Genomic DNA, 72089 nt, shown 5'->3' with positions numbered 1-72089 from the left:
TCAGTTTAAATATACACACTGTTTTCCTTATAAATATATTGAACATATGTATATGAATGAATGTACTAAATATATAGCAGTTGAATTACAGTATGTATTTCTCATATGTGTCTATGTAGATATATAATAACATCTTCTCAATCATTTGTCCTAAAGCATGGAGATGGATTGCCAACTACACTGACACTTTCATGTGTGCTTTCTTTCAGATTTTTTTTTTTTTTGTTTCTCATGGATAAAACAAAAAGTACCTCTCCATTGTTCTCCACCCTCCATAGGCACTTGCTTCTGTTCCTGTGTGCCACAATCACTTGTGCACTCGTGCAGATTTTCACTTGACCCAATATGGTAAACATATTCTTGGTCTCCTCTTCAAAAGCATATACTGGGGAAAGGTCTTTACTTATTTCTTCTTGTGATATCTTTCATTTGTAGTTGGGTAACACATTCATTCATACGACAGTAACCTGGAATGGAGCCTACTTTCTAATATGTTCCAAGTCTGGAACAAATAAATATAAAACATCTCCCCCACACACACTTCTGCCGGTTAGCATGTGGTAATTAACACTTGTTAAAATGACTAAAATTTCAAATGTGGACATGCTCTGTGAGAAAACCTCAGAGTGATTATACTGTGAGTGTTTCTGTTAGAAGATAATAGGTATTTTTAGCATCGCATCTCACTTTCGTATGAGTTATGTCACATCCCAATCAAAAATAAATACATAATCAACTTTGTATTCTTTGCAGTCCTGTTTTTCCATTGGTCAGGACATCAGCATTTTCACATTCATGAGGATTCCTTTTTTGTTGTTTCCATCCCTGTTTCAGCAAGACTTGTTGACACTAAGCTACTCCAGATTCCTGGGGTTGAAAGGGTCTGGAAGAGGGTTAATGGGCCACAGCAAGGAGATTGCTCACCAGATCCCCTGGCATTGCACACAGCTCATGGGAGGGAGGATACTTCAGTGGAGACAGAAGATGGGATCTGTTGGGTTTTACAGTGATTTTCATTCTTTTTGAATAGGTGGAAATAATTACCAAGATGCATAAAAGCACAGGTTCTAATCAATGCTAGATAAAAGTCACTGCTTGTAATGGGGCATCCATCGTTATTAATTTCAGAGTTTAGAAGGCACTGGGAGAAATCTCTTCTCCCAGATGAGTTCATTGTATATACCATTATAAAATGGAGTGAGGTGCAGTACAGGGCAGTGAGGTGACAAGTGCAAAAGCAGAGTAGGCTTATGGTCAGAATATTTTGTATTTATTTATTTGCTTGCGACTGGATGTGGGCAGCTGCAATGGGCAAACCTGGCTGATCTGGTACAGAGGCACTTTTGGTTCTGTGGTTCTGCCCTGATGGCCAAAGGTGAGCACAGCCCTGTTGGGAAAGACTGCAGAAAAGTATGGAGAAGTACAGTAGAAGTGAGAGTTAAACAGCTTTTTGACTAGCAAGGCAGCTTTCAAGATTCGGCCTGAATGAGAGCTGCTGTGCTGGGGTGGTGGTGAAACGAGACCAGTAATTATCACTGGCGGTCTTACAAGTGAGGAGCTTATGGTGCTCATGTGATACCAAGTGTTCGTTGTGTGCTGAGCAGTTTTCTGGAAGCCTTGGCTTTGTTTTCCCTTAGCGCTGAGAACAAAAAAGAAACATTGCACGGAAAGTGCAGAATGGATCCAAAAAGAACAATGGGATTGTGCTTGATTTGTTTAATTCTGAAATCAAGGTCACTTAGAAGTACTACAGCTTTTATTTGTTTTATTGTTTTTTTAAGGATTTTTTTTTTTTGGCAACATCTTTCTTTTCATTTGACGGCCCTGTCATCCCAGAACTGTATACGTTACTGATCCTGCCTGTATTCAAAGCTGTTATTAAGTGGAGTCTTTTAGATTTTAGAGAAATGATAATGGTTCCAAAGATGACAGAAAGTGGCAGCTGGTGACAAAAAACCCCCTTGATAAGACGACAACAGTAAATCAAACTACTGCCACTTTTTCGTTTCATGTTTGTTAATACCACCTCGCCTTTTGAAGTTTAAAGCAAGGTTCAAAAGAGCCAGGTGCTGAATCATAATATTAAAGCAAGTAAGGAGCTCCATGAAAGAGAGGAGATCTGAGAGGGGAAAGCAACAAACACGGCTTTCAACTGCCTTTTGTCGGCCTTTCTGCAGATGTCACCAGTTGTTATCCCCAGCAGAGGCTTCAAGCTTGTAGCAGTGCCTCTGGCTGATTCCAACTCAACGTTTCAAGTGTCAATCAAAAAGGAAGGACGCAGCTTAGGTCCTGGTCATTGTCCTGTGAAAAGAGCCAAGCATTTAACATTGATTTAGCTCCCTCAATATACAAAGATAGAGCCAGCTTTGTGCAGCGAAAGGGCCTTTGGCAAGGTTGCTTGTAGAGCAATTCCATCGCATCCGATGCTCCTTGGTTTAGCTGTCACACTGCAGTGTCTGGAGTCCTATGAAAAGTTATTCAGGAATGAGTGAGCAAATTAAAAAGAAATAACATGCTCCCCTAAATAGCAAAGCAAGCTATAGAAAGTGCTCTTAACGTCATTTAGCCCTGAAAAGCATTTTTAATAAAAGTATTTTGTGCTTTTAAATGCCATTTAACAAGGAGAATAAGATGTTTCAGGACAAGAGGGGACTCTTGTGAAACCCATCTCCACTGGCTGAGATAACAAATTGTACCCACAAAGTGCTTTTGGTCAAGTGCTTGCTGTTTTTGCTTTTGAGCTACTTGCATTCACCGCCATCCTCAAACCGCATTGTTCTTCCACGTGAATGTCAAGTATAGCCCCAAATCTAACAACAGCAAAAAAGCCCTGCCTGATTTCCACTGATGCCCCACATTCCTGCTTTCCTGTCCTGCCATCTGTCCAATTCCTGCCCGCCTCTCTCTCACAATCTTCTTTAAAACACCAAGGCAATTATTTCATTCTCAGCCGTGGTGTTCCCCATTGTTTTGTGCTAGCATTGCTGATGAGGCACAGGAGTCACTTGGCTTTGTGACAGAAATGACCAGTGGGTGGCTGTGCTTGGGCTGTATGGGCAGGGCTCTAGTGGGGACAAGTTCTCGTGAATGCTGGAGAAACCACATCATTGCCCTTAAAAAAACAGTCAAGGTAGGTTTAAACTTTGCACCATTAAATAACGTCAGATTTGTGTAAACAGATTTTTACTGTCATTTGCTCATAAGCAGGGCTCTTCTTTATGGGGTTTTCAGCATCTAAACTATCAAACTCAGCACGGTAGCAGCCTGCTGAGCCATCCTGCCCAGATATCACAGTGGCAATAGTCTTGATCCATCACAATTCTTGTACTTTGATCAGAGAAGGAAAGTAATTTAAAGATGGGGAAAATGTTTCCCTTCTGCCAGATCATTATTGCTACTGTTGTCTGCTTTGCACAATGCTTTCTCCCAACGTTTTCATCCTCCTCTGTGCAGAAATACAGGTTGAAAATCACGGGGAATGTCAGAAGAAATAGAACATCTCCGTGATGTCAATCACGTTTCAGATGTTTTTTTTCTTTTTGAAAGGCCAGTTTTCTAGTCAAGCCTTCCTAAGCAAACTCACACTGACTGCAGGTACTGTAATGCCCATGGGACCCAGCGGTGTGGGTGTGCAGTGGTGCTCTGCCTGCCCTGGGACAGGGTGAGCCACTGCTCGCATTCCTACAGCCCGCTCCACGCAGTCCTGCTGCCCGCCTTATCTCCAAGTTCGAAATATTCAAATAGAGGGACTGGCAGGAGTGGGTGTATTTTTAAATAGACGTATCATTACAGACACACTTCTTTCTGTGTTCCTAGAAAGGAGAAGGCATTTCTAATGGCCCCATTAGCTGGCACTTCACCGGACAGCTGAAGAGCACAAGACTCATGGAGCTGAGGAAGCGATGCAGTTTTGTAGACTTTCACCAGGATTTTTAGAAACAAAATATTTGCTCAAATTTAGCTCATTTTCACCCTACCCTCCTTCTTTTTTTTTTTTTTCTTTTTTTTTTTCTTTTTTTTTTTTTTCCCCACTTTCAGCTGAATTTGCTCACAGAAAATATGTGTTATCTTTAATGGCCGCCATCTTATACTTTGTCAAAGGATCAAGGCAATAGACAATGTTTGCTTCTCCCCAGCCCCCCGCCCACTGTTGTGCCATGCCTCCCCCAGTGCCAGGAGCACCCCTGCCCACATGCTGTTGGTGGTTCTGCTTTCCCACCCATGATGGTACAGCCACAGGAGCCTACCCAGCACAGCTCCTCTCCTCTCCAGCATCAGGGAAAACAGGAGGCAGACAGGGACTTCTTGCCCCGTGCCTGTGCTGAGCATCCCAGAGCATTCCCCAGGCTTTGGATTAGGGATCTATGAGGTATATGTATCAGGAACAGAAATCAGAAATAAGCAAGAAAGCTTAATTTTTGGTTACATGTATTTACAAGGCAACGACTAGGTGAATAATCCAGCAACTTTTTCCCCTTTGTGGCTCTAAGAGAGTGCACGGTTCCCATGTCATCTATATAGCCTGAAGCTCAGAGTGTGAACTGGACTTGAATTCATACCATTCTTGGGAGACACCAGTGACTTTGTACGTGCACAATCTGAGAAGGCTGCTTGGAGATATCTATGTAGGGTCCATGTAACTAAATCAAATACAGAACAGCCTGTTCTCTCTAGCTCCCTAAGGAAAGCCACCAGAGATGCTCCTGCTCCCTCTTCCTGTCCACCTCTGACATCCTCTACTCCAGTCACGGGGGACATTGTGATCCTTGTGATCACACAAATCCTTGTGATTTTTGGTTACAGTTCTTGCATTGCACAGGCATGTGCTCACAGAGAGGCAGAGACCCCACCACAGTTTTCTTTTTTTCTATCTTTTCACTGTTGAAGATCAAGTGCTATGTCTCTGGCACAGTACAGCATTCTGTCTGGAGGCTCGTAAATTGTTTGGAAAAAAGTCCTGAGAACAGGAAATTGCACTGAAGTAGAACTAGAAGTGCACCTGTGCATGTGTGTGAGGGAGAAGCAAGGATGAAAATGAGCTGAGGATGCTTTATCCTAAATCAAGCATTATAAAGCTATGAAACCGAGGACTTCAGTGAGCTTAAAAAAAAAAAAAAAATTAAGGTAAGGTGGTAGCTTTGCTATTTCTTCACAGTAAGACTATGAGGAAAAAAAAAAAAAAAATGAAGACAATGTCATCTGAATCTAAGTTTGGGTCATGGTCACTGAAATGTCTCATTCACAGCTGTGGTAGTGCAGATCAGAAATCAGGGCACAGTTATCATCTATCGTCTTGGTGGCCTAATCTTTCCAGGGTGTTTTCCATCCCAGCAGTCCCTGGTTTCCAGTGAGTGCTTCTGGCCGTGCTCTTCCAGCAGCACATCTTTCTTCCTTGTTTTGCTGGGCCAAATTCAGTCTTAGTTCAAGCAAGTGCACTTTTCTTGAGGGTGCTGGAGGGGCCCAGTTTGCACAAGGATAAGACTTGACTGACCTCCACTGCTGAACGGCTGGTCAAGGCCTGCTAATACACTTGTTAAACCACCTTTGTTTAGCCATTATTGTCTCTTTGGGAATTAAAAAAATCTCTCTGACAGTTTTCCTGCCTTGCTTGCTTCCACCACCACCCCCTTCGCCCTGGGACAAGGCTTTTGCTTCATTTCCCTCCCACAATAACTCACTTACGCTACTCTGCTTTCTCAACCTGTTCACTCCCAGCCCTCCTGTTCTTCGTGTGGACGTTTTTAAAGATCACATATGTGAGCCATTCATTCTCCTTGGGGGTCAAAGAAAAACAAGTGTCAGGAGAAATTTTCTATGAGCAAGTAGACATAAGTACATTGCAAACCAGTTTCAAAACTTTTTGAACAACAGTGCCACATACCACATCCTTGGAGGTCATGAGATAATGCATTTGCATTCTTCGGTATTGTGAGAGTAATGTTTCTGGCTGCCATTGTGTCCGATGGAAATAATGGCTTCTGGTCACCGCAGGTTAGTAGATGCACACAGCAGACTGTATCACATCAACTTTGCTAATGCAGAAACCATTGTACATCTAGACGTTTCTGCCTTAACCATGAAGAGTAATTGCCTAAGTGTTTCATTGGAAAAGATGGCACAGTCCTGGGAGTGTCAGGGATGTAGCATTCACAAATCAATTCATAATTTCATTTTATAGAAGAATGTCATTTTTTACTATAATCGCAAAGTATCATCTTGCATAAGTGCCTATTATTACCATTGTTAAGGGCTATGGCACAGACAAATCAAGTTTAATTTGTTTTTGTTTCAGATAGGAGAACTCCGTGTTTTCACTTTTTCTTCATTAGCAAAATCTTAATGTATGTAGTCCATGGTGAGCATTTGCATTCACCTTTCCAACACAAATACTCTCTTTGGTCTAGCAATTTTCGTGCAACTTAATTGATGTCAGACAACAAAAACCTAAATTACAGGCATTGTCTTCTTCATTTGTCAGGCAAAAGTTTTATGGTCAATCGACATTTTCCAGAGATGGTGTGACTACAGGAAATATCAGTACATTGTTTTGCAACTATTTTCAGTGACTCTAATGATAATTGCGGCTCAACTATGGATGTCATTTTCAGAGCTACCAGGGATCCACAATCACAGCTTGAATCATCTTTGTAATTAGAAACATAAGCAGTCCGAAATTAATAGCCAAACCTAAAGGGATCCTCTCCTGCAGGATTCTTCCGAAAGCTAAGCCCATGTATTCATTGTGACTTGGTGGCAGAGCTAATTTTCAAAGGAAGGAGTCTCCAACTTCAGACACCTCCTCTAATTTGATATCAGGACTGCCTGGTTTCAGCATTATTGTCCATTCACCATGCTTAAAAAACAAAGCAATATTTCTGGGACCATTTCTGTTTAATTGCTACACAGCAAAAGACAAAGGAAATTCTAAAGCATAGATTTATATTCACTAGAAAGACAGGGGCCAACAACTGAATTGTGGTTGCCTATCTAACTGAGAATATCACCACAAACACACAGAAAAGACTGTGGCCAGCACTGTATCAGTCTAGAGCTCTCTTACAAGGTAGTTTTGTCACCTCTGTGTTCAAGCATTTTTATTCTGTATTGAATAAATAAATATATAATGGGCGAGTGAAGGATGGGAAATCCCAGGATAACCCAGGCTGGTCTAAAGAGTACATGTTCCATCTCTTTGCTAGTGCAAAGAGAATGAATACTATTATCGCAGTCCTGATGCTCTAAGGCTATGTATGAGGCAAGGTTTTGCAGAGAGAGAAGTAACGTGTTAGGCCAACTGATCTAACAGCAAGCCATCAGGTTCATAGACCCTCACCCTATTCAGTATTGGACCTGAAGAAGGGTTCCTATCTGTCTTTTTCCAGCATGTTTTCTTTTTCCAGCTAAAACTATTCACTGAGAACCGCATTTGCCGATAGCTTTGGCTGCTTTGAAATGGCATTTTTGTCTGATTCTTTATACTGATCACCTCTATCAAACATATCCCATATGGCTGTTATCAGCAAGCCGCTGGTTCCATGGTAGGCACCAGACTACCACTTAAGTTTCTCATATGCTTGTCCCACAGTCCCACTAGCTTTTCAGTCTTTGAAATGGTATCCATCTTCATCGTCCTTCTGCTTGCCGGCATGCTGCCACCTATACACTACTCCTCCATTCCTCTCCGACTAGTTTTTATCTCATTGCTCACGCAAGTTGCCGTGATGTTAAATAACGAGCTCACAGCCAGAATTACTCTGTGTAAGTGTAATAAAATTGTTTAGGCAAACTCCTCAGAGAGCTAATATAATTCTGCTCAATCTTTCTATATGACAGCATTAAACCTCAGTCATCTTTCTCCCTGTGAGTTTTTTGGTTTGTAGTGCACTGTATTACATTCTCCCTGCCTGGGATCACCAACACCAGACTAGTGTTCTCCTTCTGCTAGCACTCTCCAATTTGCCTTTCAGGATTCTTTTTATGTGCCTTCCAGACTCTGCACCTTTAAGGCGCTCTCTCTCTCTCTCTCTCTTTTTCCTAAAAATTTATCTAGAACAAGTATAAGAAACTTTGCTTTTGTTGTTTTCTAAACAAAAGTTTGAATAAAAGTTGCATTTTCAAGGTATTTATAGAAATCTAAGTGGAAAGTGTTAGGAAAAAAACACTAAATAAAGATGCCTATTAAAATTTAAAGAGTATAAGGCTTCAACAGCTCTGTCATGATACATGGATATGTAGTGCATATCGGGTACACACATATAATCTTAGTATTACATGTATGAAGTTAGACATACATACATATGTGACTGAAGATCAGATGTTAACACTGCCTTTTAAAAATATTGATCAAGAAAAATAAAGCTGGTAATTAATGTCATTAAACTGTGTCAAAATATTTTCTCTTTAACATAGCATTAACAATTAAGCTAGCATGAAATGTATCAAATATAATTATCATATGACTTAATGAGTCTGGTTTTCACTTTTTTTTTTTTTTTTAATAGTCTACTATCCATCAGCCAAAGTTTTCTGTGCATGTGAAAGATGTGACAAGATGGCACAGGCTAAAGTATGCCAGGATGCATATGCCTGTATGATCTTCACATCTGCAGGAATAGCCAACTAACTCCATCACTGGCATTCCCAGTTCAGTTCAGCCTACGATCTGGCTCCTACTGTGTTTATTATTAGATGGAATGGATGAGAATATATTCATTTTCTGCTGAACTTTTTGATGACCTTGCTCTTTCTTCCTTTCTTTCCATTTCTCATACCCCATCCAAAATTTGTTCTGCAGAAATTCAATGCCCCTGCTTTTTTTCTTTCCTCTCTTGAATCTCAATTGCAAAGCCAATGAGATTTCATCATGGCTTATATGCTCTTCCACTTGCTATCTGTAATCACAGTCATTGTGAAACTCAAAGCTAAGTCAAGAATTGTTGCCTTTTTATGGCTCCCTCTTTTATATATGTTGTGTTGGAGAGCGGTCGTTACCGCTTTTTTGTCATTATTTCTGGGCTTCACTCCATTAGCTAGTGAACAGGCCTTCTCTCATTGCTTTCCTTCAGTAAATACTGTAACATTCAGCTTCCTTTCAGGCTTGTGCTTTTAAAGAAAATCTTTGTACAATTAAAGATATGAAATTGCTAAATACAAGGCTGCATTCATTGTTCTCCCTTTTTAAAGGTTTAATCACACTTAATGGCTCTCTTGAAAACTTGAATTTTCCATGTTGATGGTTTTACCCCACTGAAAGAGTTTGCTAATATACTTTTCAAGTGTTTTCTCCTTAAATGAGCTATTCAAGAAGTTTTGTGCAGAATAAGATTGAGGAAGGATATATCCAGAAACAATTATGAAAAGGGTCCAGGGCTATCTGTTTATTCATTGGTGGAGATTCATGAGCTCAGCAGCAGTCAGAAATAGAAAAGAGAAAACAGAGGCCTGTCCAGCTTTGAAGAACACATCTGGAAATGTCTGATGTTCCTCCTATCAGACTAGTGTCAGAATAACTGTTGCTCCATCTTGAACCCTCCCAAGATGCAGCTCCTGCTCCCCACACGATGAGCACCAGTCATGGCAAGAACCAGGCTGAATGCACAGGCCAGAGAGTGAATGGTGCTGCCCCAGAAGCTTTGGTCCCGTGTGTCTTATTCCAGCCACAGCCACCACCGTGTTCTCTAAGAGCACCTCACTGAAGATTGTAGACAAGACATAGACCGGGCACTCGTGCATTGTTTGACTTTGAGGTTTCACCGTGGCTGTTTATCACACTTAGGAATGAAGCCACGTGCCATGTGAAAGCTCTTAAAACTTCCAAACACAGCATCCCATTCACCCAGTTGCACAAATTCCTTTGTTTTGCCCAGCATTTCTGTCTTGATTGTCAAAGCCCTTCAGGGTATTGGACTTTGCTTCCTGAGATATCACGTCTCCTTCCACCAACATGACCTCCCATGACATTTGACGGGAACAGTCGGGACTGTGGACCAACAGGGGGGAAGTTTGTGAGCTTATACAAAGAAATTCTCACAGCTCTTGGATCTAGACTTCGTCATTTGCTTTTGTCCTTCCAGATAACCACTGATTCCAATATATTCAGAAAAAAAAACATTCACTTCTTTTGCTCCATACTTGTTTTCCCAAAAAGTTTATACCCCCCCCTCCCCCCCCCCCCCTCGCAGATTTCCCTTCCCATTCAGTATGCTCAAAACCATAAACAGTACAAACACAAACCTTAGGGAACATCTTATAAACAACAGAAGAAGAAGGGAGACAGAGAACAAAATCATCTCTGCTATTTTATTTATATGTCTAAATACTTGGCAGTCACTCAGCTACTTTGGTAATGGAGGCTATATAAGTAGGTAGGTGCAAGGATAGTGAGATGAAGATTATAAATTAAATGTAGCTGGAGTAATATTTCATCTGTCTGTCTCAGGCCTGATACCACAACATAAATCCTGAGATACTTTAGATTATATAGATGTGATATGCCAATCTCCACTTAAATATTTTGGGTCTGCTCCCAATAAAGTTAATGGAAGTAGGATCAGCTCTTTATTGCTCCCATGCTATCAGTGAGTCTTCACTTCCCATCAAGCAATTCATGTTCTGTATTACATTGATAGAAAAGCCTCATTGTGCTCATCTCAAAGTCAGCAGATTTTTTTTATTTTTTTTTTATCAGTGGGAGACCCACTGGGATATTAGTGCTTTCAATTGAAACTCCCAGGCTTGGTTCATGTGGTTCAGAGGCCCTGGTTCTCACTGTGAGCAAGATGGTGCTATGGTGCAAGCAAGAGCAATGAGCTCCCCAATGCTCTTTGGCTGGAGAGACTGAGAGACACTAGACAGCTTCGCAACATCTTCCTGCTCTCCCCTTCTCCAGTCCCAGGTGTGTCTGGAGCCCTGTTGGCACCAGGACCATCAACAGCAGCTTTTGGGCAGCTCTGCATTGGGATGGATTGAAACCATCACGGTATGCGGTATGCAGCATGGGGGCAAGAGGAGATGCAACAAGAACCCCCACGCCACCTGGGGACTGTATGCTACAGGACTGCAGTCATCATACTTGGTTATGTTAAATGAGTCTCTCTGCTTGCACTCTTAGGCCATCTGGATTTGCTCAGGTGGCTGCAGTCAGAAATGGGATTTCCTAGCAGAGAGCCCAAGGAGGTGTAGGCGGAGTGCCCAGGGAGCATCCTCCCCAGGACAGGAGTTGGCTGTCAGATCACCTGCTGCTAATGACATCAATTTATCTATTAACCCTCTCGCTGTTCACTGAGGGAGAATTTTCAGCCCAGGTATCTGAATTATCACTTACTACGAACTCAAGAGATCTGCTGGTCATATGGAGCTGAACAACAAATGCTGCACATGCCTGTAGCACTTCTGGGTTTGCTACATAAAACCATATAGCTGGGGAGCAGTAACAGGGTTGTGTGCTGTACCTAACAGGCCATTACAGAGCAGGTTTTCCACATTTATGAGTAACCATTCCTGGAGGACTCTTGTTCAGGATAACAGCAAACAGTAAACACAACCCAGTGTTTTAATTGCAAAGCATTCAAACAGGAAAAGAGGAAATCCAGGGACTGAAGATGACTATGTGCCACATCCTGCCACTCGTACCCACAGTGGCCCTGTCTGGTCACTTGGGCTGCCCACAGAAGCACCGGTGCATCCCAAAGCACATGCCCCATGGGAACCCAGCACAGGCTTCAGGACAGCCGTGATTTCGGGCACTTTGCTGCAGACAGCTGCTGGATGGGCGGTAAGATAGTGCTCCAGGTGAGTGGCAAAACCCAGGTCTCTGACCTTTTCCCTCACAGATGGTTGATAGGCACGACGTGCTATCAGGTTTCTTATGACTGCAATAACACTTACTTCCTGAGTCATCCTGGGGTGGGCTGTGTCAAACGGCTTTGTCTGGTGCTCTCGCTCAGGTTTTCTTGTAGGTGCTGTGCTGGAAAATATTCAGTCTGTTATCATCTCAAATCCACCAGGAACACCACACGAGGACATCTTTAAAGGCCATGTGCTGTTCGTTCAGTTTGTTTTCTTAAACACAGAGCATAGCCAAAGTTACTGATTAATTTCACACAGTACAAGGAAAACTATTGATTTCTTGTGCCTGCTTCTAACCCTTTAAGATATAAAAATGTAAATACATTGCTGAAAGAGAGTATTTATTTATTCCTTGCACCTGCTAACACATGACTTTAAAGCAATAAGAAGCTCTTGTTTGCTTTGTTTTGATAAACTTTAGCCCATTTGGTATTTCACTGAAACAATCTGCTAGCACACTCGTTTCCACGCTCTTCCTCCCATCGAAACCACCCTTCTGCATGCAGCTCCGGGGCCCTCCAGCACTGCCAGAGTGCACACACAAGTGGTGGACCTGCAACTTTGCTGGCAATGTTTATTTTCAAAAGACAAATATTGTGCCAGCATTAACTTCAATTAGGAGACTTATTTGACAATCTGACTACTCCATCTGATGCCTCAAGGGCAAATTTCAGCACTTTATGGAAGATGTTGGCCAAAGACTGATCTATATGAATAAAATATAGAGGAGAGAAGTTTTAATGAACATTTGAAAACAAAACAGGTTTTTTTTTCAGGGTGTTTCTCCTTGCTCCTTAGGACTCAAAAGCTGCTATTTGAGCCAACAGAAGCTTCCTAGCTAGGGGAAAATTGTAAAAGTCAAAGCGTTTCTGAGCCAAAACAAAGGAAAATGAGTTCAGCTTGTACTTAGGGACAGCACAGAGGGCAATATGTGCAGGATGCTGGAGGTGTCTGCCTGTCCCTTCCCATCCCAGGCAGGGATAGGTATGCCCAGCCTCACACCAAGTCTCCCTGATGCTGCTGGTACTGGGGCCTCTCGCTCCCAAAACCCACCCCTGTGGTGGTGCAGGAGGGAGCACTGCATCATCCGCCACCCAGAGGATCGCCCCCAAAAGCACGCAGATAAAACAGAGTCAAAGGTGACTTTGTATTGCTACTCTGGGTGAAATTCCTCTTTTTTTTTTTTTTTCTTTTTTTTTTCCTGTCTGGTGGTGTCTGATGTGCTTTTGCTGAAAAGGTTTCTATTTTGATGAGGACACAAAAGCTTGAATGCTTTTCTGAACCAGTTTGGTGGTAACTGTGAGCTGGGAATTATTCTCACGAGACTTTAGACATGCATAAATTATTAGAAAGAGACATAACCTTGCTATGTAAGCTTTAATTATCATCTCTTGTACTTTATAGTAAAGATGCAACCCCCTATAGCTCCTTTAGGGTCATGCAAATACTCCTCAGATGGTGGGAACTCATGGACTGGTTCTGAGGCCATTTATATTTGCATCTGATTCTGCTCACCCATACTTATTTCACAGCCAAACACACAACCATCTTTTTCTATAGACTTTAATTCAAAGGTCTCTCAAACCACGGCAGCTGGGAATGCTCTGTTGGAATGACTTTCTGGTGGAAAATCTGCCTTTTATAAAATCAGGATTTCTTTTATGGGAAAATTTCAATTTTGCCAGAAATTTTTGATTTTTCTATTAGGAAAATCAAACTGATGGCTCCATGGCTGCTTGGCTGGAAGGCCCCTGTCGGTTCTGTTGTCGTCTGCAGGGAGAGAGCAGAATTGACAATAGTCTTCCAGGCAGGCAGCTGGGGAGATGCAGCAGGTCTGGAAGAGGGAGGAGGGGAGGTTGAGTGCCCTGGCGCTCTGCCGGCCCTGCAGCCCAGCTGCCTCCCCAGCAGCCAGGCTAGGGGGAAGACGAGGAGGAGGAGGAGGAAGAGGAGGAGGAGGAAGAGGACAGGCAGGCGCAGGGTGTCCAGCCCGCAGCAGCCTGCCGACAGGGCTGCTGCCGCCTGCCGCTCCCCCTTTTCAGCAGGCAGCTGGCAAGCCCCAAGAAATTCCAGTTTGTTTCCAAAGAAAGAGATTTTGATTTTAGTTCTATTTTCTGAAGAGTTCTTCCCAGGGAGGGAAAAAAAATAAAAAATATTAAGGAAAGAAAGAAAGAAAAAGGTACTTTTTTTCCCCTTAATTTGAGAGGAGAATGGGGAGGGATAATTTCAAAATGACCATTTTTTCACAGAAAGGAATTCCTGTGATTTAGCCCTCTCTACCGTATACTGATAGGGAAATAAACAAACAAACAAACACACACAAACCCTATTATTTCTTACAATAATTCATACACTGTTAAAAGTACAGTGCAGGAAATAAATGCACCTGTGGAGAGGGCCAGCAGAAGAACAACATTGGTCACGTTTAAGATGTATTTGGTGAGCACAGCGCTGCCTCGTTGAGCACCAGCAGTGCCAAAGTCCTACTAAAAAGTCCCAAGGAGCCCTGTGCCTTTGTCCATCACTAGGCAATAACTGGAGAAACAGATTTCAATCAAATCTTGTAAAAGCAAAGAGGAAGTGTAACCGGATTGACAAGCTTTAGTCTGATGCAGTTTGGAATGGCTGACTGATAAATCCTAGAATTCAGGGATTTTTATGGAGTCGGTCATAGACCTTTAAGTGTAACATAGCGAACGTGTCTTGCTATAACATAGATCATAAACTGGCAGCTGAGCTCGTTTCAGGCTGTTTCACAGGCTGCAAAGCCTCTTCCATTGTGTGTTTGTGTGTATTTCTCACCCTTTCTGAATGTGTTCAAGTTATCCTCTATTTAATCCACGCTGACTACCAGCAGTAGAAGCTGTAGCTGTAATGATAAGAGGAAAACATATAGTCACTTTCTGACTCTCTAAAAAGTGTTTAGCCTCAGTAATGAGTTCTGGAGGGCGTCCTTTGAGATTTCACACACAAACACATACAAAAGCGCTCCTATTGTTGCAGGACTCATTATTCTTCAGATCTATGCAGATTTTTCTAAAAGAAAAAGACCAGGAGTTTTGAAATCTTTGAATAATTAAGTTCACTAAATCAGATAGATGAAAGATTTCAACAAGCACCCTTAAAGAAAAAGAAAAAAAAAAAAAAAAAAAGTTAAATTGCATTTGTCTGCATTCCAATAATCCATCCGTGATTATCCTATAGATACTGTGCAGCGTGTGATTCCAGTATTGATGAAACACCAAAATGTAATGGTAGCAGCGCAGAACAACATCAGCAAAGTAGAAGAGCAAATATGACTTTAATTGTAGGCTCTCAATTATTATTTTATAGTGTAGGCTTTTCGGATAATTTATTAATACTAACAAAGATGAGTGATTTGGAGACTGCATATTTTTTATTTCTAAGGAGTCATTTTATTTGATAATGACATTAAATATTAGAAACTATAACAGCTGGTGTGTTTATCCTTACTTGAGTGTATTAACCTCTTTAGCCCTTTTTTCCAGAAGAAGGATTCAGCATTACAGATTTGACTGTCAGCTGCAGTGCCTGGCGGCCCGTTGCATTGGCATCCTGACAGAATCGAAAGTCCAGTGCTGCAAGTAAACATGGATGACATTGCAGATAGATAGAACTGGCTGACTTGAGGCACCTGCAGCTGTTTGCACCAGAATAAAAGCAAAGGTTGTGGTCGCTGGAGTGGAAAAACACTGAATATACCTCTAGTTATTTTGCCTGGGAATTTCCCCCGCCCCCCCTCGCCACCACCTTTTTTTTTCCTGGTTGTACATTTTGGAACCTTTCCACTAAAAGCACATTAGGCTGAAATACCTAAGTGAAAAAATCCACCAGACACCAGAGGGTTTTACAACCTATATTTCTCCCCCCTTTTTTTCTTATATTCACTGAACAGTTTCCCCACCAGTTTCTCCCTGGTAACAACTAGCACTTCACCGGTGTGAATACTGGTTTGCAGCAAAGGATGCAAACACTGAATAGCCATAAGAAATAATTCTTAGCAGCTGATTATTTTTTTTCAGTGTTGAATAGCCAGAAACACTTCTCAGCAGCTGATTTTTATTTTTTTATTTTTTTTTTCTAAACTTGGCATTCGCACAGACTGCCACAAGTGACAGAACAACAGCAACCCAAACCATTTTGTTCTGTAGAAAAGCTCTTGATCTCTTAAGCATTCCTGCTTCCCAGGACAGGTCCCCAAAGTCCTTAGAAACAAGGAAGGCAGCACTGGAACTTAATAGCTGCTCTCCCTGGTATCCTGCGATCGATCAAATTCCTCACCAGAATATTCACTTCTGTAGCATCGCGGATCTCTGCATGCTTTACAAACAGCAATTAATTGCCATAATCCCCGGTAAAGGTATTATATCTAGTTCACCAGTAGATAAAGTGACGCACAAAGAGCTTGGGGGACTTGCCCAAGGTCACGCTCTGAGCCAGAGATGATCCGGCAGCAAAGACCGGAGGCCGGGCGGCTGGCGGGGCGATGCGGTGCCGTGCCCAGCTGCACAGGCTGAGCCACGATCAGCAGCCGAGCTGACGAGGGGGTGGCAGAGGTGGGTACGGCAGACACGAGGTGTTTGATGGCTGGTCTCTTCCCCTCTGCCACCTGCATCCCTTTACAACATCAGATCATTTACATTTTTAAAGAAAGTGTATTCTTTTTCATCATGGGCCGCTGGTGAGCCTAACGCTATCTTTTGTGCGGCACCCCCGCTAACAGAGGTGGCGGAGTATCAATCACAGCTTTCCCTGGGGTCATACCTTACTATGCTGGCTCTTGATCAGAAAGAAGCAGATGGTTATTTACAAATAAAATAATCAAGACCTCAAGAAGGTTGCTTTTTGTTTTGTTTTGTTTTGTTTTTCCCCCCCCAAGCCCTCCTACAGATGAGGCCAAAATAAGGTAAAGTTGCTAGTGTCCCCTTCTGCCAGCTTTCAAGGACACTGCCTGTCCTACCAGCACCTTTAAACGCGTTATCAGTTAAATTTGCCAAAGAAACGTGTGGCACCTGACAGAGTAGAGTTGCCTTAGATTATTCAGTGGCTTTCATGAGAATCTGGCACTTAAACCACAATGTGAATTACTGCTAGATTATTGTGCAGGAATATTGTTATCTGCCATACACTATGTGTTTGCAATCAGTTCTTTACTAGCAATGCACAGACTGCCTTTGAATCTTTTTCAGTAGCCATGGTCACCCTCCTTCTTTATTTAGTGTTAAGTGTTATTCACTTAGCAGTAAAAAATGAACAAAAGAGAAGAAAGCAGGTGCTCTAAGTTTACTCTGCAGCCAGCTGTCAGGAAGACGTACTTTACTTATTTATTTATTTTTGCAGAACATAAAGGGGATTTATTGGAAGTGTTTGGAAAAAAAAATATGAAGCATACATTCAATCGGTCCTTTTTGTAATCAATAAGGTTACTGAAGCAGAAAAAACTATAATGAGTTGTCACAGAATTTGAATTCCCACTTGCTTCCTTTTACATGTATTCAGGCAGAAAATCATCATGGAAAGCTGAAGTTGGGAAGCAAGGTCTGGCTATGACTCTTGGGTTGGGTTTGGTTTGAACTTACCAGGTAGCATTTGACCAACAGCTTGTTGAGTGTCAGGGACAGGCAAAAGCCTCTTGTATGGGCAGGATAAGTGACAGTCATGGAGGTGCAATTTCCTTGTGATTCAGGTGGGGAAACCTCTCTGGTGAGGTACGGTTGATTTTGCTTTCAGATGTTCAGTCACACCAGCATGTCTCTCTGGGAAGACTGCAAATTTCTTCCCCCTCCAACTATTCAGCATTGGCAACAAAAGGTTTAAGTGTTCCCAGCTCTAACACAAAGAAAAACAGGGCCCAGCACATAGACTAAACACAGCACTCTCAAAGGCACCTGGAGAAGATGTCATCATACATCTCAAGGATTTTCATGTCCTCCCCTCCTTTCTAGTGCACGTTGAGAATTTTCTAAAAGAACTGCCATAGCATGAAAAAAGGAGGTGTAGAAGTGCTGGGCCATCTACTCCAATGTTAGGATTCCTTCCCCAGCAGAATGGTAAGGCTTTGTCAGAGTTCTCTGGTTTCTACTTACACCTGAGTCAGGATCTTCATGCGACAGTACAGGATGCTGTGTGTGGGCTGTAGGTTGCTATGCTGCAGATGGGGATGGAAACCTGCTAGCATACATGCAAGTTGTGAACTACCTCATCTTGAGGCTTAAACGTAAAAAAAAAAATTGTTGAAGGACGTACATCAAAATTTTTAGCAACAAAATCCTGCCCTCACTTACATCAAGGGACATGACCGAGGAACCACGGATTTAAGGCACACTCCAGCTAACATCATTTTCATCCCTCAAATCATTTCATTCAAGAACTCCCCAGCACGGTAGTGGTGGTTCAGTTTGCTCTCAGTTTATCTTTCCTAGTTCTTATTCATGTGCTTTTTCTTACCTATATACCTGTTACTTTTCAGAATATTCCTCTCAATATTCCATTCCATCAATATTCATCTTTAGAAAAAAAAAATCAAAATGTTTATCCAAAAGTTAACAGTTTTGATTTTAAAATGCCATGGTACTTCATGGGCTTGTAGCTCCTGTGTTTCCCAGTCTGATGTTCCGCTAGCTGTTTGGTTCCATGATTCTCTGGTCTCACTGGGGACCTGCTGAACAACTACTATTTATAAGGATATATTTATTAGATAGAGAGGATGTTCTGATCTCCGATTACAGACCAACATGGGAAAGATAGGCAGAAACTGAGAAACCAAGTAAGAAATTAAGGTGTCTGAATTTAAATTTCTATCAGACAGCATAGCAGCTTTTAAAATACATGCTCACAATCATGTCCAGTTGAAAACTAAAAACATTTCACTTCTGTGGTCTCACCTATTTAAAGAGAAAACTTAAAAATTTCCATGGCAGATAGTGTCATGAAACACAAAACCAACTGGTCACCCTAAACAGTTTAAAATGGAAAATTTCTGTCCAGCTCTAGGTATTGTTCAATCTCTCTCTCTGAATGTTTATGAAGAGTACCTTCTCCCTTCTCCATCATTACATCCTGTAGTCCTTTTGCAATGGGGATTTAGACTTCAATCGAGATGATCAAGTCAAAGTCAGAGTGAAGAAACTTCTTTCTCTGAATGGTTGTAATCTCTTCGCTGTTTCTCTTCTCTGTCTTATTTATTTATTTATTTATTTATTAATCCAATCACAGAATTCAGACGGGGAAAATACAGCATGTTGCCAAAATCACATAAATTTTAATGGGTTTCCTGTTCACTTAACCCCACATCAACAGTGTGACCTTGCTAGCCTCAACCATGAACCACTAGGGTGGGGAGGCCAAGAGCAGGGTGGATCTGGACTCACTCCAGTGCAGATTGCACAAAGGGAAACGTGGGATGTTTCGTGGGATATTTTTGAAAACATTGGGTGTCTTTTTCAAGACACTTGTGCCCTAATTATATGGACGGTGGCAATAGATTTGGTAACCAGTCAGCAACCACCCCCAACAAGACTAACACACAATTAGTACTTGGGCAGTAAATGTTACTTGAACTCTAACTACTATACTAGTCCACATTTCTTCAACATATCCTGAATTTTTATATGGCCTGCATGTCCAGGATATTTACACACTTCAAAGTCCTTAATGTATTTGTCCTGCAAGGCAGAGAATTCTCATTATTGTTAGCAGGAAGGAAATTGAGGAATATCAAAAGACTTAAGAAAAAAAAATAAAGGTGTTCTAGTGTTGCAAGACTTAGAGGCACGTACTGTTAGTCAAGAAAGGACAAACGTGATGATCTTCTCTGACCTCTTGTACAACGTAGGCCATGTAACTTCCCCAAACCAGTTCATTTTAAGTAGAACAAATCTTTTAGAAAAACATCCCATCTTGATTTTAGAATTTCCACTGGTGGAGAAAGTGCCACAACCCTTGGTAATTTGCTCCAAAGGTTAATTACACTCCCTGAGAAAAATGTGCACCTGATTTTTAATCTGAATTTGTCCCTATAAAACTTCCAACCTTCAGAGCCTGTTACTTTACTGACTGAAGAGCCTTCATTTTAAAAATTACATTCCCCATGGAGGCAATTAGTGTGGGATTATCTCATTTAACTTTAACCACACAAAAATGAAGCATCTTGTCTCACCTAGTGTTTGGGGATCCTCCTGTAATCAACTGAGAGAAAAAGACACTACCAGAAGGCAATTCATTGCAGCTATCTCCATATGGGATTGGTTGCCCACTGGAGGTATCTAACTTCTGCATTGAATGCATAAGGATAACAAAGCAGTGAGCCTAGATTATATTCCTAGCTTTAAGGTGGGGAAAGTTGGATAAAAGAAATCCCTTAATTTTGGGTTGTGATCAGCTCACCTCATTAGTTATCTATTTACTGGGCAAAACACTGTGCTCATTAAGCTCTTCGTGATGAATCTCCTCTTTGAGTTCCTTGCCCGTTCTTGGGAGTTTTCTGAAGGTTTTTTTTTTTTTTCTCTCAATGCTCCTCCATTTATCAATGCCCTTCTTGAGCTGGGACTCAGGATAGGACCCTGTGCTCCCAAAGGGGTGGCATTGATGCCAGTATCAGTGGTGAAATAAATCCACTTTGCTGAGATCTTACATTTGCTGCGGAACATTCAGTGATTACCACTTCTAGGTACCACGCTGCGCTGGAAGCTTCTCTTTTGCTCATTATCCACCCATAATGAGTCCTAAGCCTTTTAAACAGTCACACCTAGAACAAATAAAGTCCTGTAGAGGCTTACCTTTGCTGTTTCTAGACAGAAAACTTTAGAGTTTGGCCAGTTTTCCAAAACATCTAGCTTGCTCTTTATCAATCACACATTCATTTTATTGTTGTCAACTCTCTGAGTGTTCGCATGGTCTGTAAGTATTACCTATAGAGACAGCTTTTTTTTTTTTTTTTTCTTTCAGGACATGGTTAGGAATGTTAAACAGCTTTGCATCCAGAACCTTTCTCTGCAGGACTCCAATAGAAGCACACCTGCTTAATGACGCTTTCCCATTTACAATTGCACATCGAGATGTACCAATTAGCTGGTTTTTAATTCATTTGATGTTTGCTGCAATGATTTTGTAGCATTCTCATTTCTTAATCAAAATGTCAGGTGGTACCAAGTCAAATGCCTTACAGAAATCTAAGTACATTACATCAGTGCTATTACCTTTCTCAACCAAGCTTATAATCTCATAAAAATGATATCAAGCTAGTTTGACAAGATCTATTTTCCACAAACCCATGTTGAAAGGCATTAATTATATTACCTTCCTTTAATTCCTTATTAATCAAGTCTCATATCAGCTGTTCCAGTATTTTGCCTAGGATCAATGTCAGGTTGACAGGCCTATAATTACTCAAGTCATCCTGTTTAACCTTTTTAAATATTGGCTCTATATAGGCTTTCTTCTAGCCTTCTGGAACCTCCCCAGGGCACCAAGATTTGTTGAAAATCATCATTAATGGTTCAGAGAGCTCCTTTGCTAGATCTTTTAAAATTCTTGGTTAGCTTCTGTAGTCTCTGTTATGACCATATGTCATTATTGCTGGGGGAAAAAAAAATGTCTGGAAGCTTCGCAAGATACTTAACAGATCTTCCAGTATTCAAATGCCTGCTCAAGCTTGGCTGGCAGTGAGCTGCTCAAAGAAAGGAAAAACACAGAAATACAAATGCATTTTTCCTCCCTGCCCGGGTCACTGTAAATACCACTTATTCACATGAGAGCCTATAAATTCACATGAACACTTTCCACATAGCCCTGCCTTGAATAAAGCCATCGTCTGACCCCACCGCAGTCTCACAAATAGTGGCAGGCACTTTCAAGGAGCGTCACAAATTTCTTCCAAGAAGCTTTGCTAGTACTGCAGTGCAAGCCTGGTCTTACACTCTGCTGCATCCACCGATATTCAGTACCCTTCACCCTTTTGGGGTGTGGAGGTTTCCCTCTATATGCATCACTGCATGGCTGGGCCTAATCCAGGCTGTGGATGGACCCCAGCAATCTGACTAGTACAATTAAGTTTGAAAATACTTGATTCTGATCATTTCTATGGGATAGAAAAGGGACTAGCTTCTGCATATATTAATTACTGTCTGAGCAAACAGCACATACAAGGAAATGGAAAAAAAAATGCACTGGTTGTTATTTTTTAATACAGAAATATTCCAAATATTCGGTTGTAAGATATGTTTCCAAAACACTACAACTTACAAATTGACACTGCAACCTTATCAGCAGTGGCTGTTGCATTATTTTGATAAGGGAACTGATGCTTTTGTTAGAGTCATTAAAAATACCATAACAGAAGTGTATCCTGTTGTAATTTTTAAATTTCTTCACTTAAGTCCAGTTTTAGTCCTCAGAATATTTTGTTTTGTGGGTACCCAGACCATCTTCTGATGGACTGAAGAGCAGGTATGTCTGTGTTCCTCTTCTCTTTGAACTAGCAGCTTCTGTGTAGCAGGCAGAAGGAGTGTTTTTAATTCTAAGTGGGCATGCCTAATTTAACTCTGCTGGTCATTTAGCTAAGTTGTGCACTGAGATTTTTTTGTGAACAAGTAATAAAATGCATGGACAATTTTCCACATAAACATTTTCTGAGTTACTTGCATACCATCTGAATTCTCTACATGTTCCTTCTAACAGATGAAGCCCCTAAAGTTTTTGTTTCTGTTGGTTTTGGTATTTTGTTCAGGTATCCTTGAGATTAGTTAATGAATTAATTATTTTCTAAATTGCCCTGTGCCAATGCAGCTCATAGTCAGGAAGCATGAAGGTAGGGTTGGTTGAAAAGCTGACTGAAATAAGCAGAGTCTGTTCAGATGTGTGTGTGTACATAACAGACACATAGCTAGATATGGATTTATCTATCTGTAAATTTATATATGTGTGTAGACATAAGTCAGTTGGTTAGATTATTATTTGGATAGAAAGAATATCACCTCAAATTTAGGAGGGAAATACTACCATAAAAATTGATGAATGTTTTAAAATTAATTCTTAACATTGAATTTTAAAGGTGTGTTAAGTAAAAGAAGATAACATTAAAAGTATTGTACTTTTAAAGTAAAAAATAAAAAAATAAAGGCATCCTCTTAGCTAACGTTGCACATCTGGCTGCCTCACTGCAAAAAGATGCAGCAGGAAGAATCATTGCCAAGAATGGCAATAAAAGTGTTTAGATGCATGGGCCTCCTTCCTTCTGTACTTCATGTTAGTCCACATGAAGATGAGCAGAAGTGTATGGATTAATGACTAATCTACATGGGATAAGTCTGAGGCTCCTAAATAAACTAATGCAGTAAAGGTAAAAATGGAAGCACAACTGTTTTACATATCATATATTTAACCTATGCAACGATAACAGAGAAGATGGTTATAAAGGCAGTAATGGGACACTAATAATGACAAGAGCTGAGTAACCACCAGCAGTTACAGAAAATTATATGAACACCTAAATATTAAACTAGGGAACTTTTCCTTGGTATCCACATGTGGCAGTTTAGGTTTTTTTCCAGAGCTGTTTGTACCCTTGTTGGAGGCAAAATATCTAACCTGATAAACTGTACTTATTCAAAACTATTTCCTATGAGATAAATTTCTGCTGCTCACCCAGTACCACATCGCTAAAAGTGTACAGTTACTTCACATTTACCTGTTACCTGAGCCAAAGCTCTGCAGTAACAGTGCTCCCTTTATTGAAGGAGCATCGTTAATACTGCAGTTAGCTCAGGGCAGCAGTCATACCTGGGAAGCAGTGGGTACCGTGAGCTGAGCAGACCACGTGTCAATGTTGGCACTTTCTTGTTTACAAAATGCATCAGTCACAAATAAATGTTGCTGTTTTCAAAAGCTTTGCTTTGGCAATTCACACATGTGGAATAACAGTCGCAAACCATAAATGTCATACCTTTGTCACCAGGATTTGAAGAATTCTGCAGGGTTCCTGCTTGGATGCAAATCCCAGTAGTCACACCTCCTGCGATTCACATCAAATAAACTTTGAAAAAGGTTTTGATTTTGGCAGCTGCTCTCAAGGCTAAACTTTCTTTCAACTCTTGCCATCCCAGTTTGGGGAAAGCTCTGCTTCTTCTGCACAGAGGTCTTGGCTTCCATCTTCCCTGCAACCCTGCCTTTGAAACCTAGCAGGGAAACTGAAAGTTAGTGCAAAGCCTTTCTTCCGAAGGTGAGTCCCTTTCCTGATTTCCAGTAACTGCTAGTACCTTGTGACATGCTGACAAAGTTTGCCTTTTCCCACAAACACCTCAGAATAATGAGATGTGTCAAACTAAACAACATTTGCCTTTTGTCAGGCATAATCTTTATTTTTTAATGTTTAATGTCTTTCAGGGCTCCTGGGAAGAGCCAGGTTGGCAGCCCAGGCTCAGCTCCACATAACAGCTACAGTCAGGCTGCTGCCAAAGGAGCTCCTCCACATGGTCCCACACCTGTCCCTAATGTGGTGAGGAAAGCAGGGACCACTGGACAGTGTTTCTCCTATGTCTTTTCACCCCACAGGCTGTCATCCACATGCTGCAGGGGCAGAAACCCCACTGCACCACTGCGGACCAAATCATACATGTCCCTTCCGACAGGACTAGGACTGAGTCTGAGGAGCAACCTCTCACCAGGAGCTGTGCAGGGAATCCTGCTGCAGAGGCTGGGAGCTGCCACCCAGCATGGTGTCACCCGCCCCCAGAGGCAGAAGGATGGAGGAATCACAGTAACCTTTAAAAAAAAAAAAAAAAAACAGTGCTGGGGAAATTTGGCAAGACATGGAAGTCTGCACAAAACACCTCTCGCCCCTAGATCCCCACCTGTCTGCAGGCTTCTTATTCCTCCTCCAGAAGAAAACAAAATGTTAAAAGAAACAAGTTCACTTCAGTTCAAGTTTCCTCCTCTGCTATTTTTCTTGTCCTTCAGGCTGGCACTGTTCAGCCTCTGCGTTCAAGCACCACGCGTTCCCTCTAGAGCACAGTTAAGAAGCGCACACATGATCATTTAAGTGCACGCTTTACTTATCTATCCTTAAGAACACAAAATAGACCGAGGAAAAAAAGACGATGTCTGTATGCTCATTAAAACACTTCCAGCCCAGGGCAAGGATTTGATCAAAAGGATTCCTACCAATGGAAGGGCATGCTAGAGCCATTGTAAGAAGTTGTGTGCGAGCGTCCGCGTTCCTTTCCTTTTCTTTCTTGTGCCCTGTCCCTTCCACTGCCACCTCCAATCTCTTTTCTTCCAGCTGGGGGAACAGAAGAGATTTCAATTCCTTGATGACAATTGTGTCCTTTGAGCAGCCAAAGCAAAAGGCACTTTGAGTTCAAATGAGACTGTGACTTAAACCAATATTAGCCAAGACCAACACATGTTTATTGTAATATAAGTAACCTTCATTCTGATCAGCAGGTTTTCCTAACCCCACTGCAGTTTTACTCATTGCCTCTTTTATTCTTCCGAAATGAATAAATGAAATGGCTGCACATTTTTATTCACAGCAGTGGGTTTTAGAACTTCAAATCAGAGAGGCGTTTTGATTTCAGAAATAAACTCCAGAGGAAACAGTTTCAACCAGAACTTTCATTTATTTTTTTTTTAACCAGTTTAAGGTAACATCAAAACTCACCTTTCCAAAAAAATGAAACCTCACAGCATTCTTTTAATCCAAATTAAATAAAGTGTCATCCCTGTGTCCTCTTCCTTCATATTTAGAGGGAAAGAAAACTATCCTGCCCATACTTTAATGGTTTTGTCTGCAAATCCTAAATGCTCCGCTGCTTCAAATTTCAAATGATCTTATACAGCCAAAGTCTCTTTGGTGTCAGCAGCTGCCCAGGTAGCAACACAACCATGAGAACGCTGCTGATCAGAACAATGAATGCCTGATCTACAGATGTCATATCAAGGTAGAAATCTTGATGAGCATTGTAGTGACATTACAAAGTGGATTACACATGCTGTATCTGGGTCAGAGAAGGAGTTATTTCAGTAAGGTCAACAAAGTGCTTCTGACCAAACTTATTTTTCTACATTTAGAGAGAGATGCTTCTGTTTGTTTCTTCACGTTACATTTAATAACAATATTGTCTCTGTACTTCTGTATCAGTTTGCAAGCAAAGTTAAAAGGAAGGCAAACCAGCCCCATGCCTGGTGTTGCATAATTTCAGATGCCAGGTACAGCTCCCTGGTCTTCTCCCCTTTGTGGCCAGGGGCCTAGCCACTGTGTCCTAGGCTCTTAAGTGAGCTATGTGTTTAAGGGGTCTGTCCCTCAGTTTTTTCCTACCCTCCTTCCCCCCCCAGCGTGAGGATACAGGTAGAACCTCCTTGCTTTCCAGCTGTGTTGAGTGTCGAGGAAGCAAATACAGCAAGGCTGTAAGGTCCTCAGGTACACCAGCCCAGTGGCTGTGCAAGTCCCAAAATACCTAACTTCGAATGTTTGAGGCTCTGTGTAGTGAACACCTCACTGTACAGCACACAAGACACGTCATCTTGAACCACCTTTCCCAGAAATGGACAATAGCCCAAAGGCTAGGGGAACTCATCGAGATGGCAGACAGGAGATGAGGTTGCTCTGTTCTGGGAACACAACAGTTCAAACCTGTTGGCTTACAGCACTGTGGATGCGAGGTAGGAATACCTGCTTTGTGAGGTTTTTTTTGGCTGTCTCAACTTCTTTTCTCATTTTAAACTTAAAGATTTTTTTTCTTTTATTCTTATGGAATTTAATGCAAATCATATATACATGTATATATATGTGCTCCCCACCACCACATATATATGTGGTGGTAGGGAGCTTGGGGTGGTCAGACTGGCAAGCAGCAGGCAAAAACTTCCCACCCAAGGCTGTCAGCACAGCATAGATTTGGGGAACCATCCCAGGAGGTCCCATCCAGTGAAGGACATTCTGGAGCCTGTGCCCATGGTGTGCCCAGGCTGTACCTCAGGGTGCAGGGCTGAGGGGACTCTGCTCTGCTTCACCTGGACCCAGGAGCTTGGGTGCTCATCAGAGCAGGCACCCCAGAGAAATGCCCAGCTTTGGTCCATGCTAGTGAATTTGAAAGACTGTGAGGTCACTCAGCAGACTAACAGGTAAAATAATGGTGCAGTTGCACCCTCTATGAGCCACCGGTATGGTTTTGTGCTGATTACTAATAGTCAGCCAGCTGTATTGACTTTGATACATGTCCTCTGCACTGCAATAGGTGGCCTAAAACAATAGAGACAGACCTTAAACTGAAGCATGGGGCAAGCTCTAAATAACTTAAAACTAAGACTGTGAACAAAACCTCTTCCAACGGTGTTCATTTTTACTTGTTTTTAAAAAGAAAAAATAATTGGGGGGTACTTACTTGAGGTATTGGGAATCCTAACGTCACAAGTCCACACGCTAAGTCTGTAACTGAATGCTGAATTATCAAGACTGTAGAATTGAAAAAAATATATATATATATTACATATATAAAAAGCTGAGAAAAATTGTTGAAGAGTTTAAATAATTGAAAGTAAGCAAAATTGTTTCTTTTTCCAGTTGCTATCCAACATATCAAAACCTGTAAAATCTCATGGTGGTAACAAGAAGTGTATTCTGCATTTATTTCTCTGTGATGACTGTATGCTTCATTCAAGGGCAGAAGTACATGTATCAGATACATTAGATTCCTGAGGGTATGATCCAACACCCATGGAGAACAACTAGTATTATCCCATTGACTTCTACAGGCATTCCTTCAAGTTAATGTCCTCCTGGTGCTTAATTACCTTCTTTAATAGATAATTTTGAACAAACACCTTTGTTTTAAAACATTGATGGTGTTATATAAAGAATGAGTTTATTTGCTTTTATTACAGTGTATGGTTCCTTTTCTATCAATGTGCTGTAATCCACAGTTTAACTCTGATGTTAAACAGTCAACTTATTTAAGTGGGAAAGAAAAGTACCCCCCCACTTTGTTTTAATAAGGCTTTACCACATACATAAATAATGGCCACAATTTGTTTCCATTAAGAAGATAAGCTTTCTTCAAAGCAGTTCACTATTTAAGGCTTTAAATTTTTCCAGCACTTGCACAAGGTTGCAACAAACCTTGACTTATTTACAGAGAGATGTCGAGTGGAGATAAAACCACTTAATAATCCACCAGTTCTTGCTAAACACATTTTCTTTCCATGCCCTCTCTGAAAGCAGGTAGGATAGCACTCTTATTTAGAATACTCTTAAATTACTTGGATATCCTTTTATTTTACTGAAAGCTCTTTGAACTAAAGGCTTTACAGAACAGTTTCAATAAATGTGGTTTATGGCTTTTCTTAACAAAATAATCCTGAAAGTGTTTAGGGTTAAAACCATTTCAAAATGATTATACTCTAACAATAGAAGAATCAACAACAATAGCATAAACAAAACAAGATGTGCCTCTTTGAAGGAAAGTTGACCAGGTGGCCCCAGTGACAGAAAAAAAAAACTTCTGATTTTGGGAACTTTTCTCAGATATGCAGCAGCAACAACAACAACCAACTGCCCCAAATGCCCCAACTTCTGAGGAGAAAATATTCCCATCAATAGAAACACCTGACCTCGGCACATCTGAGTGCATTCCAGCTTTTCTCTGTGTTTGTTCACAAGGACTGCGCTTGAGTGGACACCCGCTCACAGCGAGACCTGACTCAGTAAAACTGATATATTGCCGCAGGGAGCCTAATGTATTTATCAAAATTTCCCCTTCCTTTGTGTTCAGCTGCTCCTTGAATGTCATAAGGTTGCCTTTTTTTTTTTTTTTTTAAGTGTTCGTTTCTTTTTATCATTGCATTTGGTGCAGTTCTCAGGCAGCCTTGCAGTATCTCTGTTCTCTCTTGAAACGTGTCACTACAAGTTGCCTTTTCAGCCCTGCTGCTGGCCTTGGAAGCCAAAGGAAAGTCTCCGTGTGCCTCTGTCAAGCTTTTGTTCCAGCTCTCGTTACCCCACTCCCAGTTGCACATCCCTGTCTCAGGATTTGTTTTATTATTTCAATCACAGCACGCTTTCATCATAAATCTCTCTCTCTCACTGGAGCACCCAGCCCTATCCCTGCCCTGAGGGCACTGATGCTTCCCAGGAAGAGAGGAGGAAGTCTGCCTCCTTCTCCCTTACATCTTCATCTTCTCTCCCTGCAGGGTTATTGTGATGACCTTCTACGTGCCAAAACAGCCACCCAGGTGGTGAGACAGTGAGCAGGCAACTCCAGCTCTGTGGTGGAAGTGGAAGTTCAGAAGTAAGGGAGAGTTTTGACTTGGCCTAACTTCAGGACTTAAATAGCTTAAGTAAGGGGTATATTCCCTGTGTGTGGCTGCTGGAGACCGCAGCAGGTGAGGCAGACCTCCGAACCCGGAGGAGTTCGTGCCTCTTTATTAACCCTGCAGGAAATGTGGTGAACACCTGGAGTGTTACTCATCAAACACCTTGCACAGCTCCCTCCCCCCGGTCACTGCCTTTGTCATTTCGCTGAGGAAAAGTGCATCCCTGCCCACGTGAAGGGGGGCTGACCGCCATGAGCCCCACGCCTTCCCCTCCAGGCTGCCGGCAGCGAAAGCAAAGCAATCAGCAGGTGCTGTTTGCAGACGAGGTTTGAGAAAATCTCCCTCTGCCCCCTCCTGCAGGCTCTGCACACATGAGCACTACGCGGGAAACAACAAATACAGCATTAGTCATTTCCTCCTTGCTGCCAGCTGCTGATGGTTTGCATAAGAAGAACCCTTGGACTTCAGATTATTTCTTAAAACTCCTCTCGCCCCAAATCTCTCAGCAAACATTCGCTGGAAGGGCGCCTGCTCGGCTGGCCACGCGCTACTCCTCGCAGCACCCAGCACCAGCCTGCACATGTTCATCTTCACCTCAACAGGAGGCCTCACCCAACTGCCCACTAAGATTGTGCTTGTGAAGAAGCCCTGTGCTCGTAATTGTAGTTAGGCTAAGGCTTAGCTGCTTCATTTGTGATTAATGCTTAGGTTACGGTGGCATCTACAAATTTCAGTTATGGATCAGGGCCTGTGTGACACAGTAAGGCTAAGTGACAAAGGAGACGGCCTTTGCCCCCAGAAAACAGATAGTCAACAAGGCAGTCAGGAAACAACTCAAGTGTAAAAAATAAAAACAGGTGGGATGAGCCAATAAAAAAAAAAAAAAAAAAAAAAAAAAAAAAAAAAAAAAAGAACAGGTTGAGCAAAGAAGCCAAAGCCTCGTCTTCACAAATAAGATTTAATTTTGATGCAACACTTGCTTCCCAATCAGAAGGTGAGCACTCCATGAACATTGTTCTTTGTCTGCTTTGGAGCATTTTGACTCATTTCTCATTTGGCATGAATGTGATTCCTCAAGCCTTCTTTTGCCCTCCTCAGGGAAACATGAGCCTGGGGAGACCTGGCATTGGTTTCTCCAAAATAAAACCAACATTTTGATCCAAGTAATTCCTATGCTTTAGTACACAATATTTCTTATACCTTGAGAAGATCTTCTGTCCAAAGCCTAACACCTCCTTTACCTCTTCACGATGAGGTGAAACATTCCCCCCAGGTAGGTGGGAGGATGGCAGCACATCCTGCGGGGTATCTCCTTGCTGTGGAGTGGGATGAGTGATGGTGAAGCCCAAGCTGGCAGGATGAGGGGGAATATTTCCTGATCCTGCTGGCTGGTTAGGAAGATCAGCACAGTTAGCACAGCCCCAGGACAGGCAGAGAGCTCTAAGATGTTTCAAGAAAAAGAAAAAAATCTGTAGCTAACACCAACACATAAACATATCCTTAGGAGGCAGTGAGATTACAGCAAAAATCAGCCTTATTTTCTCCTTAACCACATAGTTTCTAAGATCATTCACTAGAAGAGCAAACGTGTTTGTGGTAAAATGAAGCCCCTGCTCTCATTCTGCCTTCAGCATGGGCTGGTTCTGAGAGCACATCCTTAGGAGCATCCTGTGAGCTCCATGCCCTTCACCACAAAACATTTTATACTTTGCCAGATTTTAATCTCGACTTGCCACCTCTCCACTTTTTCTACACACCCTTCTGTATCAGATGCCTCCTCCTTCAGTTAGTTTATATTCTCCCTTGTCTGGTATTCCACGTAAGTTTTATTCTTTTGTTTTGGTTTGTTTTGTGTGTGTTTTTTGTTTGTTTTTGTTTGTTTGTTTGTTTTGGTTCATTTTGCATTCCTTTCGTGGTGAGTTTATTACTGGGATTGTGTATAACTCTTAGGCATTACTCTTATTTAATTTATCCTGAAAATGTATGTATGTTTCCTCTCTGTCACCATGTCATCCCTGTTTGAATGCATTTTCAATTTCTTACCTCAAATAAAATGGTTTTATGTAGTAAATTGCAAAATCTGCATTACTTACCTTTACAGGAAAGACAACTCTTGCTTCAGCCCTACTTATAAATCAGTCACTTTTTTGAAAAATCTTTTCTGACATGGGGCAAGCTGGTAGGAGCTTTGTGATTCTCTTTAGTGTTTCTTTTTCTTCACCCTCCCCCCAGCACCACAGTCCCAGGAAATTATTGTCTGCCTCTGAACCTGCTTCCCATCCTCTAATGTGAGCACACTGAGGCAGTGAATCCATTAATGTTTCTGGCTGTCTACCTATGCTGTCAATAAATCATGTTCACCATATCTCCTTCAGTGACCCCTTGTTCCTTACATACTTGAGTACTTTCTTATTATTTATGTTAACCTCCTCTGCAATCCTACTGCATTTTTTACCTGTTCTTGCCTTGTCATTGTTTTACTGTCTCATTTTGCAGTCATGCTCAAAACCTCTTTTTAATATCTCACATGCAGCACTTCTCACATATTTGTTATATATTTGTTCATTAATCATTGGGTTTGGAGGACAAATCATGTTCTACACTTGTTTCCCTTTTGAAAGTAAATCACAGATCTCTCCATCTTTGCTTCCTTCTAAAATATTCTATCAATGTTAATCCTAAAATATGATTTGCCTCTGAATTTGGGCTGATCATGGACTTAGAGTCCTTAACCCAAATAAAATTACCTTGCCAGGAACAACAGAAGTTAAAATAAAAAATGAAGTTACATGAATGAGTTTTCTTGCTGAAACAAGAGGCCTGCAGAATATTTGTGGAAATATCTGTGGATATTTCCTTGGGACAATTTTATAGGTCTAATACAATGAACTCTATTTCTAAGTTCTACAGTCTAACATATTTTTGTTGGTTTGTTCTCTTTTTAATTTGTGGGTTGGCCTCTGCTTTATATCTCCTCACTGCCGTTCCTTCCCTACCTCCCCATCTCTACATATAAGTGGAAAGAGTAAGTAGAGTTTTGCACACAAGTAGAGATACAGACACATGGACACACATCATTTGAGTTACCCTCTTATATTCCTATAGATGATTCTGACAGTGTTGTAGTAGAACTGGAATGTCCAATATATCAGAAGAAAGATTATTTTCACAGTATTCATGCCAAAATTGCAGATGCTGGTCTTTGTAACCACTCGTGCAGCTGAAGGCAAATGAGAACTAAATGCATATTCCAAAGCATAAGGGAGTATCCTCAATATAACTCCTCTGACAACATCATAGGCTGGTATGTCTTTTGATACCCACAGAAAAAGGGCAGCTGCTCAGTGTCAGGCTAGTATTGTTTATGTGTGAATGAACTTTCCATATTATATTTTCTAATTATGTTATGCTGATATTTGTTGTGAATTTGGGAAATAGTCTTTGGCTACAAGTACAGCAGCACTAGGGATCACAATTCTAAATTGGGTTTTGCCTGTGTAGATTAAGACACACTGTCAGCTTCTGATACGTTTTCAAGTACTATTGCACACTCTTGACAATACTTGATCAAAAAGCAATGGATAATTTTGTATCACGTGTTCAATAATATATATATGCTTCAGGGCATTCTCTCTCCTGTTAGATCTCCCTACATATTGATCAGCGTGCAGCAAAAGGGGACAAATCTGTAAGCAAGGAGTTTCTTACTGGAATTCACCTGGAACCATTCAATTCTGTGACCTAGCTGGAGCAATGTCTTTCTTCAACACTGACATTTATTATTGATAGATACTGGAGCAAGGTGCAGGGGACAGCCCCATCCCAGTCTGCCAGAAGCCCAGCAGATATGGCAGTAATGAGGGAGGTAGGAGACAACAGTCTGTCCCTGCTTTACCTAACATAATCAGGAACATCCTACAACCTAAACAGAGGCCCTGATTGTGCAGGCTGGCTGTAAACTTCATCCGGTCAAGCTTCATCTGGCCACTTCTAGATGCCTTCAACATAGGCTTCTACATCTGAACCCATCATTCATATTGCCTTATGGCTGCTGGAGAAAAGAAGGAATTGGTAGCAGACACTAGTTAAGCCTTCAGTGTGACTGTTGCTCTCCATCAACTATAAATGGAGCCAAATGGGGTGAATCATGGGGTCAATCATCTGGGGGTGATGGAGAGATCTAACTTGCACCTCAGCAGCTGAGGAAGAGGTCTGACCATTGACCACTCAGTCAACTTTACAAAATGAATGAGGTGGAGGAGGAAAGCTAGAGGCTCATTCCAACACCTATCAGTACAGCCAGCTGCCTGGATCAGCTGCCTTTCCCTGATCTGTGCTGCTCTGTTCCTCCAATGTCATTTGCCCTTCTCTGGTGTGTGCAGACCACTTCCACACTAAGAATTTGCTGGGCAATGCCATTTCCTGGTCTGCTCTCCCGCTTGTTTATATTGCTCTAATCCCAGTTCATTGATCCACCTCATACCTGCCAGCTCATCCTCCAGAAAGTCCATACCAGGTCATGTGCTCGCATTGCAGTTACCACTGCATTTTTCATGCTATGCCTACGTATGCACACTTATTGCCACACTGCCCCAGAAGGCTTCATGGGCTCAGTCTGTGTTGGGAACAATCATGTACTGCCCAATAATTTCCTTAAACTGACAATATTAGTATTTTTCCGCTGCAGGAGTTTGTCCTACCACCTGTTAGATTTAGCAATTTTTATTATTTACCGTGAAGTAAGGCATTTTTTCCCCACTTGCTGCAGCTAAAAGAGAAGGAACAGAACTTCTCTGTCTTAATGCTGGTATTTCCTAGCCTAGTTATGTCCTCTTTTATTCTCATATCTTGGGACAGGAATTAGTTTTCTTTTGTGCTTCTACTTTTGCCACAGATACACTTCCTTCTTCAGACTACTCATACCAAAAAAAAAAAAAATGGAAGGCTACGTTTTAGATGCTCTGGAGCATCAATTGATATACCTGAGAGGCACAAGGTGTAAAGGTATTATTATATCTGCCAGGGACAGCCAGAGATGGCCACATAATTTAGAAGAGTGTCAGGGGTGCTCTAAAATATGCAGGTGTTCATGACCCCCACTGATCTCTCCATTAGCCAAGGATCATTGCAGCTATTAGCCTCTGCTGCCGTATTCCCTCTCCAGGCTGAACTAGGATGAATTTCAATTACTGCTCCACTCCCTTCCTTTCCCCCTTTATGGCTTCTTTCAAGAAATATCCTCTATCACAGTTCCAACACGTTATAATATTCCAGTCAAATTTCATTAGGACAACTTTCATTTGCTTAACTTCTCCTCGTGTCAGGAGTGTTTGTGTTGCTACCTCTTGTACATTTTCTTTCTAATGATAGATGGTGTCACTGGATCCTAAGTACTCCCCAACTTCAACTTAATTGATCAGACTTGGCACGTTTCCTAGACTTAGGACCTGAATAGCCTCAGACTATGCACGCTTGGCTGTTCAGCAAGCTGTGTGAGATGGCAATCTTGCATTACTTCTGGAAACTCATTCCTCTGCTTCACTTCTGCATCGTGGCTGTCCCAATCGATAGCCGAGTAATTAAAATCCCTCATGATCAATGTTCTAGCTGTTTTACAGACTTCTCTTATCTGTAAAAAGATTTGCCAGCCTACTTTCTCTGCCTGCCCTGGGGGTCTGTAGCAACATCCAAGAATAACACGACTGCGTTCGTTGTCCTTCCTCAGCTTCTGCCCAAACAGCCTCTGCTCTGACAGGCAAAACATTTGCAGTGTTTCCTGCTTTGGACATGGATATATACTGCTGCCTCTGCTGTGACTGAAGAACACAGCCTGTCCCCTTTAATAAACTTTGTATCTCCCTACTCCATTTTCAGTCCCTTTTAGCTCACACATTCCAGGAATATCACACTTAGCCTTGGAAATGCATATTTCCAATTGGTGACCTTATTAATATGCTCGCAGCATTTGTATAGAAGATATTTTCTCCTCCCACCTTTGCTTTACATTCTCATTATCTCCTACAACGACAACCAGCGGATACATTACTGTGAGATCCATGCATTCCCTCCTTTAAATTCTTCTCCTCCCACACCACTAATCTAAAAAAATGGCTAGATCATTTCCTTATTAGTGGACAATCTGTTTGCTCCCATAGGGTTGGGAATAATACGGGCCATCTCTCCTTTGCCATTTTGCTTTTTCAGTGTTGTTGTTTATAAATACCAAACCTCCCTCATACACACACACACACACACACACCCCGACACTACATTTATCTGCAGTAAAACAAGCCACTTACATACTAGAAAACACCATTATGCTGATTTCTTCTTCCACTGGTTAGCTAAGTAGGTGTAAGGCTTTCTTTTACAATACCTGCACGCCTTCCCTCTATATCATTTGTACAATCACCATCAATTATGCCAGGCTCTTTTTAAAGCTATTTCATCTGCCATAGTCCACTGGCTAAAAATCCCCAGCCCCTTCTTCTGGAAGCATTTGACTCATGTGTGTGCACGAGGATTTGGTGTTTTAAACAGCAGTGACTATCTGCAACATCAACTCTGCTATCAACACTTCCCTGATCTAATTTTGCTGCAGATTTCCCCATGCTCATTTCATCATTTTGTGAGATCCTGTCTTCCAAATCATTAAAACTCTGGGAAACGCACTGGGCGCAGGCACAACCCCCCATCTCTTTATTACACTTTTTCCCTCCTTTACTACCACTTCTCAGTTACCCAGCCCCTGCCCTTTATATCCTCCTGTTTCTGCTGGAACAGGGCTGCTTCTCCTGCACGAGGCTGTGCTTCCAATGCACTCATCCTGCAACTCGCTCACAGCTGGTTCTCCTCCTCCTCTGTCACTCCTTCGGAGTATGAAACCAGCCATCTGTCATCAGTGAACCTCTCATATTCATTGATCTTCCCCAGCACATCAACCTGCCTTTCTAATTCTGCTCTCCAGTTTCTTAGCGCTCCAGCTAACTGGCAGTGCACAAACATATATGTATGTGTGTGCACACAAACACACACGGTGTTGTTTTTTTCCAATCCCCACGTTCAAAATACACTTTCAGTTTCTGAAGCCAGGGCAAGCAAGCAGAGGATGACTGCAATCCAGCTGCAGATAAATTGCATGTATCATGAAGTAATGAAGAAACATGAATCCCCAAAATACCATGGGGCATCCCTGGCTGTTGAAGAGTTGCGTTTACAAGGAGAGGTGCAAAGCAAGCCCTGCAGCTTCTGGAGAAGCTCCTACAATGAATTACAGAACTTCTTTTCCCTTCTAGCATGCAGTGCAAGGTGAGATGCAGAATCAGAGCTGTGCAGCCTCTTTTCCCTTCTGCTCCCTCTCCGACTGATATGGACCCACTCCTTTTTGACACCTTCCCCAGCTTTTTGTCCAGCTCCACCTGTGGTCCATTTTCTTACGCTTGTCAGCTCTTGGCCTGTGTTTATACAGAGTCTAGCATAACAGGAATAGTGCTGGTAGCCACAATGGTGTGAGAAACAGCAATAACAATAATAATATCCAGTCACTGTGAGGCTGATGGTCCCACAATGTAATTAAAACCACGAGGAGCTACTACTGTTTTCTGGTTTACAGGTTTGTTTGTTTGTTTGTTTGTTTGTTTTTGTCTGGAACTCTCCTAATAGCTGACTTTTGGAACCAAACTATCCTTGTTCCACCAACTCAGCCCAAGACTGCTCAACAGGGAAATCAGCCTGGCTGAAAGTTGTGTACAGGCATTCTGGTTTCTTGGATCTGTTTCTCTTAAAGGGTGTGATACAGGGTTTCTTTGTACAGCTCTGCTAAAATCAGACACCAGGATGAGAGTCACTTCTGTTCTTGGACAGCATGAAGGCATTTATGTTTTTAAAACAAAAATCTATGAAAATGTGATCCATCTTCTTTCACCTGCCACTAAATCAAACTGCAGAGTCTATCTGGTGTTTTCCCTACAACAACGGATGACATCAGATTAATAAAGCCTACAGAGGCAATGCAGCTCACAGCAAGCCTCATGGGCCTGTTTGTAATCACTGCAAAGTTCTTCTGTGTCAGCCTGCCTGCTGCATATGAACATTATATCCCCATGAGAAAAATCCCCATGACATTTTCACGGAAGATATTTACTGCACATGAGCAGTGGATGATTGATAATTTAAAATTTAGGCATCTTATCCAATTTTATTTTTTACCATCAGAATGACAAAACTCATTAAAGCATATGATCATCTAATCTTTGTCAAATACTGTCATTATGGTAAGAGTCCTTTGCAGAGAGAGAAGTTGGGGTATTACAATATGACCTGGCCCTCATTTTGCACACCTGTGCCTTGCCTTACATCTCCTTGACCCTTGGCCTTAACCAATAACACCTACAGAAATGGGGAGGATGATGCTTCTTCGACACAATCCATTTTATTCACATACACTGAAGCTCTCGTTTCCTGAAAGAAGTTGTGAGAAAAAGGACCTTGAACCCCTGTTCAAGAATTCAAGCCTGCCCCTCAGCAAGAGCTTTGATCAAAGGTCCTTCTGTCTCATGACTTCCTTCCAGGGCCACTTGCTTCTGCTACCTCCCACTACACTCCCAGTCACCACCTGCTCAACACCCAGGCCCTCACACATGCAATAATAGAACTCTTTGTCCTGCCTGGATTCAAGCTGACTGGCTTCCCCTGAAGCCTAGTACCTTAGACAAAGACTTTCATCGTTTTCCTCTATCTTTCTTTATAACTAAACATTTTCTTCTGTATAACACCAGTGATATGTGGCTAGCAAGCCCATTTGCTTTAATAAGGTCAGTGACTGCCTGTAGATGAAAGACAACTTGATTGCAGCCATTAGCACATTCCAGCAAGACAAACACATATTTTAAGTGAATGTTTAGTAAAAGGTGCTGGATTAATATTTCTGTAAAGTGAGGTTCTCTCTTGACCTACAAAGTCACTCCTACACATGCATTTCATGTATTCCGCTCCTGCCACTTCATCGCATTTTGGCAGCCCTGGTGGCCAATGTAAGGCATCCTGACTGCAAGGCTGCCTGTCCCCATGCACGTACAACTCTCTCTGTGATGTGGCCACAATTGCATCTTGAAATGGGTCAGGGAACTGATCTGATTGAAAAATACCAAGAAAAAAATAAATTACTTTTCAAGAAAAAATACTTTTTCTGAGCTGGTTCATTAGACCCCCTTACAAACTATGAGCTATGGCTGTGGACTTTATACTGCATGAAGACTGCAGCCTTGGAGGAGGCTCCATGGAAGTTTTAACTAGTCAAAGTTTACCTCGTCATCCCATCCCAGCTGTTACCCATTATTTCCATGTGGGCTAGCTTGTGGTAGATTCCACTAGAGACTTTGACACATGAACTAAGAATCTGATTGAGATTTTCAACTTATTTCTTAGAGTGGTCTGATAGTTGGGTTTGGTTTAGACTTAATTCAAATAAATAGTTTTCTTCCTCTCCACTGATTTCTTATAATAAAAAAAGTTTACTTCTGAATTTCTGTTCTCACATTAAAAACCAAACAGCTTCTGACCTTTTTTTCACATTTCCTTCCTGAGAAAAGTTGAACTTAATTCCTTCAGAAAGTCTGAGGAGTCAGTTCCTGCACAGTCATACACTGCTTTCACTGTCACTCACAAAGATTGCTCCCCACCTGCAGAAGGTGACATTCAAACAGAGAGGAAACTTTTGCAACCCAGTACTCCGTAAAAATAAAATTAGAGCCATTTGAAGCCAGGGTAACACACAGTCCCCAGGTGTGTTGCTCACAGAAACATCACCCATGGCCACCACTAATCTTTCCACCTTGGATGCGTTGAACTTCTTCAGTCAAAACAAACAAGGACCTCAAAGCAGTTACAATCAGTTAGAGAAAACTTGTCTCAGTTCTTGGTAGGGCTTATACTAGATTTGCTGCTGGGGATGAGCATTGAGTGATCAATTAATTTGCCTAATGTAGAAAGCTTATGCCACGGGTGATCCTGTAAGGTATTCCAGATGGGGGCCACTGCTGCTCCAAGAAGGGTCTCTCCTAGGTCCATTATCTCCTAGACCCCAAGGAAATATCTCAAACAACCAAGAGTGTCTCTAATGGTAGTGTAAGACTGATTAAGCAACTGAATTTCCTCCACCATTTTTAAACACTTGTAGAAGCGTGATGCAGTTGTGGGGGAAGGAATGCTTTCACCTATGTCTCCAACCTTGGGCATCTACAGTGGCAATGGACACACTGGAAAGGCAACAGGGAGATGTGCTGTAAAAAGTTCTGCCAAGGGCCGCTTCGTAGCTCTGCAGCCAAGTAAAATTGAGCAATGAGTGATTTGGAAGTGATTCTTTCCATAGCACTGCAATTCACTCACCTCCACAAAGGCTAAGCATGCCAAAAATAGAGCCAGCAAAGTACCCCAAATACTTGTTTGGCTGAGCCCCAGGCACAGCAGAGTAAAACAGGGCTTTCTGCTAACCAGGGACTAGCCTGCTGTCCTGCCTGCATGTTAGCACAGAGCGACCTCACTTCTTAGCACATCTCTCCTGGGATTGTCCTCATTCTCTGTCACATTAGAGCAAGGATCTCAGTGTCTTTGAGCATGGCACCAATGTCCTAAGGATACTGCAAGATGCTGTGGTCTCCCAGTCTACTGCTTATACCCTTAAGCAACAAGATGCAGTCCTATAGCTCCCGAAAAGTCGAGTTCATCAATACACACATGTATGTAGACTTAAATGACAAGCAGCATTACAGTTCCTCACCTTTGTCAGATATTCCCATACATTAATGATTCCCTGCATGTTACAGAAAAGCTTACTTTTCACCATGCTGAGTTGTTTCTCTGCTTAACTGTCCCTTCAAAGTCAGAGACACAACTGAGCTTCATGCAACACAAGGAAATAACCTCACTGCAATGACATTCACCCTATAGCACATCTATAACTTATAAACACTGCTGGGACTGTCTGTGTAGGGAAAAGACATAAATATGTGGGCTGTGGGTGGTGGAAGGCAGGTAGCTGAAGCTGGGAGGAGCCGATGGGTGGAATAGGCAGCTGAACAATTTAATTGCTTTTTCAGTTTTGCTGTGGTGGGGTATGCAGTGTAGCAACCTTAGCTCAGCAACTGACTCTTTTCTGTGCAGTGACATATATAATTAACATAGGTAGTTGCACACTTAGTTCTACATTATTTAAATGCTCTGTTGTAGAATATTGTGTCATACTTCATTTCCACGCATAAAGAATAAACCACATAACTCATGTGGGTGCCAGAGATCTCAAACGACTAGTCTCTGTAAACCCTGGAGGGAATGCTAAATTGAGCTGAAAACTTCCTTTCCAGCATTATGCATCCACTTTCCCTGTTAACCTGTTTTTCCCCCAGTCAGAGGTTTTTGGTTTTGCTCCAGGTGATACCTTCTCAGGAAGGAGGAAGTACATGAAGGGATTCCTGTACTGATTTTAAAGGCTGTCCAGAAAGAGAGTCTGGGAGGACACAGACTGGATAACAATGAGTCGAAAAAAAAAAAGGCAAGGGCGAAAATCACCCCAGTACTGAAGACTGAGTGGCTGCAAGATTTGATCCACTCCAATATCTAGAGATGCAAGGGGATGTAAGCACATAAGCAGAGGAGTAATTTCGGTGTATGAAAGACAGGACCTTATATCCCCCATCAGTTTGCAGGGAACTAAACCCTACATGCTTTGGATTCCAAAAATTTGTGCTAACCAGTGCCCCATAAAGCAGTCTAGGACATGGGAACACTCTGTTAAAGCTGTTTCACTTCAAATGGAAGACTTTGGTATTCACTTGGCCAGGGGAAAAAAAAAAAAGGAGCATGACTGAAATTCCCTGGGCACAGCAGACTCCTAGCCAGTGTTTTGGAGTAGTTAAAACAGAGATGGTACCTAGAGAATATATTTCTGTATTTAAATTCAGTGCAATACATTTGGACAGGATCTGAGGTGTCCACTCAGAATTGTAATGAATACTTAGGTAGGACAGATTAAGTCAGTGACTAGTACCTCATTCTTATAGCCCAACACATTGCTTAAAAGAATTCTGAGAACTTGCGGTGTTAAAACATCACTTCTAAAAGTGACAGTCTGAAGATCCTGGATAGAGAAAATCATGGTTGCAACTACAACCATCAGTCACCTGCTTTTTGAAACAGCCAGCATTGCTGGTTGTACCTTCAAGGCAAGCATTACAGCGGTGGAAAGGCTCATTGGTTAATAATGTGAAATCAGGCCTGGAGGCACTGTGTTACCCCAGGGAATGACACATGGTAGCAATACAAATTCAAGTAATCCAGCAGAAAAATACTGTCAAAGCCCCTTGATAAAGAAATGTTTGTGAGAATTGGGTATTGGCTAAACAGCTCATCAAATCCTTCACAGTCCTATTATTGCTTCCCATTTCTCGTCTCAGTTCAGTCTCAGGCAAGAACAAAAGATTGCAAAGCACTTTTCCAGGACCAAGAACACTGATGTACTTTTCAGTTCTAGTAGCTCATTTCTGTTTTGCTTTGGATCAGACATGAAGTGGTTGTTTCTATGGGAGTGAAAGAAGAGCAACAGAGGATGAAATGAAAGTGTGCTAAAACTGCAGCTGCCTTAGACTCCAGTGAAAACCTTGTACTAGGAACAGAAATAAAGTCACAACAGAAGGTACAAGAAAACAGCCAAAAAGTCTCCAGTGTTGGCTTGGATGCCAGAGATTGCACAGAGCGCTTCCCACAGAAAGCTGTACGTGCCGATCTCCGTAGCATTCTGACTTAGAGCTAACATGGGTCATCAGCAGACACTGCGTTTTTGGACAAATCACGGGAGATTTCCAAGCTATGTGTAGGAGGAATAGGACTGAGCAAGGCCTACGTGTTAATCATCAGCCTGACAAAAGGCATCTATTTGATCTTTAATACTTGGTCACGGGCTCTATGTGACACAGTGGACGTTAGAGAGAGATGATGAGTGTGAATCTTATTTCATTATCCATGTGCTCATGTGTAAGGAGAGGCAGTTCGTACAGCCATCTGGTCTCACTGTGCAGTCATGCAACAGTTTTTCAGATCTTTGTCTTCTGATTGGCCTTCTTTCACTCTAATTTTCTGTCTTGTTTGAACTAAGAAGGACGAATGACTAGAAAGCAATGCTCACTTTTGTCTGTCAGCTCACAGTATCACAGGAATGTATTTATATTGGTACCAGTAACAGATCTCTTTGCAAGTACAAAATGGGATGGAGCAGCCGTAGAGCAGCCCTGGAGGGGCTGAAGAGAGCTCTTTTTGCTTGTTATTGCTTCCCACCTGCACTCTATCCTTGCATATATACTTGAAGAGGAGTCAAAAACAGTAAAATCAGGGTGTACACAAGGTCTTCAAAGCTACAGGTATGAACTCCCAGCAGTACTTATACCCATATTTTGACTCTGTTAATCCTCCCGTCCGTCTTCCACCTTCTCCTAATAAGTGTATAATGTCTCCTATCACACCTCTTGCCTTTGTTTTGATGCTAAAACCCACTCAGGTCCCCAGTTCACGCACACAAAGGTGTTGCTACAAACAGTAGGCCTGATCCTGCACACGTATAATGAACATCTGTGCGCTTGGGGTCATTCTCTGCCAGATGTTAGCACTAATTAGTGCTTTCACAGCTTTCAGGTTTTTACCGGCTGCTGCTCTCGCTCTATTAAAGTCAGTTAAAACAAAGCTGGTTAGCACTCTGAAGTCCCCCCAGCCTGACAGGGAAAGCCTTCGAGGGCAAGTGTTTCTCACTCTGTATTTCAAAATCCTGCAGGTTCTCAAACTTCCAACCAATCTTAACTTCATCCTGAATCAAAAGAAAAGGGAACCAAGAAACCTTAGCTGAACACATAGATTTATCAAAAAAAAAAAAAAAAAAAAAAAAAAAAAAAGAAAGAAAGAAAAAAAAAAGACTAAACATGGACCCTCCAGGATAGCCAGGAACAGCCTATACTTTTCCCACTGTATTTACTTTCTGTGTTGGACTGAGCACTCACTAATGACTGGTATGCCAATCGCTTTAAGGAGAGGAAAGGCTCAGGGATGAAAAGAGACAACCAGGGAATTCTAATTCAGACATTTATCAAGCTCTTAGACTCAGATGCTCCTGAAATTCATTTGTAAAACCATGTGAACTTTCTCACTGAAGGAATATCAGCAGTGATACCATTGTGGGGGAAAGAAAAGATCTCAAGCTTTGAAAATATGACCGTAAGTGCTTTGCTGAATAGTGTTCAAGTGGGTTTGAAACTAGGTAAAATTAGTTTGTCTGTCCCTACTTAAAACTGCAGATTAGATAAGTATGAAAATATTTTCGCTGCTAAGCTATCAGCGCTTGGCTTCTCTTTTAATTATAGTCAAATAATGTAACAAAGGGCAATTTCCATAACATTCATTCTAACCATTTTTACACTTTACATTACAAAATTATGCTGAGCATTTATCAGGGCATGTACAACATCTACTGCCTTGCACTTTGCCTTGATGCTTATTCTTCTGAAAGAGCAGCAAAAGAGAGAGACCTTCTAGTGGCCTAAAGTCTTGTCTTCAGAGGGCTGCTCAGAAAATCACCTACATGGCTTACATACATGATTTGGGTATCACGCTCCTAGTGTATGGCTGCATAGGCCTTTGTTGATAACCCGTCTCACAATCTGGAATCACTTGATTTCTGAGCCTGCGTTGACCCTATCGTCTCGATTTCCACTTTTCAGTCTGGCACAGTTTCAGTTGCACACACACTATTCACTTCCTATTATTCATGGTGAGTAGATAGCTGATCCTCGGAATCAGACTACTTTTCTTAGACAGGAGACTACTATGAAAAACGATAAAGAACAACAGTTTCCTATTAAAATTTCCACAGCATCTCAAGATGGCAACAAATCCCCACTGAACCTGGGTATTTTACACAGGCATAGCAGAATTCCTAGGTCTATTGAAATATCTTGCCAGAGATCATCTTTAAATGTGAGTTCAATATCTTGTTCAGTGATGTTAGTGCATGAGGCTGAACAAAAGTTGGCTCATGTTTCACAGCCTGAGTTTTATTCCAGGCATTAGAGAACTTAACAGGGAATGCTTAGTGAGCACTCTGGTGGCATCATTTTTAGGGGACAACATTTGAAACCAAAGAAATTATAGCCTTGAAACAAATATGGAGAGTGAGGGGTCTTTTACATTATTATTTAGTGAAATGTAACAGAAAACCAAAGCATAAAATATTTATAAACTCTGCTTTGAAGACCCCTATAAAACTGCTACTGAGTTTCTTTAAAATGAATATGCAGCCCATGATTTCAAAGCATACTCTATAAGGTACTCAAGGTCTTTTAAAACAATCTATTTTCACTCTAGATATGAAAGGGAAAAATGAGCATAAGAAGTCTCACTGAAAGCTTAAGTCTTTGCATTTCAGGTTATGGGTTTGTTTTTCCTTTTTTTATTGATCATTTATGTACTAATTCTAAAATGTCTTGCATAATGTCATACTGTTGAAAAATATTTTAAAATGTATATTTTTAAAGCTCACATTGCAAATTCGGGAGAGTTCTGTACTTTCAAAATGTGTATTTCTAAAACTCACATTATAAAATCAGGAGAGTTCCTGTAGTTTAACAAAAATGAGGAAGCACTTAAAATATTGCTCAATATTAGAAATAACGCTGTCTAGCAGATATATTCTCAAGAAACCGATAATGTAAAATGTTATTTTTCTTGAAGTTAAAGCTGAACCCAATGCAGTTGTCCCCTTCATTGCAGTAGGAACAGTGTCTCTCAGTCAGCCTGAGCCACAGGGAACAGACTTGCTCAAAACAGAGTGTTTTATGGCATTTCTGTTGAAAGGAATGAAAGAAACATTTAAAACGGAGACGTAATTTCCCATTACCACTTTTTCAAAGGAAAAGCAATCACTTGCAAGAAAAATCATTTTTCCACAGAAGATAGGGATTTTCTTTCCAAACGGACTCTGAATTCCTAAAATGTCATGCCCTGTCTGAAGCACCGAGCTCCCCTGATGCCAGTACAACGTCAGAGCAGCTGCAGTTCTTTGTTTAACGCAAACAAAATCCTCAGCAAACCGGGACTGTTCACTCCCCCCTTTTCGGATCTTTCTTAGGAGCTTTAAGATATTTTTCTACCGCTGATTTTGTTCATTTCCATCTGGGAGGCATCGATTTATTTTTCCTTTTTTTCTGAAAGGAACTGGAGTGAACATGGCTGTTTATTTTTCTACTTAGATGGTGCCTTACCATGCCAAGACAACTCTGAGCACCAGCCTCATCAATTAATATCAGCACCACTCTGAGAATGGTGTTTGCTAAGAAACTGTTGCTACAGAACAAGCAAAATGAGGACAAAACATTGGGCCAAATGCGAGAAGAGGCAGAGGGGAGCCAGGATCTGTGGATCCTGGCCCAGGGAGCACAGACGGGGGAGTGCTGTCTCCCTGGCATCCTCCTGTCCTCTGCAGAAAGCCTCCCTGGGCTCCGGGCTCCATACCTGGCCAGGAGTTGCTGCGCGGGGATGCCGTTCACACGGCATATGGAGCAAGCCAGCAGAGCTGAATGCTGATTCAGCTTGGGCTGCAAGACCGCATTTTGAAAGGGAGCTGTGGTGCGGCGGGGTGCCCCTCCATCCGACCAGGTGTGAGCAGCAGCAAACTGGGAAACAGCCCCTGAGAAATGACTGCTTGCACCAGCTGTCCTCAGATTTTATAAAAGCGAGGGGAAATGGCAAGCTCACCTTCGCAGGTTACACAGCGGGTACTCTGCAAGTCTTCATTGCCGCTGAACTGAGAGCATGTGGACTGAAAGCAAGCACTTCCCATGACATTTGCCACTGTGGTTTGGCTGCATCTGGATGGAAGAGAAGAGGTTGCTGTATAACCATCTTTTCTCTGTATTAGCACACAGGTATACATGTATGCGTGACTCCATCTGTGCTTCCTCTGAGGAAATTCCTCATGTATTTTTTCTCCTTTCCATGTGGCCCCATATTCTTGCAGCAGTCCCACCAGAAGTGCTACACTACTGACCTCTGGCAATTTCTTTTCTTGATCTTTACAAGTTGCAACCCAAGGTATCTTTTTCACGCCATCTGCAGCAGTGAATAGCAAAGAGAAAACTATATGCTCTGACCAGTGAGGCATAAATGCCTTTTTGGGCCATGATTGTGCGTGTCAGTGTGATGCCAATCAACTGCTTCTGGAGGAGTTTACAGACTAAGTAGCAAGGAAAAGGGGAGAAAAAAAATAAAATGGTAGTGGGAAGAGGTGAAAGAGAAGACAGAAAGCAAGATAAAATGATTTGCTTAAGATTCCACGGAAAGGTACTGAAAGACCATGAGGTAGGACTAATTTCTTACCCCCAATTCAGAGCTCTGTGTATCAGCACACAGGCTTGGCTGCTTTGCTGCTACAACACACTATCATTGCACGGTTCAAAGTTGACATTAATATTTTCTCTGCTACTTTACATGATCCCATAAAAAAGGATCTCTCTGCCTGAATGTAAAAACTATTATCAGGCATGCAGTTGACCAAACTCTGCCCAGATGTTGCAGTGTGGTTGCAAACTATATGTCAGCTGTTCTTTTTGCTGCTCACCATGCAGCCAGCCTGTTCATCTGGCCATATGGAAGATCCATGGGAAAAAAAGAAAAGCTATTTGTGCATTGGTATTGAAAGTCGGAATAATAAAGCCTTTAAGATTTAATGGGTACTCAAGCTGGCTTACAAATAACCTGCTTTGTCTGCATTATTTTGTCTGCGTCTTTCCTTATGAAAAACAAAGAATAGAAAAGAAAGATCAAAGATTGCAAACGCAGCTTTGTTTTGAAAGCCAAAATCCCTCACCCCCTTCAAAGAACCAGGAAGGCTTCTGTGTACAGGCTTCAGACTCGCACTGCACCTTGGCCTCTACCCGTGCACCCCATCGCTTCTCACCGGCCCCTGCTAGACGCAGGCAGTGACACCAGCGTGCTTGGACTCATGAACCCCGCTGTGCCCATGGGACAGGGCCCTGAAGCAAAGGCGAGTCCCCGTGGCTCCCTGCTTGCCCTCCTTCCTCACAGACACAGAGCCCACCAAAGCCTGGGGCCGAGTCCTCCTCCTGCCCGAGGTCACCCCCCAGCCCAGCCGCAATGCCCTCTGCGCTACCAAAATAGAAGCGGTTCCCAGGGGGAGCGCACAAATTATGAGAAATGGATATTTCCTGTTAGGCAGGACGAGGCAGAAGTTTGTAATGTGACTCCCAGGCATCACTGAAGCCAAGGGGAGAGCCGAGGTGGCAACTTGAGCTTTTTTCTCACTGCACTGCTCCGACGCAGCCCAAGAGGGCTTGCACCACGTGTACCAGGGCTGATGTCCCGTGGGTGACAGTGCCACCAGGGCCAACAGGACCTGGAGCTGCAGTTATCCCACTGCCGGGCTGGTGTCAGGGGGAAGCCACCAGGGGCTTGGACAGGCCAAATTTAAGCAATCAGGCTGGGTACCTACAGACTATAGATGCTCAGAAGCAATTCAGAGTGCCTAACTTGGGCTGTCTGAATGCTACAGCTTGGAAGCCTCTTTTTATCCCTGTTGACAGTTTGGGCAGTCAAAGCTCATGGTTTAGGCACTAAAGTCACAGCCTAAAGCTAAAGAGTGTAAAAACCATTTCCTTCTTTATGGCGAATGCCTCACCATGTCTAAAGCCTGTGCTCCAAACACCAGGGACCTGCAGGTACCTCTCTCTCCTAGCTAGAGGCATCCCTGGCTGGGGAGGGGGGTCCTGCAAGAAGAAGCATCTGCCTGCATGCAGCTTGCTTTCTGCTCCGCATGTGAGACGGTGAGCCTGGGCACGGCTGCGCGGGCGCAACTTCAGACATTTGATAATTTGGCCCTGGCTGCTCTGTCAGCTGCTGTCACTTTCTGTTTAGCGCGGCGTTCATAAGGCAGCAGTTAATGGGGCGGGAGCATGGGGAGGAATTCTGGCAAAGACGAGTCACCAGGATATTTATTTGGCCGTCCTTATGTAAAAGAGTGCAAAAATGGAGCAGTAAAATATTGTAAAACTTAAGCTGATACTTCCACTAATTCGAAGTGGCAGTTTTTAAATAGGGTTGCTTCTGTTTGTCACTTTCAATCATAGGACGCCGATAGTGGTACTTAGAAGGACTTAATAGTCTTAAGGAAACAAATAGCCCCCCTTCCCCCAAACCAGAACAAACAGAGCCATATTGTCATGCCTTGAGATACATCAAGTGTGCCGCGTGGGGCTGTCCGCGTGCTTCCTCCCTGGCCGACGCAAGCGAAAGTGACAACTTGTCACCTCTCTCGTCCTGTTCACTTTGCGTCCTGCTCGGTGCCTTGCACTCTCTTGCCTTTTGCTGTCTGCTCTCCCTGCCGCTTCCACTCCCAGGCTTCAAAAGAAAAGGACGCTCCTGTGTTGGCATCTTTTAACTGCATTTTATTTCTGCACGCCTGTTTCCTGAATTAAAAGTAACTCCTATTCCCCCCTTAACTGTCTCAGTTGTACCTCACCTGATGCAAGGCTCAGGCACGTCTGGTTCAAGGAGTCTTTTGCAGACAGGGAAAAGCAGAGCAGGAACAAGCAGCAGACCTGCTGAGAAGTGGGAGGTTCCTGTACCACCTTCTCTCTCCCAGCAGCAGGATGAGTTTGTGCCATTTACAGTCATTATTTGCAATATCGAGCTCTGCAAAGCCACCCCAGTTGAGAGCCAGGGCCTTGGCTTTGTGCACAGTTCACACTAAAGGGGTCAGTGACATGCTGCCTGCTCAGGTTTGTGTTACCTAGAGACCACTGAGTAACACTAGCCTCAACACCAGAAGCACACTTCATTTTCCAGGGAACCACTTCTTGATCTTCACTACATACCCTGCTGCCCTACCTCTGGCTGTTCCAAGTTGCGAGTCCAGTGCCTTCCCCCAGTAGCAAGTGGGAATGATAAATGAAAGAACAAATAAAGTTTGTTTTCTTTATGCTGGACAGATTTCAGTGATGGAAGTGAGCCTTCACCTGCCAGGAAAGATGTGCATAGGTAATACCTGGGTGCATCGTCCTGAAAGTCCTTTGTCAGTCCCTCTGTGACTTGTTCAGAGTCACCATGTGAATGATCTTGCCCAGGAAAGGCAGCAAACACCAGCAGGGCCACCAGCAGGCAGGAGGGGTGGCAGTCACCACAGCACAGGGCAGAGGGGACAGGGAGGGTCCCCTTTGCACCACCAAGGGGCTGTCCCAGTGCAGGGACCACACTGGTGGGGCTGGGGAGGGACCACGCAGCCAGGCAATAAAGAGAGAGGACATGTGGGTCACTGCAAATCTCCCTTGCATCAAACCTTTATGCCTAACAATTAAAGAAAAAAGAAAAAGAAGAGGAAAAAAAAAAAAAAAAAAGCATTTTAAACAAAAATTTCATTTAAAGCAGAGGAGAGACAGGCAGATTTCTATCCCAAAGTGAAACTAGGTCTAACAGCTAAGGAGAGCGTGTGCGTGCATGTGTGCAAATCCAGGAGGGGGAGTCAGATAAGAAAGAACGATTAACTTGGTGCGTGCAAGTAGTTAAGCTGTCGTCTTAAGCTCGCTCTGTCAGAATTATTGCTGTTTATTCATAAGACCACTGAGTAACAGATGTTCACCTGGCCAAGCAAACCTCCTGAAAGGAAGACATCCATATGTGGCGGCAATCAGAGCGAGCTCTGCTTCTTAGAAAAAAAAAAAATGTTTTGTTTCCTGGTATTGGTTGAAGCTTAATAAAAGAGTGGGAGGGAGAAAATAAAAGGTAAGTGGAGGAGATGGAGTGAGAAAACAAAGGGAAAGAGTGCAAAGAGACAAATAGGGGCAAAGGTGAATTTACAAAAGCTAGAAGGAGCTCAGGGACATTTCTTGAACATCAGTAAAAGCATTTGTAAGAACAACAGCTACACAAGAGATAGGATAATTAAAAGAGCATGAGCAGGAAAGAGAGAAGAATTTCTTTTCATAGTTTCTTTCTTCATGTTGTTTCAAGTTAGCAGACAACATGTGCAAGCAGTGTCCGTTCTTCTCTACTTCCGAACGCGTTTTCTTTGCTTAGCCTTTTGTTTTATTTATCTAATGGATTTAGAGCCCTGGCATCCTTTTGTGTTGAAGTTTCCTGAATCAGCCTGTCTGCTACAGCCAGGGCCAGGCACATCCTCCAAATGCAGGCCAGAGCATGGAACAAAGAAAACACCGGAGACAAGAAAGGCTCGTGGGTACCTTAGAGGTAACAGGACATTCACCCTGTTTAATATCTGCGGGCCTGCTCAGGCTGGTCTGGGCATGAGCAATCTTTTTAAATGCGAAAAGCCCATTATATCATGGCATTGCGTAATCATCTCTGGAATAAAAAAAAAAAACGCTTCTTCAATTACTACTTGCAGGAACCCTATTAAAACGCAATAAGCAAGAGCCTAGATTCCTTTCGAGTGTTTTTTCACCCAGCTAGGTCCCCGTGCGTTCAGAGCAATGGGTGGCAGAACTACAGCACAAACCATGTCGAGCTGTTTGTGCCCCGCAGTCGGTCGGATATTCCTCCTGCTGGAGAGATCACTAATTATTAAGCCAGCATTTGCCTGAGTAAGGCCTCAAGATTTGGTCCAAAGACAGCAAATGTTCTTTCTTGATTATTTTTGCAAATTAAATGAGAAGAAATTAGAAAGAGAGCATATGAAGCTTATTTGTAAGACAGATGTTAAACAGCCTAGCAGCTTCCCAGTATCCCTCTAATACTTATCCCCAATACCAAAAGATAGTCCCTTAGTCTTCATAATGAGACAGGAATACTTAGGACTCTATTGATAGTATCCTGAACAGCCTCACAGGTCAAGGAGCACTAAATTATTTGTGCTCCTAACAATATTTCACATCTACTTCAGCTCATTTTGAAGTGGACAGCATTTTTCAAGTAATTAATTTGTTCACTGAGAAATGCAGTTTTGAGTCAACCGAAAGTATTCATTATTGCAAAGCATCTGAAAAGGAGAGAAAAAAAGAAAAGAAAAAAAAAGAGAAAAAAAAAAAAAGAAAAAAGAAAATTTTGGAAAAGATTTTTTTTTCACTTATTTCATTATAGTGTTTTGTAACTAAAGGGAAATGCTCTTTATCATTTAAAAAGTGATTTTGTTATAAACTCAAAAAAAAAAAAATCCCATTTTGAAGTTTAAAGCAGCTTGCAACAAAATTTTCAAGAAGAACATCTCCTCTACCAGCTGCCCTATGTGTTGGGGGGGCTTAGGGCAATAACCTTTCAAAGCTTTTTTTTTTTTTCTCCAGCTCTCCACAGCCTCGGGGCAGGACTGTGACATCCATACGGGGAGCTCAGGCTACTCTGCCCCGGCAGGGATGGGACAGGTGTTTGCCCAGCCCTTTCCCCACCTCCAGACCTACTTCACTGCTCAGAGCAGCCCCTGCAGTGCATGAGCCACAGCCATCGTTAGCACACACGTTAATGAGCGTATATTGCCCAGCCAGCAGCAACAGTCGTAACAGATTTCAAGATATGGCATACCAGAATCGTAAAGCAGCTATTTGTTAGCCCTGGAGCAAAGTCAAAATATTACTCAGCAATGTTAGGAATAGCAACTGGTATCTGAACAATATTAGGACACAAAAATAGATGTATTAGTTTTTGCTTAATAAATTGCATCTAGCCTTCTGAAAAGGAGCAATGTAAATAGCAAAGAGGCATTCCGTTTATTTTTTTCTCACTGTGTGCCTTCCATAGGAGCTTTTCTTCTGTTTGTAGACCCAAAGATGATTTTCCTATCAGCCAACTCTGCCCTTTCATCCTAGGACCCGAAGATCTCTCTGCCATTAAAAGCCTCAGCAGTTGTAGGGCTTCTACTACTGGGACCTTCCTGGGAGCTGTGCTGACTCGGAGGCCCAGGAGAGCCCCGTTTGCTCTCCCACAGCTGTGCTGGGTGCTGAAAGCATCAGCAGGGATCCAGCCACACGAGACCTAACTGGTCATCCTACAATTTTGCACATACACTAATTGTCTTATAATGAGCAAAAGGGCACTATTTTTATTATCTGCTTTGTCATATTTTAAGTAAAAACATTTTTTAATAGGAAACAGAAAGAACATATCCATGGCATTCAGCTGCTGAAAAGGAGCATAGCTCTGCTAACCTCACCAACATCCCACCAGTTTACACAAGCTCAGAAACCAGCTCAGAAACCAAGGGAACAGGCACCACAGAGGAACACGGGAGACCTTTTTTAGGCTCCAGCTTCCGAACACTGTATGCACAATCTTAATTGAAGTGAGTCATTCTTCCGACAAGCACAGGGCTCCGGCAAGCTCCAAGCCCCATAATGAATTTGTCCAGGCTCAGAACATTTGACACTGAATCTGTCACAGATCAGATTACTACGCTGTCCTACTTCTGAATACACAGGGACATTATCTAAGCATTCTTACGTGCCCATCTTGAAGACGATAGCCAGAGCTGTCAGCACACAGAGGTGATGGATGACGTTTCGCTAAGAGGATGGCACTCCCCGAAGAAGAATTCCTGAGCCCCAGAGATAGGGACAACACAGATACATGTTCCTTGCAAGTGCCAGAAGAACCAGAAGCTTCAGTTTATTTCTTTTTCCGAATATTAGTTCAAATATCTTGATATTTTTTTTTAATTCTGGACGGTAACCATGCAAAAATGATGTATTCCATCTGTAGCATTATTGTAATATAATGGATAAATATTGAAATAATGAATGCTTTCTGTCATATAACTACAACTGTATTCTCTAAAGGCTAGACAGAAGCACATTTTAAACCAATTTAAAAAGTGAAGAAATCCAAAGAAAATAACCATGAAATTTTTATAGTGAAGATACACAAACATTGAGGAACTTTTGCATATCTCTGTGTTAGTATCCTTACCACAACCACTCAAACTGCTGTCTTGCATTTGCCAGTGGCCCAGCTGATACTCTGGTTTTCTCCAGCATGGAGAACTTGGTCTTATCGCTTCCTGTCTATTTTGAGACCTCCCTGACCTTTCTCCTTCCAGCAGCGATATTTCTCAAATCATTTTTCTTAACATCAGGTAAAATAAATCATCTGGATGAAGAAAAAGGCTATGACCACAATTTCTCCATGCTACATTTTTAAAAGCTTGGGAACAATCTTTGTAACATCCTGGTTATTTCTTCCTTACTGATTAGCACATCAGTGCTCATCATTTTCTCTGCCCCCATGCCCCATTTCCTCTTTCTTATGCTACCTAACCCCTCTTTTCCACCATCCCCACTTAGCTTTGAAACCAGACCACATCTGCAAATTTCTTCATCAAATCCTATCAAGTAAGCAAAATGCAACCTAGCACAGATTATTGTTCCATTTCACACTCTACTCTGAATCATGTCCATTTGCAAACATTTTTTTTTATACCCACACCACCTCTTTATCCACTGATGTACTTCATATCCAAGCCTGCCTACGGACCTAAGGAGCCACTTTTTGCATGGTGCTAGATCAAAAAGGTTTCTTGAGGTTCAGATCAGTTGTGGCCAGCCTTCCTTCAGTCAGTGTCTTGTGACTCCCCCTAAAAATTCCAGATTATCGCTTCCATGCACTTCAGTTCTGCAGTATCCAAAGTAATAGCAAAAGTCTCGGTCTTTTCATTCCCACTCAGACTCTGATTTATGATTTTATTGTCTTCCAGCTACTAAAATCAATCATACCCATAGACATGCAATTTTCTGAATCCTTCCTAGATACAGTTTTGAACTACCAGCTGAATCTCCTGTGATGCTGGTACTGAGGAATATGCCAAAGCATCTTTCCCTTATTGTACAACTGTGTTTCTGAAGCAAAACTTTCATGTTATCTTGCTGACTGCCATGCTTGTGACTATAACCTTGAACATATTAATGGACCATAAACCAGTATTTGTCTGACATTGTAGATAGCTTGAAACTATAGCTTTGAGAAGTGTGGACAGCCCCCGTCCCCTTCAATAGTGTGTTAGTGCTGAAACAAAAATTGACAATTTAAATTCCAACATTATTAATGATTCCACTGATGATCATTTCAGCAGAAGCATACAGCCAATGCATTTACTCCACAGTCCCAAACTGCCTCCCATGCCTTCCCAGGTGCCAAAAGCTCCAACTGTCCCCTACCCAATTGCCAAAGTCTTCAGCTTCCCCATGGCAACTCCTACAATGCAGTTCTGCATTCTCGCTACAACATTGAACTGAGTAGAGAGCGAACGTCAGGAAAATAGCATCAATTAAATTGATTTCAATATCAAAATAAATAATACCAATTGTTTTATTCATTTAGGTACTTAATTGAGTAAACTTTTATATAAATTTAATTTAAACAAATCTGCTATTGAACTGCAGGCTGCTTCACCAGAAGGCTGCAGGACTAAGGACCCTGCCAAACAATTGAAGTCCAGTTTGTTAGAGTCCATACTTCTCAGAACAGAACTACTGCTTTAAGAAGTTAAATTCCATCATAATACATTGATCCTTTTTTTTTTTTTTTCCTGGTCTATGAACACTTTTGATGTAGTCCACAGCAAGCTGACAAACAGTATGGCACCAAAACCATCCCATGTATTCCACAGAGTCATCCCGAATCACACCACCTAGAAACCAGTACTATGTCTTTAGCCATGTACTCTCATACAAACAGAGCCTTAAGTTTGTTATCCTACCTTTCTTGACTTTTCCTACAGAAACCAGACTGAGTCCCATCTGAACAAGTCATTTTGCAAGTCTTCAGATATTCTAATTTCTTAATAACCTGTTCTGGCATGATCCTGATTTCCTTCAGTGTTTCTTTCTCCTCCCCAGGGAAATTTATGCTTGCTTCTGACACCTGTGCCTGCCACCACTATCTTCTTTTCAGAGCACGAGAGCAAGAAATGCATTGAATATTTTAAGCAATATCTACCTTTCCTTTCAATAATTTTTCTCTGCCATGTCTTAAAGGCCCTTCTGTCTTCCACAGACCTCTTTTTCCTTGTGTACTTGAAAAAAGTCATTATTTTTTCTCAGCCTCCTGCACAATCTTTTTTTCATTCTCAACCTTTGCTTTTCTTATCATTTTAATACTTTCTGAACTTCACTTTGTAATCTTTCTGGTCTTCCCCTGTACTTGATGTTTAATACCTCACATATGCCTCTTTCTTACCCTTGATTACTTTGAGGGGGGGCTTGTTCATCACAGTGTGAATGTATTTCTTTCAAGCCTGCATATCAGATGGCCCTTGGGCATATATTAATTTCATTTCTGCACATTTTCAGTTTCTCATCAATGGTCTTGTCCTCTCCATTACTTTTCAGTCAGCCCCTCCCACAGACTCCCAAAACCCACTCTGAAAGTTTGGAAAACTTGCACAAAACCAGCAGTGTGCTTTTCAAAGGGAACTTGTTGCAAGCCCAAAAGGAAAACATGATGATGATCCACACTGCTGTGACCAAGCTATCCTGGATGTGCTGAGCTCTCAGCCAATTTCATGCCTTTTCCAGGCTCTGATCAACAGAGATCAAACTGGAAGCAGAAACACCTCGTGGGCTGAGGGCCCTTCTGCCACGGGAGGGCCGTGAGTCTGCAGCACATCTCTGCGCTGCTCTTCCTGATGCCGCTGTACTCCCTTTGCATCTGAGGAGGTGGACGAGCAGGCGATATGAAACCAACCACATCAAGAGCCAGATGGACAGCTCGGTGCCTTGTTTGCACCAGCAAAATGGAGCAAAAGCAAGTTTGCCAAGCCAGGGTGACCTTCTACCTGTCCTGAGGTAATTTAGATCACCCTGTCTTACAGCTGCAATGGGAAGTCATTTAAAGGACTTTTACAGATGTCTTTGGGTCTGCATGATTTTTAGCAGTGCTTTCCAGACATCCAGGGCAGAAAATGAAACAGGCCTGATTATGAATCTACCTTTTTATCTCCACTCTCTCCCATTGAAAGCAGATGTTTTGGCTGGGAACTGCTGCAAGAGGCAGCAGATGCGAACTTCCCCACACAGCCCAGGGTGCCTCAGTAGGTCATGCTCCTCTCATCGCCCCCAGCCTCCATGTACAAAATCCAGCACTCAGGGGTGCTGATTCACTCAGAGGTGAATATCCACAGCCTCCTGATGAGGGCCTGTTGCGAAAAAGTGCCACCCATTTTCTGCAGTTCCTTTGCATGAGATCAGTGGACTCGCTACCACAAAAGGGAATTAATTTTTATAAAGTATTTTCCAATATAATAGACACCGTTTTTCTTTTTAGATACACAGCCGTGGCTGTCACAACCCCTCTGAGGCCTAAGACATCTTTCACCACCACCATCCCATCACCAGGCCCTGCCTGGAGACCAACTCTGGCCTGAGAGGAGAGGGTGAGCCACTCACCTACTGCACTCCTCAGCAAGGAAATGTTCATGAACAAGGAACAAGGGAGCATAGCTTCTGCCACACATTCCAGTCAGCAGTCAGCATTGCGATGTGCCACATACTAATCGGTTTCCCATCTGAAAGGGCTGAAATATCTTGCTTTCTTACCCAAAGAGGGGACAGAAGAGAAAGTCACAGTCTGTTACAGGCACTCTGTTGAGTCAGAATTAACATTGAGGGCCCATTCTCATTAGCACCTATTCATATACATGTAATACAGACACAAAATAAACCTGTTATGAGAATGTTATATGCTTTATAGTTGGACACAGAGCACAGGGAGTATCAATATCCTAGCTCTTGTAAACACATGTTAAGGCTGTCATCCCATACAGATATACAGACCTGATTTACTGGGAGTTCAGTAAAATGGCTCAGAGCAAATAAAGTTCATCCCACACAAACATCTTTGCAAGACCAGTAATTTTTTTATTTTTTTTTACTTTTTTTTAATACAGAGACATTTTTACTTAATTTCTTATGGAAGATGGCACAGTAACACCTGAATTTTCAGCTTCAGATTAATACCTATCTCCTTCCTTCTTATTATCCTTTTCTTTAATGTCCCTCAGAAAATTCCACATAAAATCATTATACTAAAATATTTTTAATTCCAAAATCAAATTCTCAGCTTTTAAAGAAATTCTGAATCTTTGAATTCTGAGACAAAAATCTGCCCCTTGTGGTCAATGTCTTGAAACATTCTCGTACATACAGAAATAGATATAGCTAATAATATAAAATGACAACATTTTATGCAAGCTTTCATTAAGATTCATAGTGTAGTATATTACCAAGTAAATCAGATTTTTCATAAGGGATAATTTTCTGAAAGCCATCTACCATTTTTTCCTAGAATTTCCATCACACTGCAGCTATTCCAAATGATTTTATATATTACTTTATAGTAGCCCTTTCCTGGGAACTTCAGCCACAGATTAAGGCCATTCGTACATAAATGCAAGAAAGAACACAGTCCTCACCCCAAAGGGCTCACTCTCGATTCAGCTGGGTGTGGAACATGTAATTCAGCAATGAGTAGGTTGAGTGATGAGATAGATAAAACGTAAACAAGAGTCTGGCATAGAACTAGAATCCTACTATCAGCTTAAGAAGTGTACTGAAAAATATATAATCTTCAGCTGGTGTCCTGGGAACAAAGTAAGAGCCAAGTGGCAGGAGGTTGTTGAGAGAGGTGCAATATGGGTCACATTTGACTTGAGCATGGTTAGCAAAGCTGGGCTGTGTCACATCTGCACACCCCCAACAACAGAAGCAGAAGATGACAGTGGAACTTCCTCCAGACCTTATGGCATGCAGAAATTCACCATTTTTCCTAGCTGTTCTTTTTTGTCTCTAACAAAGTTCCGATTGAGCCCTAAGGGCACTAACAAAGGAAAAAATGCTTCACAGCATTTTGCCCTAGCTATTGCTTTGGGGTATGTGTAAGATGAGATCAAGTCAGTGCTACACAAGGAGCATTCCTAATTCACTGTGTGGTCTGTGGGCAGACTCAGATTTGACAATTTATTGAATTTTGAACAGAAGCACTGTGAAGTGAATGTAGGAGGCACGCTCATCATATCAGCTGGGCATTTGCCGTACGGACTTATCGTAGGCTGGGAGAAAAGTGGGAAGATTTAGTTGTCTGCCTTTGGCTTTCTCCACCTTGAAAATGGAGAAGGTTGGTGTCTTCTTGTGGTGAGCAGCTTTCACTGCTGCTGGCTGCCCTCTTTCTGCTCTGCCCCAGGGGTAGAGGAGGAGGCAGTGCAAAGTACTAGCATCACCACCCCAGGCCCTTAAACACACACTCCTAGGACTGTGTTGCGGTAGAACATCACCTTTAACTGGTCAATGTAAGCAATACCACAACGTGCTGACATGAGGAGCCATTGCTGGACTGTAAGCAACTTACAATCTTAAACCTTAGATCTTTAGGACAGTGTTCATATTTGCTGTTGCAGATGATGGTAAGGCATCTCTCTCCCATAATAAAAAAAGTATTTAATGTAATTAATACAGCGTACATCAGAAAGGCACAGACACAGTCTAGGCACAGAAACTTTTCAGGAGAATCTGCAAGCAAAGGGCATCCCTGTGTTTGCTCAGATCTGGTTTATCCAGACATCACAACTGCGTTAGCCTTCTTATCACTATTTTCAGAACAGGGGAACAGACGTACACAGTAGTTTCCAAATTCATCAAGGAAAATTGTGAGGTAGCAGGAACTGGACCATGAAAACAGTATCATGTTCTCGATGTTCTGTTGTTGGCATCTGTGGTTTTACAATCACAGTTTCCTTTATGCTTATTTATTTTTCCCCACTCCTTGTCAAATTGTTCTCCTTTTGAAAAAGACCTGGCTAACCGGTGGATTCATAGATTTTAAGGCCATAAGAAACTACTGAAAGCCACTAATATGTCTTTTAAGAAAACAGAGCATTTCAGTCAGCAGTTCCAGCAGCAAGTCCATGGCTGCAGCCAGAGCACAACTCTGAAAATGAAAATCACCATTTCTTTGGGAGCGTTCTCATCATGATTTTTCTCTTTTAATTGTTTAAATATATATATACATACATATATATATAAAAGAGAGAGAGAGAGAAAAAAAAAAGAAAAAGGAAAGGAAAGGAAAGGAAAGGAAAGGAAGGAAAGGAAAGGAAAGGAAAGGAAAGGAAAGGAAAGGAAAGGAAAGGAAAGGAAAGGAAAGGAAAGGAAAGGAAAGGAAAGGAAAGGAAAGGAAAAGGAAAGGAAAGGAAAGGGAAAGGAAAGGAAAAGAAAGGAAAGGAAAGGAAAGGAAAGGAAAGGAAAGGAAAGGAAAGGAAAGGAAAGGAAAGGAAAGGAAAGGAAAGGAAAGGAAAGGAAAGGAAAGGAAAGGAAAGGAAAGGAAAGGAAAGGAAAGGAAAGGAAAGGAAAGGAAAGGAAAGAAGGTAGCCCACTTCTATTCTAAGTGGCCATTAAAAAGAAACAGTGAACCTGAGTAACCCAAACTGATTTTAAATTCATAACCTAGGTAGAAGAAATGACATGAAGATTTGATTCCCCAGCTCACACTGCTTACATTAAAGATGTCTCTTTAACTTCATGGTCAGATCTAGAAATCTAACAGTATTTGAGAACGGTTACATGTAATACTAGCTAGTGCTCCACTTTTATTAAAGAATTTTAGGAGCAGACAAATGATAGACAACTCCAAAATGAAATTGGATATTGACATACAGTGAAATTTCTATATTGGATTTCCTTAGAGAATCGGTTTCTGACCTGCTGTTAGGAATGCAATAGCTTTACAGATGTCTGCACCTAAAATCCTGCGTGATTATTGCTCCTGTCTTGTTATTAAACAAGTCATTAAATCCATGGTGCTTTAGAAACAACAAAAATTAGTGTTTCAACATCTACTACACAGCTCCTGAAAAGGGTTGTGGTGTTCATTGCACATGGGAGGCTACATTAATAATTGCACCAGGTAAACATGGAGTGAGTACAAGCATAAAAGACCCAGAAACAGTATTCCCACTGATGCAAAAGAAAAGTATGAGTCTCTCTCAGAAATGCAGTGAAATTACATCATTGCAGACTGTGACACATTAGGCGAAAACCTTTTACCTTGCAACAACTAAATGAAAGTTAGTTCTCCGTAAGCAGGGCTGGCTATTGCAGCATTAATTTAGATTAATTAGCCACACACAGATATTACTTAACATGCTGGTGATTCTTTCCCTCACTCAGGTGTACCTACACAGAGCTGTACAGACCACATCTAATCAGTTGTGCTGAATAAGGATAAACTTCTGAATCAAAGCCAACACATAGTTTAATTCTCACATTTGTAGCTATCACTAAAATGCCTGTGTCCTATGACTGTCTTGCAGCTGCCCGTGAGAAACATTTGTCCATTACTGGAAAGTAAGCTAAAAGATACAGGGAAAGCTCATCAAAGAGTCAAAGCATGTTGCATCTGCAGTTAAAACATTTTAAAGGATCATAGTTATTAGAAATTCAAGTTTTTCAAGTATTAAAAATAAATCTTTAATTCCCCTGCAGATTCCTAGTATCCAGAGTATTTTATAGAAACATCTGGATAAAGGAATAAAGGCAAATCCATTGTGTTTCTAGACATTCCTGGAGCACTGATGTTCTTGAGATTATGCTATTGGATTACTGGTATAAAAATAATAAATATTTTCAGTACTTAAAGCTGTAATGCTTTATGTTGGATTTGGATTTTGGTCTCATTTTAGTAAAAGGTGGATGGAGATTCAGACTCTCTTCCTTAGCCAGAAGGATGTAGAGAGTTTATTGCTTAGTGACCTATATTTTTCTCCTCTATGATATTTGAAAAGTTATTTAGCAACTTCTCTGCCCTTCAGTCAACCTTTTAAAATAGCTGTCAAGACAAAAAATGGTTAAGCCTTCGTTCCTCGTTCCCATGACATATGAAAGTGAGGGTTTGTTAATCTATGCTAAGAACGCTGTAAAATATCCTGATCTGCACAAGACGCATTAATTTGTGTTTATTGGTTTAAATGGAGGGCAGTACTGCATCAAGAAAATGGGTCTCACATGCAAGAGGTGAGAGTGGCACTGAAGTGAGATCTTTGGATATGTTTTCACAAGGTTTTGCAATATTACAAATATATTTTCTACAGGTCACTAAGCTAACCGGGAACTTAATGATATAACTGGCTCGGGCTCCTGTTTGTTAACACAAAATGTATACAACCCTTGCCAGAGGTCCAAGGATTAAACAGTTATAAACTTCAGGCTGTGCCCAGAATGTCGCTCCACCATAAACATATGGCACGGTTAAGCACCCGCCCCAAGCCTGTCCCTGCCTGGCTTTTTGGAGAGGAGAGCACAAGGTGCAGCAGCACAGAGCGGGCTTTCAAAGCCCCATTTGTGCAAGGTCTTCACCCTTCCTGCCTACCATTTCTCTAGGGAGCTGCAGCATGTCGTGGAAAGTACTGGTAACCAAAGACAGCAATGCAACAGCTAAGCCCAGTGGCTCCAGCCCAGTCCCTTCACTTTATCCCCTTTACTGTTCCCTCTCCTGTTGTTGTTGCTTTTTTTTTTTTTTTTTTTTTAAACATGCAAGTTGCCATGAAAAATTTGTTAATGAAATATTTGCTTAGAAGTCTGCTCTGGGCTAGGCTGATAACCTATCTGTGTTTGAGTTTGGCTTCCCATATTCTAAATACTCATCTTCTCTCTGTTTAGCTTATTGATTGGTTTGGCAGGAAAAGCAGCCTTGTCATCAGTGACCAAGGTCAAACCAAACAAAAAGGGACAGGAGGAAAAAAAAAAAAAGAAAAGAAGAAGTTGGATGGATGAGCTCAGCGAGACAGGAGTGGAATATGCAACCTCCCTCACCTCTCCTTTAGGGGACGGACGGTGGTCTGCCCAGGGGCTTGCTGGCTTTTGCAAGGTCATAAGGAATCGCTAGCATCATCATATCCCACATTTGTAAATCACCTTCCTTTCAGTAGCACGTGGAGCCAGGAGTCAGGCAGAAAAAACAGAAGTAAAACATGGACAAGGCCACACTGAGGCTGGGGCCAAATGCCCACGGAAATATGTCCTGGGAGCTCCAGTGCAGAGTGGATGGGGCACTGAGTCAAATATCTCAAACATCTAAGATTAGAAGCTTAAAACCAACGTCTACATATGCAAACAAGAGTCACCTGCCCACAGAGGTGTCTGAAGCCTTGTTTCAGAGAGCAGAGCAGCTGCACAGAAAAACAGGATTCTGTTTTTTTCCCCCCTTGAACATGACTTAGGTATGAGTTTGTACAGATCTAATTCTTCAAACACAGTTTACAGATTTTGGCCTCAGCTTTTCAGTTCCACTCCTAACATCTGGAAAGAGCAATGTGTGGAGAACAAGTCAGGAAGTTTACAAAGGGCTAAAATAGCCCCGACATTTATAAGACATAAGCATGTGCTCTTACCAAGGCAGTGGGTACCTTTCTATCATGTCAATCTCAACATTATCTGGGGGGGAAGCTTTAATTTACCCAAGAGTTCTGGTTCAGAAAATGCATATAATACTCGTAGAGCATTCTGTCTGAAAATGCATATAAATCCATGGAAGATGTCCAGAACTGTGTAATACTCAATGAAAAACCTAAGTGTAAGGTTACTCTGCACTACCTTGCCATTTCAAACCATCCTGCAAAACATTCCTGCGTTTGTGTAATTCCGTGTGAATCACAGTGTGCAATTTCACAGAAGATATGTGAAACTACAACAGGGGAGGCTAAGTCATGGCTAAGCAAACTGAGATTGATTGTACTGTACCGTGGTACCTTATTGTAAAGAAAAAGTACATTCTGGTTGTCGCAATATAGCACAGTGTCGTGGTTTTCTGAAAAGATGCTGCAGTGGAATACACCTACTAAATAAAATGCCTGGCAATATTGTTATCTGGTACAATATGTTCATGTTAGTGGCTTTACAAATGAATAAGAGGGTGCCAGAGGCTAATAATTATGTAACATGAACTAAATGTTAAATCATGCAGTCTTTACTCAATATTTATATAGTTTTGACTTGCGGACAGTTTAGCTTGATATATACCAGGTTCAAAGAAGTAAGAAAACGATATCTATTCCCAGGTTTCTCTTTATTCTTGTTACTTTCCTTCCCTCTAAGGAGCTTATGCAGCCATCAGTGCATTATTCACAGCATGTTGGAAATGTTATTCTGGAAACATTATTGTAGCTGAAGTGTTTCATAGATTATAGCAGGTGGCTACAGAAGTTGAGAAATTCAGCTTCGCTGGCCCAGCTTAACTGATAAGACAGAAGTCCAACTTCCTACCCACCAGCATGGTCTCACTAACAAACTGAAGTTTCGTACTGAGGGTCCTCACGATAGCTTAAAAATGGATGCATAAAGATGCTGCTTGTTTATAGAAGGTGGTGTCAGTTTGTTAAGGATATTTTTTTCTGCATCTCAACTCACATTTTAGAAAAAGCACATTTTTCAAGGAATGCAGAAAGCTGAACAATCTTTTTCCCTGCAAGATACTGGAAACAAGGCTAGCTGATGACCATCTGATTTGCATAAGCAAAGGCCAAAGGCTGTACAAGTGCGTAGACCTCTATTTTTAGCAAGAGCAAGTTCCTTTGGTGGGCCAGTGTTGAGCCACATTGCAGGGGATGATTTTGTGGATAGGCTGCAGGCAACACCTCTGAAAATCAGGCCCTGTTAAGATGTGTCCCTGGGAGCTCTCAAAATCCCTTGTTGTTCTTGATCCTTTTGGTCAGGAAGACCTGACTGCCCCAAAGGGCTGCAGGAGGAACCTCACGAGGCAAGTTCAAAGGCCTCTCTAAAAATCTGGGGCTATGTGTATGGTGCTTATTTCCACTGCAGGAAGATTTACTCAGGATTACCCAAAGAAGATGGAAAACTGGGTAACAAGATCAGAAGAAATGTGATGTCCCTAAATAAACCGAGGCTCTGGTGCCTGACATGTGGATTTAGCTACCCTTCGCCAAGAGTGCTTTAATTTGTATCGCTGTAATCGGGTTAAGAATTATTGTAGCCAAAGTAATTAGCAGCGAGCTACCAACCAGCTTCTTGACACAGAAAGCAAATGGTTTCTCCTCCAAGTGTCTGTCCCCCTGAGGGCTGGGAGGTAAAGAGCAGAAGGAGGGAATTAGGGGTGACCTTGCATTAATGAACAGGAACGTGCTCCTGGATCAATGGGCGAACCTGGCATAGCTCAGAGAGGAAGCGTCAACTGTGTCATCGAAGTATCTCTCATATCCACGGGGGTTTCGCAGTGGATGCTTATGCAAAAGAGGTAAACACAAATGAGGCTGGTGCGACAGAAAAAAAGAGCTACAGGAAGAGAGAAAGAATGTGTGAGGATGCAAACGAAAAATAAACAGAGAGATTGCAGTGGGATGGTTTATTTAAAGAGCCCCTACATTTGCGTTATTGGATTAAGCATTTTGACCAAAGTTTGTAGAATTTATTTTGGCCAAAAATGACTAATATGAATATTGGCCTCATGCCTGAATAAAGGAATGTAGTTTCTCTGTCTAATCAGGTTGCAACAGATAAAGGCTAAATAGAAATGAGTAATTCACCGTGACTCAATATTACATGGGCTGTATTTTAGGAGCTGAATTTCAAGTGCATTTCTGTTCTTTATTTCAGCTGCGCTATCTTGCTCTCACCCTCGCTAGGCTCTGTGTCAGCCTGGCTTGGCAAACTGGGAACCGTTTTCTTCTGTGAGCCTGATGTACTTTTTAGGAGACTACATCTTCCTGGAAGCAAAATCAATTCAAGTATTCAGGAGGCCTCTAGTGGCTTATAGTTTCAGAGGAAGTTTCCTCTGAAGCCTAGCCTGTGAAGCTGGCTACAGAAAACACACATAAGGTCAGGGAAACAAAAGGGACTCCCCACTTGTTGATTAATGCCATTGGCAATAAATAGCAAAGCCTGGTCTCTGACTTCAGTATCTAGGAATCTGCCCTTCCAGGCCTGAGATACATTTACACACAACGCTCGGAACGTGCAGATGAGAACAATAGGGTCTCGGGCTTGTTGGTGTTTTACATGTTTCTAAGCGTATACTGGGAAAGAATTATAACGTGATGAGCTGTCTATTTGAAACAGCTGTCAAAGGAAAGCCTATGCCAGTTTCATTTTGATCTGCAAATGTAGATGCTTTCTATTACTGACATTAGAATACGCAATAGGTTTCCAATGTGGTGCATGGGTACGTAATTCCCCATTTGCAGTTCTTTACCCAGTTCTCACACCAGTCTGAGCAGATAGGGACAGATCCCGCCCGGAGTAATTGGCATCAGTCAAGCTATCTCTGTTGCCAACAGCTGGGGCTCTGGCCCATACACAAATATATACTATTACATATTAGGTGAGAACCCACATCACCTGTATGCTATTTTTGCATGTGGGGTTATTAGAAAGTAAGAGAAGAGAAATCATAAAAGGAGGTGAGAGAACTGAAGTCCCGCTGTTCCTCTGAGGAGTTTTGGTCTACAGAGTCAATTCTTTCTTCATCACATATGTATTTCCCTTGGCCTATTTTTGTATGTCACAGGATAGTCGAAGAAATGTCCTTAATTCCCAGCACTTTGATTCACCTCCACCAACTAAGCCGTGTTGTAGGTGACTTAGCCACCATGTGATCCACCTATTATTAGAACAGAGTTAGCCCTCCAACCCCCCAAACTCCTGCCTCCCCTTGTCCTTATATATATCTGTCTCCTAGCAGAAAAGTGGCACATGACCTCCTATCCTCAAGAATACTTGGCACAGGTCCCTGCTTCTCAGCCGAACCTATTGTTCTAGGAGAGAATGACACAGGCGTGCAAGAGTCTTGCTGACACTTCTGACTTTAAACACGAAATGCCATTAATCAATCAGCTGCATCTGTTTGGAAAAATTAAGTGGCTGGAATCAAGGCAAACACAATAAATAATCCTTATGCAAACAGGAAAGAAAATAAGGGAAGACGTGTTTTTGACTTCTTGTTACTTCATATTCATTTGATCTTTTGCATCCTCCTTACAAATATTAGGTTTACCAAGCGTACAATATTAAGACACCAAACTCAAAAGGCTTATGCAAAGTACTGACACCAAATTAGAGGTGCTAAGCTTGCAAGATATAAGTGTCTGTACTGGAATTTACACATGGTATGGCAGCAGAAGGGGGCTGAATTCACAGATGTGAGCGAGAGCAGGCCAGCAAAGAGGAGCAGGTTATGGCTGGGCGTCACTTGAAAGGCTGATTTCTCTTGCCATCCAACGAAGTTGCAGATTTGATTTATGGTCTCAAAAACATGTTAATTCCTGCTACAAATGCTTCAGAGACATAATACTACACACAATCATTCCTGACAGGTGCTGATATCCATCAAAATCAACACTTAATGGACCTTCAGACAGCGCAGTTCCTCACAAGATGGGCACCCAAAGAGTACTGCAGCATCTAGGTGCTTGCTGCTGTCCCCTCTGCTTGCAGGACCAAGGTGCCCAGCTGCAGCAAAGCCCCCTTGCAGTGCCCTGGTGGGCAAACACCTCTGGTGGGGTGGAAGCGAGGAATGGGGTGGACAAGGCGTTGCGCTCAAGAGGGTCCTTGACTTCCAGGCAGTCTCTGAATTGCTTCTAGTGCCCCCTCCCTCCCACCTCTCATCTGCACAGCCTGGAGCGCAGGACTGCACGGCAGCTTTATTCACCTCTAAAACGGGCTCAACAAATAGGGAAGAAAGGCTGTCAAACATTGTTCCCTGCTAATCAAGCACTGCTTAACACTTCCCCAAGATCCTGTGCTCATGACCATGAAGACCCAAAAGCCAGCCTTAAACAAACCACAGGGAACCCTCATGCACCTGCTCAGCCATGAGTCTGAAGGACACTGCTGCTCTGAGCCCACAAAGCTTTGGGAACAAAAAGCCAGCCAGTTTCTACAGCAGGCACATGCAGAAACTGAAGGGAATCCACCCCCCCACCCCCATTTCACACAGGCCATTAAAGGGGAGCCATTTAAATCCAGGCTGGCGACATCCCAAAATGTCCATGTTGCTGCCAGTTCCTGCGACAAGATATGCCTGAATGGTTAAAAGTCATGACACCAGTGGCATAACCTGATCAGTGCCACAGGGACAGGGGGTGGAAGAGACATGGGAAAAGTTGTGTGCATGAAGACCCATCTTGACTGCTAAAAGAGAACAAGAAGCATGTATTTGGCCTGCCCACAACTATATGATTGGGCTCAATTTGAAATTAGAATTTCTTTCACTTTGTGGTCCACTTAATCCTTTTAAAAGCAAGCTTTCAAAATGCAAATGCCATTTTGAAATCAATACTTGCTTTATGTTGGCTGAAATACATAGAGGCAAAATATTTCAACTTTGCAGAAAAATAAACAGAAATCCACTGTGAGGAGGGAACTAATCTATAGATATTTTTGGTCCCTTGCACAACCTGCGTTTCAGAGTGAATTTCCTGTTTGCTCAAGAACAGAGCTTGTCAGCTCCTGCATGTTCCTGGAAAGCAGCACGTACCTGTGCCTCTGCTGCAGACCAAGACTCTGCTGGATTCAGTTTAACTCTCTGCTGTGCTGGTGTCCTGACAGCATGCACTTCACCTGTGATGCATCTTTCCCCTTCCACCACCGCATTTAGGACAGAAACACTCGGTTACTGTCACACATTTCTGTCATACGAGCTGCCACAATGTTTGTATTTCTGATAATAATATCTAGGTAAGTAAGAGTTTGTTGGAAGAGCTAATATCTTTCATTAGACTAGATGATATAACCAACAAAAGTGAACAAGTTGTGGGGTTAAGGGTCCTTCACTTACACTAGAGTGTAAGTGAACACTAGAGAATGTGCTAGAACACTCCAGTCCCAACAGCATCACTGCTATTGGACAGATAAGCAGATAGAAACCTCGCTATACAAAATGAAGTGTGCATTGAGATGTCCCTGATCACTTCCTCCAGAAATCACAGAAAAAAAAAAAAAAAAAAAAAAAAAAAAAAAAACAAGAATGGGAAGAACACATTTTTGAAGGGAAGAAAAAAAAAAGAAAAAGAAAAAGTTAAAGAGTGAAGAGTCATTTTTATCCCCCAACCCTTTTATATATTTACAATGAAGTCTGCAATAGCAGCTCTCCACAATGTCAGAACCCAAACTGCTGTCAGTCATTCCTGCTGTAGTTGCCTGGGGCAACTGCTTTCACAATTGTCAATGGATTCACTAACTTGTTGCTGTCACAAATAGCACTACTGATTTATTTTTTTTTCAGTGGTCAGGTTGCAAGTGAAGGCAAGAACATTTTGGTTTTCTAAACAGCAACACTAAGTATATGAGAAGTCCTCTTTTGTATCAGACATGTACACATATCAGGCCAGGCCTTGTCAATGTGATAGATGGATGGCACAATATTTGGATCATGGAAGTGAAAACTGTATCTGTCGCTGTGGCATGCCAGCCAGAGTTGTGACTCCAGTGAGACCAGGATGAAGCTGGTACACAAGACAGCATGCAGTAAAAGCCCTGATAGAACCTTAGCAGATTCCTTTGACTTTGCTGATAACCTAGTGCTAAATAAGCTCTTTTCCGTAGGAAATAAGAAACCCATTTTACAATTTCTGATCTTTAAAATAGTCCATAAGTCCTCTCATATGGGTAATATGACACAGTCAAGGTCAACAAGTTCACTTTAGGAAACAGCTAAGAGTTTTCATACAGAAAAGCCAGATCCTGAATCCCAGCAGAGGGTGACATTCCTAAGCATTCATCACTGCTTTGCCACAAGTTCCTCAGAAACTTCAGAGCTCTTCTAAATACAGAACTGAAGTTACACCAAGTTTGATTTAAGGAAAGAAACTTTCCCAATGGATACCAAAATCACTGCAGTAATCACCTCCAAGGTTTACAGTTTTTCTACAGGTTGCTGTGGTTTTAAGATAAGAACTTATCACACAAGTTATTTCTAAACGTCCCACATTGGGCTCATAAGAGCTTTGAATAATTGCATTGAGACCCCAGAATGAAACAAACAATTCAAGTTTTTGCAGTACTTGTTATCTGACATGTCTGCATAAAACTAAATGTCCAGTAAATGCCACCGTGCTGTTCCTTACAGATGACAGGATCAGCCACTAATTCCACTGAGGTTAAAACACTCAGTACATCAGCTTAAGGGTTCTTTTCAACAGGCAGAAAAGTTTTTTAGGGGCCTAATGTACAAAAAACGTGAAGCCTAAGATAGGCTGCTAGCAGCTTTGCCACTGAACAACAATGAAGTCCTCAGTCATCTCAAGGAACAGACATCTAAATGTGCTGTCCTTTTCAAAGCCATCCTGCTAGAAACTTGTGATGCACAGAGTGATAATGAAAACTTTAAAAATATGTATCAGGTTCCATTAAAATTTGCCACAGTATGCTGCTTTACAATTAGAGTTATGTCAGAAAATGAATGAGTGTTTTAGAATTGTGTAGGGACTGGGTTTCATTTCCATTTACAGGAGTTTCACTTAGAGGCATCTCCATCATTTTCTCTGGAGTCACTCCAGTTACATAAGATTAATGAGAAGACATAAAAAAGAAAGAAAGCAGCAGTAGAAACACTGGCATGTAGAAAGTTTTGATGAGACTGCTCTGTTTCCAAGAGCCTTGCAGCCCAGACTGTCAAGGCTGTTCATAGCTTTCTGGAAGAGCGCTTCAGCTGTAGTCAGAGACGGATCTGGTGGAGAATCTGAAGCACTGACTGGTGTGCTCTTTGCCAGCACAGCCTAGTAGTGGCGCTGCATGCACTGGACCAATTGGAGATTCTCCAAGAAAGATTTCTGTCTTATCTGGGTTGTGTTTGAACAATTTCAGTTTCTTCTTGAGTCTTGTTATATCCAGACATGTACTTAATCACACTTCTTTTACATGAATTTCATCTTCCCCTTTTGTTTTTGTCTTAAAAACCTCTAAATTTTCATCCTAACTAGACACATTGTCCTCTTCTAGACCTAAGAATCTGACAGTGTACAGTCAGGTCCATGAGTGCAGATTTCACAACACACAACGTGGCTCTCAATGAAGACTTACACATTCCCAGATGGAAGTTAATTTTTGCCTTTATTATTCACAACATGATTTAAACCTGTGATAAACCCTGATTTAGGAGGCTGTAAGCCACAGTCAAGCCAGTGCGACATTTGTCATCCTTTCTCAGACCTGAATCAAGGCCCTGTTGCAGGACCTAGACTGACAGGGAGAACAGGTAGAGCCAAATCCTGGGCTGTCACCACTTGGCAAAGCAGAGGGCTTGGCCCTTCGGTGAGGGGAAATGATGACTCCATCATTTTGCAGTCTATAGACTTTTCCAAGATATTAACCCCCCTGGAATGGAAACGATTGCATATGCTTCACAGCGATATAGCTGGAAGTTGTAAGGTGAGACCAGGGAGAGAAACGGTGAGAGAAAACTTTCCAACTATCACAAACAAAGGTGACCAAGTTACCCCAGTCCTCAGTCAACAGTTGCAATGCCATTAAAGACTGTTTAGGAGTTTTTATTCCACCCCAGACATAGACCAAATCACATTAAGAAGAGACCTTCTCAATCCCACATTACTTACGTTAGCTGCAATTTATGCTTCCATATTTTGCTGTTGGGGCAGGTTAATGTTTTTGCTCATAATTACAGTGAGCTACTTACTTCATTAAGCCTCAGTAACCTGACTGTCTTTGCTTACAAGTCCAAACCCCAAAGCTGAGCACAAGACCTGTAAGGAGAGCACTGGAAGGTTGGCCGCTTGAGATGTTTAAAACTAAATTAGAAAGAGCACTGCCAAATGCAAGGTAAGGAGCATTGTACTCACAAAGAGATGGCCTGCATGATCAAACAGGTCTTTCCCATCACTAACATCCTGTGTCCAGGAACAACCCATTTAATTTCAGGCCAGTCATTTATTATGACAGAGAAGCAAAGTAGAAGGACATATATTCTACTGAGGAAAACAGTATTTTATTATGCCAACTGAACGCTGAGGACAGGCAGTGAAAACATTCTTTCATTTTGTACTATTAGCTCAGCCAGGCCTCGGCAATGTAACATTCTGTCACTTTCTGTGGATTAGCTCATTTACAAAAACGTGCTGTTTTACTGAAATTAGCACAGAGAGAATATTGCACTTCTCGAGCTGCTGCAGCATAACTGTTTGTCAGTAGATTTATGTAATGGATTGTTTTCCTGCAATCCAGGATAAGGGAAATACTTAAACAATAACTGCCATGGGGAGTGTGGACAAGGCAATAATTACTTTCCATGGTGTTAATAAACCTCAAGGCTACTGGCCAAAGTATATTTGCAGCAAAGGAGATGTCTGTGGAGATTACATAGGAAATTTTAAGATAGACAAGGGTCCGGAAACCCATCTAGGTCTGCTTCCTTTGTTACATTAACAAAATTAATCACCCACACAGTCATAACTGCTACCAGAAAGTTTGGTATTTTTTGTTTATTTGTTTGTTTTTATCAAGCACTATCAAGTGTTCATGAGCTCCACCTTTGCATACTCTGCTGAGTGACTTAGCACACCAGCTAGGAGATCCGTAATTCAGTTGTTATCCTTTCATTTCCTTCTCAACTCTTAGCTAGTGACTTTTCAGCTTGAGAAGTGGAATTTCCACTCTACAGGAAACGCCTCCGTTTTTGAAAAATAGAATTGTTTAAGAGTAACTGAACTGCTTCAAACCTAAGTGATCTCTGGAAGCTCAATGCAGTCATCATTTTCACGAGTTCTGTACTCCCAGACCGCTGCCAGCCGTAGCAGGCCGTGCTGGGGAGCCCCACATCCCTAAGACTCAAGCTAGGATTTCTAGGGCTTTCGAGCTTCCTGTCACAGTAGTAAAGAAATAAACCTTAGCTAAAATTAGAGCTCCCATAGCTTTGGAGCAAAAAGC

Source organism: Netta rufina, assembly GCF_964035555.1.
Source record: "Netta rufina genome assembly, chromosome: 3".
Taxonomy (NCBI): Eukaryota; Metazoa; Chordata; class Aves; order Anseriformes; family Anatidae; genus Netta; species Netta rufina.
The sequence above is the reverse complement of the archived record's forward strand: the minus strand, read 5'-3'. Positions refer to the sequence as shown.